Source organism: Hemibagrus wyckioides, linkage group LG05, assembly GCF_019097595.1.
Source record: "Hemibagrus wyckioides isolate EC202008001 linkage group LG05, SWU_Hwy_1.0, whole genome shotgun sequence".
NCBI classification, from domain to species: Eukaryota; Metazoa; Chordata; class Actinopteri; order Siluriformes; family Bagridae; genus Hemibagrus; species Hemibagrus wyckioides.
The window spans coordinates 14,050,044-14,122,132 of record NC_080714.1 but is presented as its reverse complement, the minus strand read 5'-3'; the positions used below and the strand labels follow the sequence as shown (position 1 = coordinate 14,122,132).

General features: G+C 37.6%; 2 protein-coding genes and 2 long non-coding RNA genes across 5 annotated transcripts; 3 read left to right on the top strand and 1 right to left on the bottom strand.

The window, feature by feature from the left end:
• The first annotated feature begins 25,593 nt into the window (after positions 1 to 25,593).
• On the top strand, positions 25,594 to 43,589 carry loxhd1b (lipoxygenase homology PLAT domains 1b). Its single transcript, XM_058389461.1, has 42 exons — positions 25,594 to 25,885; positions 26,022 to 26,136; positions 26,316 to 26,327; positions 27,256 to 27,336; positions 27,434 to 27,618; positions 27,741 to 27,839; positions 27,986 to 28,134; positions 28,850 to 28,973; positions 29,287 to 29,537; positions 29,814 to 29,949; positions 30,190 to 30,350; positions 30,456 to 30,542; positions 30,634 to 30,781; positions 30,955 to 31,109; positions 31,251 to 31,411; positions 31,500 to 31,576; positions 31,961 to 32,157; positions 32,255 to 32,447; positions 32,582 to 32,742; positions 33,236 to 33,554; positions 35,108 to 35,259; positions 35,514 to 35,647; positions 35,863 to 36,008; positions 36,153 to 36,257; positions 36,411 to 36,539; positions 36,911 to 37,072; positions 37,357 to 37,538; positions 37,622 to 37,738; positions 37,818 to 37,980; positions 38,491 to 38,645; positions 38,870 to 39,079; positions 39,215 to 39,320; positions 39,476 to 39,684; positions 39,855 to 40,040; positions 40,447 to 40,574; positions 40,687 to 40,804; positions 41,022 to 41,199; positions 41,505 to 41,690; positions 41,800 to 41,970; positions 42,107 to 42,245; positions 42,831 to 42,983; positions 43,088 to 43,589. Exons 1-42 carry the CDS (start codon positions 25,594 to 25,596, stop codon positions 43,566 to 43,568), a joined length of 6,813 nt encoding a protein of 2,270 aa, XP_058245444.1. The 3' UTR covers positions 43,569 to 43,589.
• Positions 43,590 to 43,730: 141 nt separating this feature from the next.
• On the bottom strand, positions 43,731 to 56,462 carry ark2cb (arkadia (RNF111) C-terminal like ring finger ubiquitin ligase 2Cb). Of its 2 annotated transcripts, XM_058389857.1 has the most exons (8): positions 56,212 to 56,462; positions 51,891 to 52,200; positions 51,618 to 51,749; positions 51,209 to 51,338; positions 50,123 to 50,227; positions 49,840 to 49,935; positions 47,548 to 47,651; positions 43,731 to 47,435 (listed from the first exon to the last, which is right to left on the bottom strand). In XM_058389857.1, the coding sequence occupies exons 1-8, from the start codon at positions 56,270 to 56,272 to the stop codon at positions 47,318 to 47,320; spliced, it is 1,056 nt and encodes a 351-aa protein (XP_058245840.1). In that variant the 5' UTR covers positions 56,273 to 56,462; the 3' UTR covers positions 43,731 to 47,317. The 2 variants fall into 2 exon arrangements, 1 of the variants encoding a protein (XP_058245840.1); XR_009204594.1 differs by lacking the exons at positions 43,731 to 47,435; positions 47,548 to 47,651; positions 49,840 to 49,935; ... (2 more) ...; positions 51,618 to 51,749; positions 51,891 to 52,200 and adding an exon at positions 53,801 to 55,144.
• A 6,470-nt stretch (positions 56,463 to 62,932) lies between these two features.
• LOC131353292 (uncharacterized) lies at positions 62,933 to 64,568 on the top strand. The gene is made up of 3 exons (XR_009204604.1): positions 62,933 to 63,319; positions 63,420 to 63,541; positions 63,646 to 64,568. It is a non-coding gene; the product is annotated as an uncharacterized LOC131353292 (long non-coding RNA).
• Positions 64,569 to 67,723: 3,155 nt separating this feature from the next.
• Positions 67,724 to 69,737, top strand: LOC131353603 (uncharacterized). Its single transcript, XR_009204639.1, has 3 exons — positions 67,724 to 67,926; positions 68,061 to 68,147; positions 69,574 to 69,737. It is a non-coding gene; the product is annotated as an uncharacterized LOC131353603 (long non-coding RNA).
• Positions 69,738 to 72,089: the final 2,352 nt, after the last annotated feature.

Below are 72,089 nucleotides of genomic sequence, written 5' to 3'. Positions count from 1 at the left end.
GGAATTGGTGCAGAGGTTAGTGAATAATGTAGTTCATGAAGTACACTATATTGCCAAAAGTATTTGCTCACCCATCCAAATAATCAGAATCAGGTGTTCCAATCACTTCCATGGCCACAGATGTATAAAATCAAGCACCTAGGCATGCAGACTGTTTTTACAAACATTTGTGAAAGAATGGGTCGCTCTCAGGAGCTCAGTGAATTCCAGCGTGTGATAGGATGTCACCTGGGCAACAAATCTAGTCGTGAAATTTCCTCGCTCCTAAATATTCCACAGTCAACTGTCAGCTGTATTATAAGAACGTGGAAGTGTTTGGGAATGACAGCAACTCAGCCACGAAGTGATAGGCCACGTAAACTGACGGAGCGGGGTCAGCGGATGCTGAGGCGCATAGTGCGAAGAGGTCGCCAACTTTCTGCAGAGTCAATCGCTACAGACCTCCAAACTTCATGTGGCCTTCAGATTAGCTCAAGAACAGTGCGCAGAGAGCTTGATGGAATGGGTTTCCATGGCCGAGCAGCTGCATCCAAGCCAAACATCACCAAGTGCAATGCAAAGCGTCGGATGCAGTGGTGTAAAGCACGCCGCCACTGGACTCTAGAGCAGTGGAGACGCGTTCTCTGGAGTGACGAATCGCGCTTCTCCATCTGGCAATCTGATGGACGAGTCTGGGTTTGGCGGTTGCCAGGAGAACGGTACTTGTCTGACTGCATTATGCCAAGTGTAAGGTTTGGTGGAGGGGGGATTATGGTGTGGGGTTGCTTTTCAGGAGCTGGGCTTGGCCCCTTAGTTCCAGTGAAAGGAACTCTGAATGCTTCAGCATACCAAGACATTTTGGACAATTCCATGCTCCCAACTTTGTGGGAACAGTTTGGAGCTGGCCCCTTCCTCTTCCAACATGACTGTGCACCAGTGCACAAAGCAAGGTCCATAAAGACATGGATGACAGAGTCTGGTGTGGATGAACTTGACTGGCCTGCATAGAGTCCTGACCTCAACCCGATAGAACACCTTTGGGATGAATTAGAGCGGAGACTGGGAGCCAGGCCTTCTCGTCCAACATCAGTGTGTGACCTCACAAATGCGCTTCTGGAAGAATGGTCAAAAATTCCCATAAACACACTCCTAAACCTTGTGGACAGCCTTCCCAGAAGAGTTGAAGCTGTTATAGCTGCAAAGGGTGGACCGACGTCATATTGAACCCTATGGATTAGGAATGGGATGTCACTTAAGTTCATATGCGAGTCAAGGCAGGTGAGTGAATACTTTTGGCAATATAGTGTAACTCATCAACTGCTGTGGCTGGGACATGCAAAATGTTTTCCAATTTTAATAAAACAAGGGCAATATTAAAAACACTTGCTTTAGAAATATCTTCACTATTAATGTCACTGCATGAGTCTAACAATGATTCTGTTGAACAAGATAGAAAATCACTAGGAGGACTAGCTGGCTCCTGACAATCAAAGTCTGTTAGACAGTGGGGATTGTGCCTTCTATTCTTGTGGGTATGAAAAGTATTATATATATTACTTTTAAATGTACATCCTTTAAACACACAAGTCACAGTTTCATATTTGCACAAATGCTCATTTATATGTCTGAAGTAATCTCTTTCATTTGATTCAATGTATGCACACAGCTGACAAGAAAATGTGGCTATTTGATCTTTGTTTGAAGATGACTGATCACGGTGGGCATGGTATATACTGTATATGACCTAAGAGGTTATTCCATGATTTAAAAGTGCAAGGACAATTACTATATACACAAGGATGCCTAAACCTCACCCCAAAATGTCCATGTTTAAGCTTAGAATGTTTTAGTAATTCATACCTGCTTGATACTTCTGTGCCACACACTTTACATTCCCTAAACTCACCCACCTGAAAAGTACAAAAAGACATCAATAGACATCAAAAATTCAAATCAATACACTAAACGGAGTAAAGTTTAATTACATGCATGTTCCATCATAATGGACATTATTTGTTTAAACTATTTGTTTGAGGAATATTTCTGCATTAAGTGCCAAGAATATAGTTAAAAACGATACACATAATTAGTCAACCGTACTTATCACCATACTGTGTGTCAACAGCACATCTTAAAAAAGAACACTCATTTTAAAACTGGAAAGGCAGAAAGTATCGCATTTATTCACATGAAGTAGTCATGGCAAACCTATGATTTTAAATATGTAAAGCTTTGATTAACTCATTACTCATTAAGTTGATGCTTAAGTCTAAATCGTTAAAAGATATAGAAAATACCTTACCTTGTAGAATATTTCAGATGCTGAGTCAGCAACATGCTCCTTCAACTTTCCGCCATTTATGTGCTGCGTCAGCAAAGCACCTCTGCTTACCGCCAAATTTCAGGCACCAACTTCAAATTTTTTTTATGCTAAGGCGCATGCGCAAGCATCTGCGCCTTGTGGCAACGAATCAATTTTAGTTTATGTAATTTCATCACATTGGTCTTGAATCCATTATATTCATGTTGTGTAAATGTAATGCACAACAATATTATGAATTGTATACTTTTTTAAATATATTTTATTAAAATTATTTGCGCAATATCAATTACTGGCAAGAATCATTTTTTTGAGTGCAGAATTCCTTTTAAAAATGTGTGCTAAAAAGGTTTTTTTTTAACTTTTTTCTAGAGATGCTGTTATTTTGTTTAAGTTAATAAGAAAAGGTGACATTCGTTTTGACTCATTTTTTTTGGAACTTATACAACATTTTGTGGTCCTGAAACCCAGGAAGACTGTGGTAGAATTACTTGAAGATAAAAGAATCTCCGAGTTAAACTTGTGGTAGTGAGAGGAATATTGACATGGCCAAATGAATGGAGCGGATGAAACGAAAGCAGAAAACAGTTTGTAGCTCGACGACAAAACTGCTGTCCGATATTGAAAGGGAGGTTGACAAAGAAGAACCAGACTTTAATAAGTTTATCATAGTCTGATTCTTCTTTGTCAAACTCCCTTCGATATTGTTATCAATGCTGTCAACCAAAGAGGAAGGTTTGGGGGACCTCGACAAAGAGTATCAAAGATTGGATCAGATTACTCTGTGGAAAACTTGCATAACCAGGCTAATATAGAAACAGTGCGAGCAAGCCAGCAAGCAAGTGAGAGAAACAGATGCAAATGCAAACTCACAAAGATCAAAAAATAAACAGTCTGTCAAGTTGCCCAAAACTTATCATTGACAAATTTACCAGAGTTTAGGGGTCAGTATGAAGCTGCTGTCCGTTCTAATGAGGCGCTGTGTAAGAAGGAGTAATAGAGTCACTGGGTGTTCCGTGCGATACGTATTGCAGTCTTGTATTGCAGTCTCTTGTTCCCAGTATTACTGCAGCTGATGCTAGAAAACATGCTTTGGCATATACTAGGCAGTTAGACTCAGACGGTGAATGAAAGGTACCTGATCTGATTGAATTTCTACAAACAGGACTTCCGGTCTGCGCAATAATGCAAATGACAGCATAGTTGGCGAAGCTCTGGCAATTTGCACTTTTTTGCACTCCTTAAGGACTTCAAGACAACCTTGGGCCAATGCAGTGGTAGATCTCCAAATTGAAAGGGCCCACAGAGAATCGCTAACCACGGCCAAACCATGTTCAATAATTGCCAAGTTCCTGAACTACAGGACAAAGAGGTTAAATCATCAAAACGGCATGGGAGTGGAAAATGATTGAATGGAGAGGTAACAGGATTTCCGTTGACCATGACTATGCACCTGATGTACTCTGGAAACAAAGAAAATATCATGAAGCCAAAAGGATACTAAAAGAACATGACATTAAAATTCATTTTCAATTCATGGCCAAGTAAAGTGTTCTACTTGCAAGGCACTGTTATTTACAACTCTGCGGAGGACGCAGTGACTGAAATAAAAAAGAGAACTCCCTATGGCGGTGAACAACTGACCTGGAGAAAAAACGGAAAAAAGCGATGCACTCCTGCCCACACATATCCATCTTACAAAGAAAAACTTCTTGCATTTAGACGGCCACGAACATGGAGTGAGTGAGAAGCTATATCCCTTAAATAACTCCAAAATAAATGTAGGTATCTGAACTTCCTTTCAAATTATTTTCATCGTCACTTCGCCTTGCTTCTAAGTTCTACTTCCCGAATCGAGAAAAGATGTACTTTAGGTACAAATTGTACTAAAGGGGGAAAAAAAAGAACACTTTCAAAGACAATAAAAACTTAAGTGCATGGGCCCTCAGTACACTACAAGTACAAGAGGCTAATCCCATGGAGCATTTAGGGTTGCAAAGGGGCAGTAAATTTCACAATATTACTGTTTCGATATGTATTTTTGTTCAAATAAATGCAGGCTAAATGAGCATAAGAGACTTCATTCAAAAATTATAAATAATGTCTCCCAACATTTTTAACAGCATTGTACTTTTATATGATAACAGAAAACTGGCTAGCAAAAAGGTAGAAGAACAAACATCACAGTTTGAGCCTCATCAAGACATGATATCTAGCCTCATAAATTGTCAATGAAATAGTGCTAACTAGCTTACATTTAGTATATCAGATTTACTGGATAGCTAGCTATTTGTATTTGCTAGTTACATTTTAAATCTATAGATCAATTATTTTGACAAGTAATATCAACAGGTTGAATTGATGTAATCTTTGGGTTCAAACGCAGAACTGTGGCTTCAATATTCTTATGATAGAGTCGGGAAACTAGGGGGAATTAAGTGAATGAGGGGGATTGTGTGTGGGGGGGGTCTTTTTTTTTAAACAGTTTTTTTTTTTTTTTTTTTTTACTATTATCTCACCTAAATGTTTGCTCAGTCAGTGTATTTGTTTTTAGAATGGTAAAATTTTGTTGCACAATAGCTTACAAACAGCACAAGAAAGTTTTAAATATAAATTTATGTAATTTACGTGACTACTCATGTATTGATATTTTATGAAATTATTTAGTGAGCAGGATTGAAGAAATGATCAGTGAATGTCATGGAGGAATGCACAATGCATGTGGATGTGTGGCCTCAATAGCCCTGCAGTGCTGTGTGCATGTGACTGAGGAATATACAGGGTAGAAATTCAACTGAAATTGCATTAAATCTGGATGTTTTAACCAAGATTATGCTGCAAGATATTTTTTGCCCAAAAAAAAGCCCAAATAGTAAGACATAGGCTAATCTGCAATTTTGCAAATTCCCAGTTTATTCCCATCAATTCACATTAATTCCTATGGAAAGTTTCCATCCTTGAAAATTCCTGGAATTTTGCAACCCTAGGAGCATTCATGTCATCAGTGCTCATTCAAGGGACGATATAAATACAACCCCTTACTTGGAAGTCAATGTGCTGCTTTTGGTTTGGTTTGCTTTTCTTTATTTATTTAAAAGCTCTGGTACTTCATTGTTAATTGTTGAGTTCATGCTTACCATTATGCTGGGGGGGGGTCGTAATCTTGAGATCTACATCTCGACCACTACCAAAGTTAGAAGAGAATGGTATGAATAAAAAATTGGGAAAAACAAAGAAGAAAATGTGATTTAAAGAATAGCATCACTTAACATAAATAGCTTGCTCAGTCCTATAAAGTGAAGCAAGATCTTGACCAAATGTTAAAAAGAGAAAATTGAGATTGCAATGCTGCAGGAGACATACCTAAATTTAGCAGAACATGAATTGAATTAGATGGGGTTTAAGTACGTTTTTTCATCTTCATTTAAATTTGGACGTCGAAGAGGGGTTGCCGTTTTAGTCACTAATAAAATTACTTATGAACATTTTAGAAATTAAAGATCGAGAGGGGGGATGTATATTGATAAAGGGTAGAGTTGGGGGCACCCTAATTACTATTTTCTATGTCTATGCACCAGTGGTGTAAAGTAACAAAGTAAAATTACTTCGTTACAGTACTTAAGTATTTTTAAACAAATTCCATACTTTTACTCCGATACATTTTCTGTTCGGCATTTCCGTTACTTACTACAAAAAAAACCTGCATCCAAATTTGCGGTAAAGGAAGTTTGTGGTTAATGATGACTTTAGGCGATGTCCACACGTAGTGGAGATTTTCTACTTCGTTTTTTTTTTATTCTGTCCACACGACCTAAGTGTTAAAAACGCCCTGTTAAGTGTTGTCAGGAGCCTAGCCAATCAGAAGCATAGACAAAACTTTATTACCGGTTCCGGTAGTTTAACAACAATGGCGCATCGCGGTAAACACTGTACAATGTAGAAGGCCGACCGGGTCTCGTCCAAAACCGCCATCACTGTGTGCGTTGTCGGAGTTTTGTATGCAGCAGCAGTGAGCTCCGTATTTACATTCCGGCCCTCTGTTCATGAACATAATGTGGGAGTAACTGCGCGGGTATGTACACGCATGTAAAAAGTCCAGTAAGAAACGTTAACACAGTCAGTAGTTTATGTAAGTCTGCTATTCATGAGCGTCGCGAAGTCATTTTTTTCTACTCAGCCCCCCAAAAGTCTGCGATTCTCCATAAACTGTACACAAATTGGGGATCTCCTCAGTCCCCTTTAAATTTCATATGAAACGGCGGCAGACTTCGGCTCCTCCCCGTCTTTCACCGCGTTCTTCAATCCGCAGTGTGTGTGATCAGGAAGACTTGTATTTGGCTTGTTTAGTACTCAAATGTTATCCACATCTATGCAATACAGCTGAATACTGCAATAAGTTTACCATCCTACCCTGTTAGTCAAATATTTATTTTATTTATTTATTTACTATTATACCCTCATCGGGGGCTGAGCTCCCCTTAAATAAAAATTCTAGAAACGCCCCTATTGCTATTGCACAAAATATCTTCACAAACAAAGCTGACGTCAAATCAAGGAGACCGGCACACAGACAATGATGTTAATTCATCAAAATCTCCGTTTCACCTGTCCACACAACACCACTGAAAATGGAGTTTTGGAAAATCTTCACTTTGGAAGGAGTTTTCCAAAAGCTTCGTTTTCAACGACCTCAAACTGCATTAGCATGTGGACGAAAGGCCAAAACGCAGAGAAAAATCTCCCTTTTTAAAAATCCCCGGCTACGAGTGGACATGGCCTTAGTTACAAGCGCACATGTATGGAAACACTGATACTGTACACTTCATTACAATACAGTTCTAAAGGCCTCTTCTTTCTTTCATGCATGTGTTATTTTTTGGTGGTGCACTTATTGAGAAGTTTAAGAAAGAAAGAATAAAATTCATAATTCTCTAAATTATTACAGTCTTGCTTTTTTATTAATTTACTTCCACTTTTACTTTCCATACTTGAGTACATTAATAAAAAAAAAATTGATATTTCAGATACTTTTACTGAAGTAGAATTATAATGGTTGACTAACTTTTACTTGAGTCATGTTCTAACAAAATACCTGTACTTTTACTCAAGTATGGCTTTTGGGTACTTTATACAACACTGCTATGCACCCCCAGGAAGCAATTGCTCGTTTTTAAGTCTTTGACAGATTTAATAGCTTCGGAATCACAAGGAATTTTCATATGCGGAGGAGATTTCAATGTCTTATTAAACCCTGCTGCCCATACAGTGAATCCAGAAAATTAAAACAGAATTAGATCATTTATATACACAGGACAGAGAGTTTCTAAAACAGAAATATTACAAATTTGGAGGAAAACCATGAAATTATTGGCCAGAAGGATATGCAAACAACAAGCTGACTCAAACAAACAGAAAATATAAGATCCTATCTCTCAAAACTGGTATCTCATAATCCACAATTTATACAGAGAGTGTTCGAAAACTACTACAAGAAACTGTACTCACAAACGCAGATTGTAGATCCTCTTAAAATGGATTTTACTCTTTCACACCTAAACTTCCCCTTACTCGTGACACCCTGAATGCTAAGTCATCCGGAGATATAACTGAGGAAGAAATAATTAAAGCAATATCCAGACTTAAATTAATCCCCAAGCCCAGATGGTTTTGCATCTGAATGGTACAAGACCTTTAGACAGCAAATTACTATAATTTTATTACCAGTTTTTAATTATTTAATTTAACTTAATTTGACTTTTAATTATAATTAAAAAAGATCAAAAAAAGGAATATAACTTAAACTGGGATCTTAAATAGATAAAATACCTAGGAATGCAGATCTCTAATGATTTAAAACACTTAGAAATGCTCAATTATGGCCTGAATCCATTACCCTTTTTAACATGAGATCTAGAATCAACTCAATTAAGCAAAGTATACTTCCAAGACTGCTTTATTTATTTCAATTTCTACCTGTTACCTTGCCCAAAAAACAATTTACAGAATGGGACAAACCGATTTCCAGATTTATATGGCAGGGTAGGAAACCGAGGGTAAAATAAAAATGAGGGTAAAAAGTCCTGCAGCTGACTAAATAAAAAAGGAGGGATGGCTCTCCAAAGCCTACAAACCTTAAAAATTTGGCATGAAATCATTAAGAAATATAAAATAAAGTGTTGAAATGGGCTGCATATGACGTTATGCATATGAAGATCATAAACCAAATACTTTAGAGAAGCATTTCAAAGCATGGTCTAAGTGCTTTCATGAATAGAGGACAATTATTAGATTTCCAATCCCTGAAAGAAAAAAATTACTCTTGAATCTAAGGACTTTTACAGATATCGTCAACTGTGACAACATTATCAGAAGAAAAAAAAAAGAGAGCGAGAGAGAGAGAGATCGATGAGGACCCAAATAAGAATAATGTTAAAAAGACTATTACTAAATTATATAGAGCATTGACAGATCAACAAGGAGATACATCCTTATACATATATTAAGAAGAGATGGGGGAAAAAGAAAGTAGCACCACAATAACAACTGAGGAATGGGAAAACATGTGTAAACTACAATGGGCAACTTCCTGCTCCTTATATTGGAGAGAATTTTGCTTGGAGAAATATTGTTCTGTTTTTCATTACTCCAAAACAGAAAAACTAAATTATCTGTGACTCCAAATGTTGGAGGCAATGTGGATCTCAGGACGCTAACCATTTCCATCATAAGATATTAGAAACGATTTTAGGCACTTTGATCGATTTCACCTTTGAGGTACTTTACCTGGGCAATGTACCAATGGTTTCTTGGAAAAAGGATTAAATATATGTATAGAATAATTCTTGCATCAAGCAATAAATTAGATGTTGGTATACACCTAACCCTCCACAAATACAGGACCTGATTGAAGTTTCTACAAAGTATATTTACTATGGAGAAAATTACTTTTTATGTGAACTTTCAAGAAGACATTTGCTGATTTCTGGTCAAAATAGATTGAATATATATCCCCTATTGAACCAAATATGTTTTTTTATTCATAGAATGAGTTTTTTTTTTTTACTTCAACAACCACTCAGTGCTGTGAAAAGGTTTTTGCCCCCTTCCTGTTTTTTTTTTTATTTAAATTTTTTGCGTCACACTTAAAAGATTCAGATCAAACTAATTTTAATATTACACAGAGATAATATAATAATAATGTGGTTAATCACAGTTCTTTCATGATTTAACAGGAGGGGGCAATTACTTTTTCACTTAGTGCCAGTCAGGTTTGGACAGCTTTTTTCCCTTAATAAATGAAAATCATTTAAAAACTGTATTTTGTATTTACTTGCATTATCTTTGTTTAATATTAAAATTTGTTTGATGATCTGAATCTTTTAAGTGTGACAAATATGCAAAAAAAAAAAACAGGAAGGGGGCAAAAACCTTTTCACGGCACTGTAAATAGTTTTTTTACGTGCAGAAACTGAGGATATCAGAGATACACTGAATTTAATTTTTCTTCTGTATGTTTTGATTTTCTTTTCTCATGAGGAACTGAGAAACATGATACATCTGATTAGTGAATACTTTAATGTTTAATGAAGCTGAAAAAACTGTAAAACAGATGACAAACATGTTAATTTGATGTTCTTGCAATAAAAAAAATTAATAAAAAATTCTACAAAGAGAAGTTCAAAGCAGAGAGAGAGAACTGCAACTCACCAAAGGTTTTATTAAAGTTGTGACATAAGAACCAAGGCATAAAAAAATGGGTTACATCTTCCATTGTTGTCCTTCACACTGCCAGTAACATTCCTAAAGCTTGTGTATACTGTGACAGTCTAAATCACAATCCTGAAAGCTGCCCTGAATTATCAGTGTCTGCTCGGAGAGATAAGCTGAAAAAAGGCTAGGAAGATGTTTTGTTTGCTTGGGTCTCAAACACACAGCAAAAAATTGCAAGGTCAAAGGAATTTCATATGACAAGTGTGGACACAGGCACCGTCAGTCAATCTGTGAAAGTAATAACAAGCAGCCTGATATTAGCAGCAATAATACAGGAGCGAGTAGCACCAGCACCACTGAAGCAATAGTCTCATCAGTGTCAAGCACTGCTAACCCAAGGCAAACTACTGTGTTGCGTCAAACAGTTAAAGTGTAGACAGAGGGAATCTTCACACTTTTGGATCAAAGTTCCCTGTGGTGACAGAGCGCAATGTTGTGAAGCTGGAGCTTGAAAATGCATGGAATACTCAGCAAAGGATTGAAATTGCAGCAATAGAAACCTCTCAAGTCTGTACTGCAACCATGAAAGTTCCTGGAGAACATTCAAAGAGAGATTAAAGAGAAAAGCCTGCAACTAGAAGATTCCTTTTAGAAGAAGCAAGTGATTCTGAGCTTTCAGTATTGATAGGAGCAGACTACTTCTGGCAAGTGGTATCAGGTAAAGTCGAAGTGAATCTGTTGTAGCCCTGCATGACAGACGCAACATGCATGCAAATTTGCTCAGAAGAAGATACATAGATTTCAAGACAGCTGCATGTCTTTTGGGAAGTAGAGTCTTTGAGCATACTCAATTAATACAGCTGAAAGCCCAGACGAAACAGAAGCTGTACAGCACTATTTAACCAAACAGTGACTTTTAAGGAGGGACGTTATCAAGTCGAGGTACCATGGAAAAAAAACAAACCAGATCTACCAAACAATTTCAGGGTAGCTTAGACAAGATTTAAGAAGTTACAAAGAAGCTTAAAAGCTTATATAATATTTTACACAAAATACAATGTGATCCAAGACTACTTACAGTAGGGCATTTGTAAGGTTGTTTCTGACAATGAATCACAAGACGGGATTGTGGATGCTTTAGAATACTATCTACCTCATCATGCTGTAATAAGAAAAGACAAAGCAACATCTAAACTAAGAATGAAGAGGGCTACCCATCACTAAACGATTGTTTGCTCACTGGACCAAACATGAATCCTGATTTGCTAGACGTGCTCATCAAGTTCAGACTGCACAAAATTGCATTCATGGCAGACATCACCAAAGCATTTCTCCAAAAACCTTGACAGAAAGAGATAAGGATGCTGAACGATTTCTGTGGCTACATGGTCCACCAACAGAAGAGAATAAAAGTGAGCTGCGCATTATGAGACTGTGTAGAGCAGTCTTCTGAGTCTCATCAAGCCCATTCCTTTCAGCTGCAACCATTAGGCATCACACCTAGCAAAGGGGAAAAGAACAACCTAAAATAGTTTGGGCATTGAGAGAATCATGTTGAGGACTTCATAGCAAATGTAGATACAGCAGATGCAGATGCAGATACAGATGTAGATACAGCAGATGCAGATGCAGGCATAAACTTGTGCAAATGAGTGACCAACTCATTAAAACTGAGGGCGAGTTAGGCAGAAAATGCAATGGAGCAAGATGAGGGATCCGATGCAAGTGGAAAGGTCCCGTGAGTATTAGGTCTGGTGTGGTGACCAGAGAGTGAAGAGTTTGTGTTTGATCTCCAGCAACTGTTTAGCATTGTGAAGACAAAGGAAAGCACAAAAAGAAGTGTGCTGTGGACAGCATCACGCATCTTTGATCCTATCGAAGTGCCTCTTTCAGGAAATGTGGGAAAATAGGTCAAGATGAGCAGCTTCCTTCAGATTTAGCTAAGGTGTGGGATGTAGTGGTGTCTTGTAGTGCCCCAGCTTCACTTATTGACTATACCAAGGTGGTATAGTCAATAAAAAATCTTTTTTATAGTATATAAAAAATCAATTTCCTGCTCAATCACACAAACTACATGTGTTTTGTGACACCAGTGAAAAAGTGTACAGTGCAGTTGCATACATTAAAGGAGAAAGTGAAAATGGAGATATTGTAACCAGCTTTGTAGCATCAAAGTCAAGAGTTGTACCATTGAAGAGACTGACTACCACACTTAGACTTGATGGGAGCTCTAATTGGAGCACGGTTGGGAAATAACCTGCTTCAGCCATTGAAGATGAAAAAAATAAATCAGACGCACATGTGGATAGATTCATCAGTAGACTTATACTGGATACGTAGCTCTGCAAAGAGTTGGAAGCCATTTGTAGCCAACAGAGTTTCAGAAATTCAAGATATTACAAACCGTGAATCTTGGTCACATTTCAGTGGAAAGAACGATCCTGCTGATTTATTGACCAGAGGGTCTTTGGCAGGATAGTCCTGTCTCTCTGACACTGGATCACTCAGACTTGCACGAGGAAAATTATGCTGCTGAAATAAACACTGAGCTTAAGTCAAAGTTTCAAGTCATAGTTAAGTTTGGCAGTGCAGAACTACTCAGACCTCCTCTGGACATTTAGAGATTCAGCAGTTTAAAGACTGAGAATAATGTGCTGAGAATAATGGCATGGATAAAGAGATTCATTGCCAATGCTCAATCCAAAGTAAAGACCCAAGGAAAGCTCACTGCAAAGGAGCTACCTGCTGCAGAAATGTACTGGGTAAAGGTGGCTGAAGAAGAAGGGTTTAGTAAGGAAATGAACTTGCTCAGACTAAATCAAACCATCAACAAGGATTCCAAAAGTAAAGATTTAAAACTATTCTTGGATGAAAACAAACTCATCAGTGTAGGTGGAAGTTTACAACAGTCTGACTTTAGTTTCAGAGAACACCACCTATCAAATGAAGCACAAATGCTGCTAATTGCTGGCAGTACTATCAAGAAAGAGTGATGCATGCTGGTGTTAGAGAAACTAACACACTAGTTCAGCTGAGAGAGAAATACTGGATTTTATGTGTGCGTAGAAAATGCAAGGCGAAGTCGCCGCATAGACTATAGCACCTCTTCTGAAGGACAGAGTTATTGAAGCACCGCCCTTTGATACCAAAGTGATAGAGCCCATGTCAAGTCGGACTCTGTGTCTAAAAAGTCATATATTGCCCTCTTTACACATGCTTTACACAATACTCCTACTGTCACTAACCCTCTCTAGTGTCTGGATGCGCGCTTCTAAAGCTAAAATCTTCTTCAGAGAGCTAACTAAAATACACACAGTACCACAAGTAAAATTAATGCTAACAACAAAAGGCAGAATCACTAAATATCCTGCAGCTCTGCACAACACTGCACAAGCTGAATGTTCTTAATGATTACATACCTTTGAGTGAACATGAGCTGGATACTGAAGATATCCGAAGTGGGTTTCCTCCGCTTGCTGTTTGAAGACAGAAAACAAAAAGCGTCTCCGAAAAAAATAACTGCGATAGGCAAGTAAAAAAATGTGACAAACGAGGGCGACAGCATAAAATAAAAGGCTTTAGCATTTATCCAGGCCTTTGCAGATATTGCAGGTGAGACAGTAATACCACTACTGTGCACTTTGCCAACACTTTAAACATCCATAGAAAAGCCTCTTCTCTCCTCTTGTGAGATCTTCGGTTCTTCATCAGTGAATGTTTGAAGACTTCAGTAGTAAAGAATTAGTGTCTATAATGAACCCAGAAATTATGCTGACCAGTAAGTTGCTCAGGAGCTCTGGGTGGCACAATTCCACTTGAAGAATTGTACAAAGGACATTATTTATAATCTTACTCTCCAGTGCCTCCCAAATGATGATGAATACTTACTAAAGTATTGAAAATATCTGAGACATTTTACTTCCTGCTCCTCTAAATTATCCCACATCTCTCCTTACTTGTGTGAAAAAAAGCAGTTGTCCAATCAAGCATTAGTTACTAAATACTGAAAGTTCTATTAAAGTGAATCTGTTTAGCTCCTCACTTGTCATTTGTTTAAAACGTATTTCCCAGGACACAGGAGTGTCGAGCACACATTAGTTATTCTGTATGAGTTACCAAGTCAGACTGTCCCGCTGAAGAACTTACTATTTTCTACAGACCCTGTCTTTTATAAATGTCCTTTTCCTTTTTTTCTTTTTACACACATGCGTGCACACACACACATACACACACACACAAATGTGTCATTTCAACAGCTACGTGGTATAGTGTTTGATCAGGTTTTAATTTGTTACTATCTTAAGTGTAAAATAAATCTTAACAGGAAAACCAAATTGTTCGCAAGTCTTACTATTTTTACAGCCCCATGTTGTGCTCCTTGATTTAGAATATGTTAACTGACATCTGAATAATGATCATTTCTCAGACCTTGTATTAAAAGGCATGTGTGAGTAGAGTGACAGATTCTTCCCACATTAAATAATAGTAAATAGTTAATTACAAAACTGACAACATTAGAGCTAGGATAAATGTAGTACTTTTTTACTCATGAACATTTGGATACAAGTACTTTTGTACTTTAACTCAAATAGAAATTCAAATTGAGGACTTCTGGAGTAACATTTTATCTAGAGTGTCTCTACTTTCACTTAAATAGAGGAGATGTGTACTTTGCCCACCACTGCTCATTAGAGATAAATATTAATTCATTTTTAAACTGTGTAATTTTTATTCTGTTTCATTTTAATTTAATATTTCTGTAAAGCTGCTTTTGGACAATGTCCATTGTCCAAAAACTACTATTGTGATTTGTAAAAAAATAAAAAGATTTTTATATAATAGATTCTTTAACCCTAACCATAGCGATTCTGTAATTGTGTAAACCTTAACAATACAGTAAACTAACCTTAATTCTAACCTTCATGTAACCCTAACCCTTGGCTTGGCCCCATAAAAACATGAGACATAGGGTCTATGAAGTCAGAACCAACTACTGTGACCTACACATGAACCAAAATACTTTCTGTTAACTTATAGCCAATAAATAGACAGCATTGAGACAGACATCCATGCTCCCTAAAACAGAACATAACCCTAACCCTGAATATAACCTATCCTAGAATATATCCTTTTTCATATTTTGAAGGGAATGTCTTGTGGATCTTTGTGGCAATATTTTCTTTCTTCTGTCTTATGTGACTGCAAAATCAAACTATATTTCATAACAATACCTTAACAAAATCAGGAAAATATTTTTAGCTGACAAATGTACATCTAACAATATTTTATCAGCTTTACTTAAGGGTGTCAGAATGGCACAGCAGTCAACAATGTTAACTCACAGCTCCAGGGACCTCAGTTTGATTCTGAGGTCAGGTTACTGTTCAAGTTTCTGTGCATGTTATTCCAATGTTCATGACAGTTTCCTCCCAAATGTCAGTAAGTGGAGAGGCTATGAGAAATAATCCCTAGGTGTGCATAAGTGTGAGAATGTGTAAAATATTCTTGCCTTGCACAGACGTTTCACAGAGGAGACAGTCCCCACAACAACTGCAATCTTGACCTGGATAAAGTGGTTACTAGAAGTGAGTTTTGGGATTTCTAGATATTTTTCTAGAATTTTATAAAGATCAGAAAGGTCTGCTGGACATGTTATCTGAATGTAAAATAAAACTCAGAGGTTGTGTTGCTGCTAACTCAAACTGGTCCTTTAAATACCATTTTGAGTTACAACAAAACATCCTTATGATTGTCTTTTAATAACAACTGAGAATGCTCATTAAAGATGTGTGAATGAATATTTTTAACCTCAGTGCCAGAACAGAGAAGAGTCTAAAGGAATAGCTACCTTTTGCCCTGAGAGATGGTGGGGCCAGTCGGGCAGTGGTAGTGGATCGGAGAGAGCGAGGTGCAGTGCGAGGAGTAATAAGATCTTTGAGGTAAGATGGTGCTGGTCCATTCTTGGCTTTGTAGGCAAGCATCAGTGCTTTGAATCTGATGCGTGCAGCTACCAGAAGCCAGTGGAGGGAACGCTGCAGTAGGGTGGACTTGCCAGTAAAGAGTTGCAGTAGTCCAGTCTCGAAATAACCAGAGACTGAACAAGCACTTGAGTAGCCTGTGTGGATAGGAATGGTCGAATCCTTCTAATGTTGTACAGAAGAAACCAACATGAGCATGTCACATTAGCAACATGGGAGGAAAAGGACAGTTGATTGTCCATGGTTACCCCAAGGTTGCGAGCAGTGGCTGAAGGGGAGATCATTGAGTTGTTCAGAGATAATGCAAGATCCTGGGCTGGGGATGAATCACCTGGGATGACCAGCAGTTCAGTTTTGCTGGGATTAAGTTTCAGCTGATGAACTGTCATCCAAGATGAAATGTCCACCAGGCACGCTGAGATCCAAGTAGAAGCTGTGGTATCTGAGGGAGGGAAGGAGAAGATAAGTTGGGTGTCATCAGCATAGCAGTGGTATGAAAAGCCGTGTGACGAACGAATTCAGAAGAGTCAAAAGGCCAGAAGACTGAAGCTTGTCGGATGGGAGGTTGAAATCTCCAAGGACCGTCAGAGGGGTGCTGTCCGAAGGGAAGACGCTGAGAAGTGTGTCATTTCTTCCATGAAGTCTCCAAGGGGACCAGGAGGGCAGTAGATGACAATGATGGAGAGGTTGATTGGAGATGTAACTGAAACTGCATGGAATTTAAAAGAAGAGATGGTTAGATGAGACAAGGGGAGAGGTGTGAAACGCCAACTCCGGGACAACAGCAGACCTGTGCCACCACCCCTGCCTGATTCTCATGGTGAGTGAGAGAAAGCATAGGCAGAGGATAGAGCAGTCGGTGTAGCAGTGTTTTGTGGTGATATCCAGGTCTCAGTTAGTGCCAGAAAATCAAAGGAATAGTGGGAGGCTAAAGCTGAGATGAAATCAGCCTTCCTTACAGCAGACTGGCAGTTCCAGAACCCACCTACTACCGCTGTTTGAGACTGAGACAACAGGGGAGGGTAGATGAGATTGCTGGAAACATGACCTTTGCTTCGTGGGTAATAATGCCTGCGTCTGTAAGAGGTAAGAACAGAGATGGTTTTGAGGCACATGTCTGTGCTTTGGTCAGAGTGAAGTTAAGTACGAGTTAAAAATGTAACAGGACAAGAAAAGTATGATAGTAGAGACTTACTATTAATAGGTCTTGACCAGGCTACATGCAAACCGCTACAGACATGAGTGTCTGTAGCAGAGAGCCTTCAGTATAAATTAGTAAGCCCTGCCCACAATTCACACCTTAAGGGAGACTGAAACTACTCTTGATTAATCACCTGAGATGACTAAGAAGCATAGACCAACACTAAAGGATCAACAAGCTATACAATATAACACAGTTCAAAAAACTCTAGAACCAACCAAGTTAAACAAATAGTATGCAAAAGTCAGAATCCTACCTTACCAGATGGAATAGATACAAATGAAGAGCTACCTTACCAGATGGAATAGATACAAATGAAGAGCTAAAGCTCAGGCAGTGATCTGGAGGCTCACCAAGAACCTACACATCGCCACAAAAGAACTACTGGATCTGAAGAAACTCTCCCTCACTGCTCCTGCTCCTCTCCCTGACCCCTGCCATGGTGCCTAGTGCCTCCTCACAAATTTGAGGCGAAGATGACATTAAAGTGTACTTGCACACATTCAACAGATCAGCTATCAGAAAAGTGAAATAACTATGATGGGTTCCACATCCTTGCACCCTTTCTCTGAGGCCTGAGAAGCACATGTCTATGGAAGTGGTAGAGAGAGTTGGACCACTTCCTATGTGTATGTCTTTGCAGAGCACAAAGCTATTGGGCTATGAGGTACCAATGCTGCCAAAGAGATTATGGAGGCCCTTGAGTGTGCCCTGGCCCCTTTTAAGCAGGGGAGCATGGCAAGAGAACCAGACAGACCCAACTGCTCTCAAGCTTCCTGCTGCCAAGATGTGGACCATCATGTGGAGAGGAATGCCATGAGAGCTGCCCTAGCTTGGGACTCACCAACCCTAACTGTAACCCTAGACCATCCAGGTGGCTCACATGCTGAATAGATAACAGGACAGATTCCTCTAGTCTGTCATGGATGCAGAGGTCTGGGCCTTCTGGCAGCAGTATCCCCAGAGGGAACAGCAATTGACACAGCAATGTTAGCAAGCTAGCTAACCTAAATGAACAAAATGTTCACAAAATTATTTGATGTGACTTTTTATTATGTGGCAATTATAATATCCAATCCAAATGTCCATTTTGTACATAATTTGACATCTAGTTAGCAAGCTAATTTAACATCTTCCCTTCAATGTGTTTGTTTGATCATGCTATCTAATCCGCTTCAGAGCACCCCAAAATTCTCAAATACATTATCAAAGCCACCATTTGAATCAACACTAAATAAATAACTCCTATAAAATACACTGGAATGTGTAGGGATAAAATTTTTTACTGTGGCCAGCCACTAGAGTGCCTCAGAGACATCTATACTGTCTTGTAACAATCTTGGACTTACAAGGTGCAAAATAAAGGAAACATTACTTTTTGTACCAAAAATGTTTTAAATGGATCATTTGCATTAACCTAGGAGGACTTCACAATTGAACGTATGGTTTAAAATGTTATTTCCTTTGGTGATTTTAGCTGTAATCCTAACCTAAAGAGAGATTGTGGATAACAGTAAAGCGTTGTTATCATGAACATAATGTAGATCATACTATATTTCTTCTTTTATTTAGTATACAGTATGATTGCACTAATATTTCTATTAGGTTCACAATGAATGGTGAAACATTTTAGAATATAAAACCCTGCAGTGTGCCAGTGATATCATGTAAACGACAAAGACCAAGTCAAAATGGACAGAAATTATGGGAATTTGTAAGACCTGCAATTTCAACTGCAAAGGGTACCTCTGCTGTACCCTGTGCCTCAGGTAAAACGTACCTGGATAGTTTCATCGCAGGCACTTCTCTGCAGGCTATGCTGTGATCATTACAATGTCTACCTGGCAACTATCTTAGTTTCTTATACTTTCTTGTTTGTTATACTGTTCATTACTAAGCACCTTTTGAGTTTTTCATGGCTGGCATGCATTCCTGTATCATATGTTTTACACTTTTAAAAGATTTATAAGTTTGCTGGTCATTGTAACTCAACAGATGTGATGTGAATAAAGCAGCCTGCTGTGATAGTGTTGGATTTTCACTTGACCGAAAAGCACCACTGAAATGGCGTTGCAGGTGTTTACTTACAGTTTGGACCAGTTAAAGTTAGGGACAAGAGGTGTCCGATTCCGCACACAATAAGTCCGAGGACCACATGATTTTCTGTATACATTGCCAAAAGAAATACATTGGAGAAACCAAGTGCAGTTTAGAACACAGGTTAAACAACACATATGCACCATTCAACACAAGTCACGAGACACACACATAAAAGAACGCTTTGGAGTAGTGGGCATACATAACTTGAGGATCTCAGGGCTAGAGGCCAACACTTTGTGGAACACAGAACAGAGAAGGAAAAGAGAAACTTACTCAATTAAACAATTACACACAGAATATCCACTGGGTTTCAATATAAAGATAGGAAGGGGAATATAGAGAGTAAGAAGGGCTTTTCACACTGTGCTTAACCCCGGGTAAAGAAATGTTTCGCTGAAGGGTCTTGCAATCCTAGACAGTGCAATTCCCAAACCAGTGATGCAGCTGCTCAGGACACTCTCGATGGTAGGAAGTAGAGGCTTTCTTGGTGAGGGAGCTGGTGTTGAGTGGAGTGGTGTTGACCAGGTGAGGTCCTCTGCTAGGTGAACATCAAGGAATTTGGTGATCTTGACAATCTCCACAGAGGATCCATCGATGGACAGTGGTGAATGGCCATGTGCTTTCCTAAAGTCAACAACCATCTCTTTATTTTTATCAACGTTCAGAGACAAGTTGTTGGCTTTACACCAGGCTGTTAGTTGTTGCACCTCCTCTCTGAACACTGACTCGTCATTGTTACTGATGAGACCCACCATGGTCATGTCATCGGCGAACTTGATGATGTGGTTGGAGCTGTGAATTGCTGCCCAGTCATGAGTCAGCAAAGTGAACAGCAGTGGACTGAGCACACAGCCCTGAGGAGCTCCAGTGCTTAGTGTGGTGGTGTGGGATGTGCTGTACCCGATCTGGACTGACTGAGTTTTCCCAGTCAGGAAGACCAGGACCTAGTTACAGAGGATAAAAATCATGCATTGTCTTACCAGTGCTCCAGTGTTAGCCTTCGCTGACCTCAGTAAATCCTATATTTACATGTGGTTGCGAGTCTTGATGGTTTGGGAGCTGTACTAAACCTGCGTCCAGTTGCTTATTTTACGGGTGTGGAGAGGAGTGCTACATGTGGATAAGATAGAAGTGATGTGTTCATATCCTCTTGTTCTAGTTAGGACTCTAGCTGCTGGGTTCTGGACAAACTGGAGCTTTGTGCGTTTACTGGAACATCCAGACAGTAAGACATTACAGTAATCCAACATAGAGGTAACAAAAGCATGAATGAGTTTTTCAACATCATTTACTGAAATTATATTTCTTATCTTAGCAATATTTTCTGAGATGAAAGTATTCTACCCTAGTAATATTATCTACATGAGAGTAGGAGTCAATAATCACACCAAGGTTGTTTACTGCTGCACACGATGAAACAGACAGGCCATCCATTGTTACTGTGTAATCAGAAAGCTTACTTGTAGCTGCATACACTACTCACAAAAAGTTTATGATATTTGGTTTTGGGTGAAATTTATGGAAAATGTAAAAAGTTCACACTACAATGATATTATATCATGAAAGTAGGACATTTAAGTAGAAGCATGCAATGGTGATTTCCTCATCTCAAACAATTTATTGAAACAAAAGCCAACAACAGTGGTGGGTATACCACAACAAAAAATGTCAATGTCTCAATAATTTGTCATGTGCGCTTGACCATCAATTACAGCTTGACAACGACGTCTCATGCTGTTCACGAGTTGACTTATTGTCTGCTGAGGCATGGCATTCCATTCTTCTTGAAGGGCGGCCCTCAGGTCATTGAGGTTCTGGGGTGCAGGATTACGAGCCCCTACATGGTGACTCAGCTGATCCCATAGGTTTTCTATGGGATTCAGGTCTGGAGAACGTGCAGACCACTCCATTTGTGGTACCCCAGCCTCCAGCAGCCATTCCCTAATGATGCGACCTCGATGAGCTGGAGCATTGTTGTCCATGAAGATGAAATTAGGCCTGTGTTGTTCATGCAGAGGCACAATGACTGGATTAATGATGTACTATTCACAAGATGTAGGGCAGTTCTGTACTGAGTAGACACACCTGCCTAGACTGTAACACCACCACCACCAAAGGCTTGTCTGGTGACAACAGTAGCTGATGCATAGTGCTCTCCTTGATGTCTCCAACATCGTTGGCAGCCATCATTTCTGCTCAACGTAAATCGACTTTCATCAGAGAACAGCACTGAGGCCCACTGGTCCCTGGTTCAGCGTAAATACTCCCTGGCCCATGCAAGACGATGACGCCTGTGCCTGGTGATGTGGTCAGGTATCCTTGCAGGTCTTCTAGCACGCAGACCATGCTGATGTAAATGGTTTTGAATGGTCTGACGTGACACTTGGGTGCCTCTCACCTCCTTTAAATGTGCCTGGAGTTGAGTGGCATTCATCATCCGGTTCTGCAGGGCACTGTTCACAATGAAGCGGTCATCAACGTGGGATGTGGCCAAAGGGTGTCCACTTCTATGCCTTTCTGTGACTCTTCCAGTCTCTCTGTATCTCTGTCGCAACCTGCTGATGACACTCTGTGACACTTCCCTCTGAGAACATCCTGTTTGAAGCCTCACAATGGCGAGGTACTGTTGATCAATTGTTAGGTGTCGTCTTGTTCTCATGATGTCAAAATGTGAACAGCATGATGAAGAGGACTGTTTAAATACCAATTCTAATTGAACCAGAAAATGTATTGGTCGATTCATGGATCAAACACCAGTTGTGAATTTTGCCATTAAGCACCTTATTAGAGAACAGCAAGTTATTCAAAAAGTACTGAAACACTGAACAGTTGGACATGTGCATTCAAAAGTGTAGAGAAGGTCAAATTAAGTTCACCTGTAAAGGTTATAGTGCATTTTAGAAGCATCCTGAAATTTCACCCAAAAGCTGAATATCCTTAACTTATTGTGAGTAGTGTATCTTTGTCAGAGGGAGCTGGAGGAAGTGAATAAGCATCCAGTCTCTAATGTCTAATGTCCTTTACACATTTCTCAATGGCTGGTGCCATTCATCTGGCTTCATAACAGAATTTATATCTTGTGGTTGCAGTGTATATGGTGTTACCTCTGAATAAAAAACAACAGATATGATCACTGTAATTTTTCTGCTCGTCAAATAACACAGATCTTGGTATTGTATAGAAGATCAGCTTTTAATATCATAATACAATTATACATTTGCAGATTACAGCAAAAAAGATTGTCCTGACATATCCTAGTTTGAAAAGACGTCAGTGCAAGTTCAGCCAGGGTAATCAGTGAATTTCAGGATAACAGCTGAAGCCTCTTCCTTTTCTGGTTTGGATTTTTTTTTCTGTATCCATAAATGATTTCCGTCTGCTCTGTTTATTTGCATTTGCTGACGTTATTCTTATTGTGGGAAGGACGTAGCTGTTTAGATTAATATCTTCTTGGATTTGTGTAGAAAATAAGCACAGAGAACAATGGACAAGCTCACCTAACAAGCACACACATGTCACTGAAGAAAAATAATGAGGAATGAACAGGCTATAACCTCAGTAAAACAATTTATTCCATAACCATGTTTTACATAATAAAGTAACATCCACAGCAAGCAATATATTAATACCTAACATTTAATGCTTAAGGTTTTTAGATTTCTTGATTAATACACCAATCGTCAGAAAATCATGAATCATATAAATTAACAGCCTATATGTTGTATTTGAGTAAACATTAGTTATAGTAGTTTTATATAATAGAATTAACATCTTGTTAACTTATTCTGTTAATAAATATCATGGCATGCAATAGTAATTAAGATAATTTACGTTTTCTAAAGTCTGGAACTAGTCTAGGTTAACTCAAACAATCATTTAAGTTCTGATAATTAAAAACCATTTTATAATTTTGTTTTCTAGCTCCCCACTTCTAAGCTAAAAACCTATTTACTTAAACAGCCTAGTTAACACTGAACTACATTGTTTTAATAAACATAATTATTGAAGCATAATATTAATACTGTAAATGTCCTTTTAATAGTACATGTCACAGCATAGTAATTCTTAAGTAATTCTTTTTTTTGAAACTATTCTCTATTATTTCTTTTCTTCATAATGGCTGTTCATATACTGTATGCCTTAGAGGATTGATGTATACTCATCATTATTTCCTGATGCTTTAGGACTAGTACATGTATTTATTCAGCACTATGAAAGCACTGTTTAAGTATTAATATTACTTATCAATTTAAGTATTAATATTACATATTGGTAGACCTTCTAATAATGGGTTACCCATAATGTTTGTGTCTCTTAACAGACGCAAACTGTCATAAATAAGATGATTTAACTTAGAGGTTCCTTATTTAGATGCTTAGAAATATATTTAAACCTTAAGAGTCTCCCTGTTAGAAAGGATTTCAGAACCCTTTCTGAAGAATCATTAAAAAAAATTCTGTTTGTACTGTAAATAAACAGTAAGGTGATTAAGGTAAAGATTCATAAGAAGGCAAGAACCTTGTCTAAAGAGTTGATGAAGACCTTTCTTAACTTAAGTGTATGATGTGAACTGGATTCTTTTTCTAACTTGAAACTTGCATGTGGCTACTTTTTTTCAGAAAATCATTTTGAATATTATTATATTAGAATCATTATTTTATGTAGACCTTTTATTAGCATTAGAAAAACAGCAGTAGGGTGTTGTTGTTTTTTGACAATTTGATCATGGGTGAATGTCTCCACCAACTGGAAAAATGGAAGTATAACACCTATAATAAAATCACAGCTCTTGCCTGGACAATGAAATATTTGTCTGTCTGGAAAAAAATAAAAAAATAAAAGAATTATTTGTACAAAATTAATCTGTGCTTATTTGTTATGTTTATAACAGAATAGAATCAATCTTTATTGTCATTGCACAAGTACAATGAACCTGGGTTTGAAACTTCCTTATCAGACACTACATAAGAAATAATAAGTAAAATAATATGTAAGCAGCCCACTGTACAAATCAGCAACAAAACCTGTACAGTATGGGAATGTCGATATGGAATCTTCATAAATTATACAATGTAGATGAATGTATTATTAACTATAGCTGCTACAATTGTTTTATATGCAACCCTTAGATGTGACAATGACAGGTAACAGTTTCTTGTTTAGATGACAGATTTAAAGTGCAAGGTGCAAATGTATGAAAGTTCTGTAAACAGTGTTTAATTATCAATATTGAACACAAGCAGTCCAGCAGTACACAATGAAAGGAAAGCAAACCTCTGTGTTAATGTATAGCTTACTGGTGTCATAGTGCAGTGTATGTGTATGTGTATTATAACTGGACTGATTCAGAGCAGTTATGGCTCTGGGGAAGAAGCTATTTCTCGGTCTGGAGGTGTGGGCATAGATGGCCTTGTATTGTCATCCAGATGGACGGAGGTCAAACAGATGATGGCATGGGTGGGTATAGTGTCTGTAGATGCTTGGCAGCTTTAGATGATGTCTTTCAGGGCTGTATTCCAATGATCTTCTGTGCTCTAGAGATGAGCTGATGCAGAGTGCTCCTCTCAAAGCCAACATAAGGAGTTCATGAATTTAAATTGATCTTTTAATAATTTATAGCTCCATAACTATTTCAATTAAAATGTGAAATACAAATAATAATAATAATTAGTAGTAGTACTAATGTGATGTTTTATAAATGTGCCTCTTAATGCTAAAACACAAGACTTTCCTTGCCAGACTGTTTGACAAGGAACATGCCCTTTAACAGTAGCCCTGTCTAGTGAGTGTCCACATGAGTAAGACATGGTAAATTTTAATGAGGCCAGTAACTGTTGTTGTTTGTGATGAGGAAGGCCCTGATGTGACAGCTTACCTGTACCCAAGAGCCCTTGCGCTGTCCCCATGACCCATCCTGTTGGCAGGTCTCCCTAGCATCACAGGTCAGCTGGGGTGTCCTTTACGTGAACGCAAAGACGACAGTTAAAGTTACAAGGCAGTAAATAAATTAAAGATGCCCTCGAAGGGGGTGGAACGCGGCAGGAGGAAGAAACCAAATACAAGAAGCAGCAGTCAAAGTTAAGAAGGAAATGAAAGAGCAGCGGTACAGATTCTGATAAATGAAGAATGAAGCAGGAGAACCTAAGATAGACTGAGCAGTCAGTGCCATTGATGTGAGGAAGAGCAAGAAAAGGGTGAAATTGGCTAAAAAACAAGAAGGCTAAGGAAATCTAACTTGAAGATGAAGCAGAGGACAAGACGCTGAGGCGCAGCAAAGCCAACATAAGGAGTACACAGGGGGTATAATGGGGTCAAAAGATAAGAAGTCCAAAGAGGAAGGTAAAAAAAAGAAGAAAGCTGAGAAGGAAGAGCAAGAAGAAGAAGAAGATGAGGAAGAAGAAGATGATGACTCTCAAAAAAAGAAAAAGAAAAAGAAGGCCAAGAAAGGTTCCACAGACAGTGATGATGAGGGTAAAAAAGGCAAAGGCAAGAAAAAGAAAAAAACTGTTGACTATGTTGAGATCTATGAGAATGAGTTAAGGAATTATGAACCTGAAAAAGTGGAAAACTATGAAGATGAATACTATAAAAAGAGAGGTATGGATTCTGTTGTTGTTTTAGTTCATTTGTGCATTGCTATGTAATATTTATTTAATATTCCTTGCTCTTTTTATATTATCCATCAAGATATATCTCTTAATAAGATATTTCTTATCACTGCCTACACCTGCAGTTTACGAGGTGGTCACTATAACTGGAGAAGTAGCTGGGGCAGGGACGGATGCGAATATATTTGTCACTCTTTTTGGTGAATATGGCATAACTCCAAAGGTGCATCTGGCCAGCAAGTGAGTATGTGTGTATGCATGAATGTGTGTATGTAGCACAGGAAATTTTGGAAAATCATACTCAACTGTGATTGTTCAGACTGAGAGTTTCTGTATAGTAATTGTAACTGATTTGTAAAATCATTATACCATTGTACTGATGATATTGACAGCAGTTTGTGCTTTTCATTTTTCCACAGCACTGAAAAGAGGTATCTGACTGGCATTTTCTCACAGATTAAAATGACAGAAAAGCCAGTTGAACACTGCTTAAAACTGTGTTGGGGTGTTTTTACACACATGATATTCTATAGCCTTTTTTTTTTTATCAAGGACCAATGGACTATATAAATAATGTTTTTCTAATGTATGCTCTTAGAAAAGGGTTCCTCAAGGGTTTTGTTGGATACTTCATTTTCTAAAGAGGTTCTACTTAGAAGACTCTCTGATCAGGAAACACATGTGTTGTGTTTCAGTGGTTACTCTGGAGATACAGTCCAAAAAAACCTTCAGGACTTTTTTCTAAGAGCGTCAAGATGTGGTTAATAAATTTTGATATTTTTCTTTGGGAATTTGAAAAGCAATATCATGTTCCTATGATAAAAGATAGAATATCCATGTGCTGTAAAGTATGTGCTGCAAAGGGCCTGCTTGGTTGTATGCTTTGGTACTGTGCCTTCTTTTCTTCAGTTTATCAGGAAATGAAAGACAATATTCTTCTAGATGAACATTATTAAAGTGTTTTTTTAGATGAAGAAGAGGATTAAGATATTTGTGTTTAGCATGCATGATTTGGACAAGGAGGAAGGATATGGATCTGTTAGATTTTATTTAGCAAACCTATTTCAATTATGTAGCACAATGTGACAACCAAGTTTAAAGATACCACTTATTCTGAATGTATTCTGAATTTGTGGAAAAGATGCTTAATGAAATGTAATGAAGTGTTATAACTAAATTACATTTCTTTGCACATTGTGCTATACAATTAGTGACTCAGTGAGATTAGCTACTCAGTGAGATTTATAATTAGATAGTTAGATATAAGAAGTTTTTAGTCTTTACACCTACCATATCCTATTACTTGCCTAAAACTAAGCATTTGTATTATGTTCATTATCTTTATTCACTTCCTTACAGAAATCGGACTGCTTTCGAGAAAGGCAAAACAGATGTTTTCAGGATAAAAACGCACAACATTGGTCATTTAAGAAAGATTAGGTATTCTGAAATAACAAACAGTTCCTTAATAATCTCCATATGCATCATCAAAGGAAATATAATTATTCAACAGAAGGGTTTCTTTTGGGTTTTTAAGGATTGAGCATGATAATACAGGCCTAAGCGCTAGCTGGTTCTTGGACCGTGTGATGGTGACTGACATGAACAGACCCCATCAACGATATTACTTTGCCTGCAACAACTGGCTCAGCAGGAAGGAGGGTGATGGACTCATTGCTCGAGATCTCTTGGGAACTATAGATCCCTCTGACATGCCAAAATGTGGGTCATTCCTTCATACATCTGACATTTGATAATACAGAGGCATTTCTGTGCTTGACCAATACTTAATCTGACTCTGTGAGATTAATTTCCTCTGTGATCACTTTTCTCTTGTTTTGTAGATAATAAGTATGTGGTGAGTGTCTTCACTGCAGATGTCAAAGGAAGCGGAACAGATGCGGATGTATTCCTTAATATTTTTGGGGAAAATGGAGATACTGGTAACCAGCATATTCTTTTATAATAGTATCATAATAGAATATCTATCATAAATTATTATAATAGTACGTTGCTTTATATTGTAAAACTTCTAACTTACAGTGTCATGTCTTTTTTCGGCTGTACTATCCCATCGTGTTTTGCAAAGGGGAAAGGAGACTAGACAGTGATAAAAACAACTTTGAGAGAGGAGCAGAAGACAAGTTTACTATTGATGCACCAAATCTGGGCAAAATAAGAAAGATCACCATTGGCCACAACAACAAAGGGTCCTCTGCTGGATGGCTTGTGGACAAGGTAAAGCTTTAGACAAAAGTTTAGCCTCTGTCTTTTATTATTTCTATAACTGTGGAATTACCATTTAAACTGTTTCTGTTAATAAACTACTGAAAGTAGTTATAATGAAATAATGTCTATTAACTATTTTGAGTGTAACATTGTCACATTCATTTGTGATTTTTATTCCTGGTCTTTTCTCCTGGTTTTCATTCACATGCTTGCTAGAGTGGATTGTAAAGCAAATTTTGCTGTACAGTTGTACAGTTATCTCTTTCATACCATTGCATCACTAGGTTTTACATTCATCAGAACTTAATGGTTGCTTAATAGTTAATCAGAATCCATATGTAACATGTGTGAACATGGAGGAATGTACAAATTTAGCTATAGGTGGTCTTACTATGTTTTTTCTTTAGTAAAACACCTCAGACTTTGAAGTTGTACCTTCCTCTGCATCTGTGTCACTCGCACACTTTGTGATGAGGTCATTCTCCTGGACTGTAGTCACCTTATCTGTGTTGAAAGGAAACACCACTCTACTTAACGGATTGTTTTTCCTATTGAAGAGGCGCACTACTGAACACATAGATTTGCACATAGCCTATACACATTAAATCCATTTTATTTTAACAATACCACTTAGAAGATTAATGCAATTCTAATACACATTATGTATTTGGAAATATTTTTTGACTGGTTTTACTTATTTAAATTTAAATTTGCTTATGTTTAGGTGACAGTGGATGACCTGGGAAACAAGGCAGTGTATGAGTTCCCTATTGGCCGCTGGTTGGCCATAGATGAGGATGATGGCAAGATTCAAAGGGATATTTTGGTTGGAGGATCTCAGCCCACGGGTAGGAAAATTATTTTAGAAATTTTGATTATCAGAAAAAATAAAAGTTAAAAAATGCTCCAGATGCAACTATATTAGTTACAACTTTTTTTGTAATCACTGAATGTGCTTAAAGCATTCATTTGAGAAGAGTTTATTAACCAGCTTAACAATACTATTTAATGTTTCATGTCTTTTTAGAAACAAGTTCTCCACTATTTGTGTCCAGACTAATTTTCAGTCTTCAACTACCAGCCATACTCCTTTGTTTTTTCTGGAGAGTAAGAGCAGCCCCAAGAGAATCTAACTCCATTGCATGTAATTCTATCTTGCAGGCATTGTTTACAATATACAGGTGGTTACAGGAAACATCAGGGGAGCAGGCACAAACTCTAAAATCCACATAGTTATGTATGGCTCCAAAGGCACAAAGAACAGTGGAAAGATCTTTCTGGAGGGTGGCAAATTTGAACGTGGTCTCATTGACATCTTTAATGTAGAAATTGCAGCTTTGCTAAGCCCTCTTGGTCGCATAGCTATTGGCCATGATAATGATGGTGTCAGTGCAGGCTGGTACTGTGATAAGGTGAGTTGCCAACTAATATCATGTGACAAATAATCAACAGTCATTCTGCAATAGACTCTCATGAGAAAAGAGACTATATTTTCTAATGGTTGCTTGGCTACTTTACTTCCCAAGTGAAGCATTGTTAATTCTTCTCATATTTCTGCTATAATGTGGTAGGAACCATTTATATTTTTCCTATATTTTTTCACTGCCTTCCTCACTGTTTAACACACTATGGCATTTTGATTTGATTTGGCTGCTTCAGACATTACTGATTATGCCTGTTTTTTTCAGGTAGTAATCTACTGCCCTTTCACTGGGCTTGAGCAGACATTTCCATGTTCTAAGTGGCTGGATGAGGATGAGGGTGATGGCCTAATTGAAAGAGAGATTTATGAAATGGTCTCACTGCGAAAAAAAAGACAAAAGAGTGAGAATCTTTCATATATGGAAATATCAAAATATTTCGTATATAATCTTTAATATCAAATATTTTTGATCTTATATCTCTGAGTCCAGCTTTTAATTCACCAAAAAGAATCATGAAATAATCTAACTTGAAAGTGAGTGGTTCTCTGACTAATTCATGTGTCACCAGACTGTCCTTACAGTGCTGTGGCCAAGATTATTGATGATGTCTTGCTGATGTTTACATTGTTTTGTTCATCAGAGTATCCATGGTCTCTGTGGATTTGGACATCTGATCTTCCTGGGGCTGGCACCGATGCTTCTATCATACTACAGATCTATGGGGAGATGGGCAAGTCTGATGAGATGAAGTTGGACAACAAGACAGACAATTTTGAGCAGGGTCAGCTTGATAAATTTATGGTAATTAGTCTTTTTAGAGTTAAAATACTTTGTTTTTGTTTTATTTCCTAACTAACAGAAACTATGTTGTTAATTGATGGGTTGTATTCTTATTAATGCCTTTAGATTGAACTACCTGATCTTGGAAGGCTGAAAAAATTGAGAATATTTCATGAGAAGAGAAATCCATTTGCAGGATGGCATTTAAGCAAGGTATAAAAAATGCAAAGTTAAAGTGTATGACTAACTTTTCAAAGAACTAGGTTTCTGGCCTGTGTGTAATTATTTATGTATGACTCCAAAGGTGACACTTATGAAAACATTAACAAAAGAGAAATACACATTTCCATGTAATCGCTGGCTGGATACAAGTGAAGATGACAATGAAGTGGTTAGGGAGCTCCCTGCAACCGGAGAACTTATCCCGGAGCCACTGGCAGGCAAGAGGCCAAGTCATGTTCAAGAGTGCCTTTACAGATCTTTAGTGTAAATGCTGTAATGGCAAATTTGGTTTTGAAGGATTTGTAGTACCATTAGATTGTCTTCGGCATATTAGTTGACATTATGACATTAATGTGGTCTGTGTATTACTGCCCTACAACAAAGCTCTTAATTTCATTTGCAGTTATAAAATACAGAGTCACCATTTACACTGGAACTGTCAGTGGAAGTGGGACCGATGCCACAGTCTTCCTATGCTTAATAGGAGATTTAGGAGATACAGGTGACCGCACCTTAGTAAACTGCAAGAACAATGTCAACAAGTTTGAGAAGGGCAATGTAAGTAGAATTGACAATCCTGACCTCTGTGTAATACAGACATAATATACCTATTGGCTATTGGTTTGTGCGCTTTATGTCTATTGGTTTGTGCGCTTTATGTCCTTGCACTGTAGACTTTGCATTTGTGTTTCTTCACAGGGTGATGAGTTCATAGTTGAGGCTGTGTCGATAGGGCAGGTACGTAGAGTACGGATTGGCCATGATGGCCGAGGGGGAGGGTGTGGCTGGTTCCTAGACAAAGTGGTGGTCAGAGAAGAAGGACAGGCCGAGTTTGAGGCTGTTGAGTTTCCATGTAATAGGTTAGTGATGTTTTTACTACTTTTTTTTTGTGTAACTTGAATTGATAATGCTCAGATGCTCAAAGTATAGTATCTGTTTACCTATCAGATGGCTTGACCGTAATGAGGATGATGGTCAGATTGTTCGGGAGTTACTTCCATTTGCTGATGGGCAAAAGCTCTTTAGTAAGTAACCATTTCTCCTGGTAATTTTGTCTGTTAGCTTGCATAACTATAATAACAGAGTTCGGATTTAAGTGCCACAGGTGTCCTCAATAATACAACTGAGAGCCATTTGAAACCTTTGACCCTAGAATAGTTATTTAATTGCAGCTGAAAATATTTGATAACTTTACATAGAAATATTACTTAAAAATATTAAAAATGTGACAATTAGTATCTGCTTTGATATTGAAGATCATGGTTATGGTTCAATATCTTTAGTATAACTGAATTATCAGGCAGAAGTTTATAATTCAAATCTTTTGATCAGACATTTCAGAATCAGCCAGATTTTTTTTGTTCAGTGAGTGAAATTTGCTTATCAACTTTGAAATCTTTGAATTTTAGACACCAGCTTTCATATTGAAGTAAAGACAGGCAACATCAGTGGTGCCAGCTCAGACTCCAAGGTCTTCGTGAAGCTTTATGGTGAGAAAGGTGATACTAGTAAAATGATGCTGGTTGTTTCGACTAACGACCTGCGGAACTACTTTGAAACTGGCCGGGTCGATATCTTCACCATTGAGACGTTTGACATTGGACAAGTGCGTATGGCGTAATGGCTGTAACTGTAGTCTCTGATTTCTTATATAAGAAATGCCCACTTTAAACTGTAAATTGATGTTGTTGAACTGAATCCAGATCAACCGTCTGCTGATTGGCCACACTAATGAAGGCATGAGGGCAGGCTGGTTTCTGGACAGTGTACAGATCATGGTGCCCAATCAGGGCAAACACTACATGTTCCCCAGCCATCGCTGGCTCTCTGAAGATGAGGCTGATGGCAAAACTGAAGTGGAGCTTTACCCAAGTGAAATACTTGAAATTGAAAAATGTAATAATTTCACACTATAATATGTGGAGACAATTCATTATTTGTATAATTTTATATATTTATTTGTTCTGAATTTGAATTTTCTAGAATTAGAATTAATTAGAATTTCAGCTCATCTCTCTTTTTCCACACAGTAATAAACTATGAGGTTACTGTGGTAACAGGTGATGTTTGGACCGGAGGAACCAACGCTAATGTTTTCATCCAAATATATGGAGAGGAAGGAAAAACAGAACTTATCACCTTGAAAAGCAGGTCAAACAACTATGAAAGAGGAACCACTGATATATTCAAGGTCATGACTAACATTTATTTCATATACTTTAGTCACACTTACTTTTGCCATTTGTCAAATATGACATTAAATATTTCATACCATGCTTGTTTGGCAGCATCTCAATTCCTACAGAAAGTTTAGATAAATAACTTGCAGATTCTTAAAGTGTCAATTGTTTGCTTAACATCCAGTTAAAACTACCATTTTTTTTAATAGACCACCAAAGAAAAAGATTCTATACTGGAAACTGGCATTTTGTTTATGATAGATAGATAGATAGATAGATAGATAGATAGATAGATAGATAGATAGATAGATAGATAGATAGATAGATAGATAGATAGATAGATAGATAGATAGATAGATAGATAGATAGATAGATAGATAGATAGATTTCTGTAATAAATATAAAAAAATACTACCTCTGTACATCTAATAGCAGTTTCAATTTATAAGAATGCCCTGAACAGAATATCAACACTGAGACACTTTCGGTTTTTGTTTAGTACAGATTGAAGCTAAAGACGTGGGAAATATCTTCAAAATCCGCATTGGTCACGATGGATCAGGAACTGGCTCTGGATGGTACGTAGAAAAGGTGGACTTGAAGTACTTGGTCATGGCCATGGTGAAGAAAGAGAAGAAAGAAGACAAGAAGAAAAACAAAAAGAAGAAAAAAAAGGAGGAAGAAGAGGACGAAGAGGATGAGCAAGTGATGCAGGAAATAGTGAAGACATTAACCTTTCCCTGTGATCGGTGGCTGGCTGAAGATGAGGAGGATGGAGAATTGATAGTGGAGCTTCTTCCTGAGGACAGTGAGGAGCTAGAGGGTAAAGAAATGCATCAGAAACTTTCATCATCATCTGAAACAGCATCTTCTTATTTGTTTATCCATCTATACACACTTTATTGTGTCAACATGTACAGTGCTGTGAAAAGGTTTTTGCCCCCTTCCTGTTTTTTTGTTTTTTTTTAACTTTTTTGCATATTTGTCACACTTAAAAGATTCAGATCATCAAACAAAATTTAATATTACACAAAGATAATGCAAGTAAATATAAAATGCAGTTTTTATTAAGGGAAAAAAGCTGTCCAAACCTGCCTGGCACTACGTGAAAAAGTAATTGCCCCCTAAATCTAATAACTGGTTGTGCCACCCTTTGCAGCAACAACTGCAATCAAGCGTTTGCAATAACTGGCAATGAATCTTTCATATCACTGCGGAGGAATTTTGGCCCACTCTTCTTTGCAGAATTGTTTTACTTCAGCCACATTGGAGGGTTTTCGAGCATGAATGGACGGTTTAAGGTCATGCCACAGCATCTCAATCGGATTTAAGTCCGGACTTTGACTTGGCTACTCCAAAACCTTAACTTTGTTTTTCTTGAGCCATTTAGAGGTGGACTTGTTGGTGTGTTTGGGATCATTGTCCTGCTGCATAACCCAAGTGTGCTTGAGCTTGAGATCACAAACTGACGGCCGGACATTCTCCTTCAGAATTTTCTGATAGAGTGCAGAATTCATGGTTCCATCAATTATGGCAAGTCATCCAGGTCCTGAAGCTGCAAAGCAGCCACAGACCATCACACTACTACCACCACTATGTTTTACTGTTGGTATGATGTTCTTTTTATGAAATACTGTGCTGGTTTTACTTCAGATATATAACGGGACATCGTCGTCGTTACGCTCTTGAAGTAATTTTGGTAGGCCGGCCACTCTTGGGAAGGTTCACCACTGTTCCAAGTTTTCTACATTTGTGGATAATGGCTCTGACCATGATTTGCTGGAGTCCCAAAGCCTTAGAAATGGCTTTATAACCCTTTCCAGACAGATACATGTCAAATAATTTGTTTCTCATCTGTTCTTGAATTTCTTTAGATCGTGGCATGATGTGTTGCTCTTTAAGCATGCTTCACCTTGTCAGACAGGTTCTATTTAAGTGATTTCTTGATTCAACAGGTCTGGCAGTAATCAGGCCTGGGTGTTTCTAGTGAAATTTAACTCAGCTTTCTAAAATAATGTGGTTAATCACAGTTCTTTCATGATTTAACAGGAGGGGGCAATTAATTTTTCACGTAGTGCCAGGCAGGTTTGGACAGCTTTTTTTTCCCTTAATAAATGAAATACTCATTCAAAAACTGCATTTTGTATTTACTTATATACTTACTTGCATTATCTTTGGGTAATATTAAAATTTGTTTGATGATCTGAATCTTTTAAAATATGCAAAAGATTAAAAAAACAGGAAGGGGGCAAAAACCTTTTCATGGCACTGTAAATCAGATTTGCTGTATATTAGTGACTATCAAAACACCAATAACCATTTATACTAACAATATTCATGAAAAAAAAATAACCATTTGACTATATCCTCACATAGAAAATATATATGAAGTCAGTGTCTTTACTGGGAACATGTGGGGTGCGGGAACCGATTCCAACATTTACATCAATATCTATGGTGAGAATGGTGACACTGGGGAGCGTCCTCTGAAGAAATCTAACAACCTTAACAAATTTGAGCGTGGTCAGGTAAATTAGGCTGCATTTTCTCTCTGAGACTTTCCTCTAACTCTAAGAAATCGGATATAGTCCCACCTATTATTCAGAATAGATGTGTATTGTGGCTCTTAATGTTAGCTGATCATACATAATTTAGCCATAACTTCATTATCATGTTCTTATAACATTTGAAGTGTCAAAGGCAATGAAAGATTTTTTCATGTTCATTTCAATGAACTGATGATAATGATGGCTATTTGCAAGTGCTCCTGTATGTGTTGCAGACAGATGTATTCACAATAAAAGCAGTTGAACTGGGGCCTTTAAAGAAGCTAAGGATTCATCATGACAACAGCCATGCCAACTCAGCCTGGTACCTGGACCGAGTTGAGATTATAGATACGAAAGATGACACCACGTAAGTGTCTTTTTGAACAAATTGTAATCTATTTTGCTACTATATATATATATATATATATATATATATATATATATATATATATATATATATATATATATATATATATATGACTTTACTGCTAACTTTGGGCTATTAACCCTCATGAAAATCATACACTGTTAAAACTGTTAAACATTTTAATGAAATGTTGTTCAAACTGGATGCAATTTCAGGTACTACTTCCCCTGTAATCGCTGGTTGGCAGTTGATGAGGATGATGGCCAAATTGTCAGAGAACTGGTTCCTGTGGATGAGGCTTTCATGAAGAAGGATGAGGATGAGGAAGGGCTAGGAGCCACCTTAGGGCTGGAGCAGAAAGGTAAAGAAAGAGTTCATGACACTTTGTATGATCATGGATGGCTATTGTAACAAATATCTGCTTTCTCCCCTTTTGAAAAATGTTGTGTTCAAACTGTACACAAAAAGATGCAATGATACAAAGGCTCAATTTTTTCTTCTGCAGCAATGTCAACAACATACACACTGAGGATTAAGACAGGGGAGAAGAAATATGCTGGAACAGATGCCAATGTGTTTGCAGTTCTTTATGGAGAGTATGATGACACAGGTTAAATATCATAAAGCAATGGAATTAGCAAAGCCTTCTAAACAAAACTAACACCATATTTTTAATATGTGTAAATGATCACCTTCTTGAGGGCTTTGTGCTGACATCATCTGCTCTTACTATCCTTTCTTTGATTCTTCTATAATTCTACAGGAATTATTAACCTGAAGGCCAGCAAAACTCACAAGAATAAGTTTGAGCAAGGATCCATTGATGAGTTCACTGTTGAAGCTGTTAATCTTGGAGAGCTTAAAAGGATCAGAATTGGGCATGACAATGCAGGTAAGATTTTGGAGTGTTTTACTTTCTTAAATGGTTGCTGAAAGAATCTAGTTAATTTCAACAGAATTTTGTTAAGAATAATTGTCAAATGACTGCTAAACTAAGTTACAGTGGCACCTAGCTGAAGCATTGTGTTTGCTAGGTGAAATTGACTGCTGTTAGCTGTCTGGATCCTACCATTTATGTATGAATAGCAGCCGATGGTGCTTCTAAAGACTAACTTTGTTCAGCTGTGTTTCGTAGCACTCAAGTGCAACATGATCCTGTTTTTGAGGACAGTGGCTTGAGTGAGATTTGTTAAATGATAGGTGATAATAGAGGTCTTAGTAAAGATGTTAAAAAGTTAACACATTCTATTGCTTCTCATTTAGGGGGTTCAGGGTGGTTTTTGGATTGGGTGGAGATTAATGCACCTTCTCAGGGTCTGAAACTCTGTTTCCCATGTGGCCGCTGGCTGGATAAGGGAGAAGATGATGGGGCATTAGCAAGAGATTTGTACCCAGCTGAACTGCAGACTGAGGTGTACACTCCATGTAAGGGATGAGCAGTTTTGTTTGTACTGTATATTCAACTTCCTTAAGTATTTATATCACATATTATTCTGGATATTTACTCTCTTGCAAAGCTCAGGTTAATCCCAAATAACAGTTAATTAATGAGATACTTAATTTGTTCAACTCTCAAGGAAAGTATGTCAGCAGGCTGACTATATAATGTTAAAAATCAGTGTATAATGATTTTAAGGATAAGTAATGTTTTATTTAAATATCAGATTTTCTATACTGATAATGCTTTCTTTTGTCTGTTCTATCTACAGTTGTGCCCTATGAGATTAAAACCTTTACTAGTGATATCTTTGGAGCAGGAACGGATGCAGATGTCTTTATGGTTCTCTATGGTGAAAATGGCATCTGCACTCACCAAAAGTATCTCTGTGTGAATAAGAGAGAAAGGCGCATGTACTTTGAGAGGGGAGCAGAGGACATGTTCATTGTGGAAGTGAGTGCAGCACATTTAATAATATAAACAGCCTTTCTTCAGCTGTGATGTGCATGATAAATTTATATTTTGTTAATGTGTAGCTGGAAGATGTAGGTGACATCATTGAGAAGATTCGCATCGGACATGACAACAGAGGCATAAACCCTGGGTGGCATCTTGACCGAGTGGAAATTAGAAGGCTTTTAAGGAAAGGAAAGGTAGTAGATTTTTATAGACTTTTATTTTTGGACAGTAATTTCCAGAAATAGTTGCAATTTAGATAGTATCTCTCTTAAGGGATCTGAGACTACCATCTTCCCATGTGAGAGATGGCTGGCAAAGTCTGAAGATGATGGAGAAACTGTGAGAGAACTGGTACCCTCAGACATCATCATAGAGAGGCTTTTGAGAGACGGCACTCTGAAATGCACTGAGACTGAAGTGGAAGATGCATTGGAAAGTATGCCCCACACTGAGCACTTATTTCTGACTAACTAAATGTTACATACTATGCAGTACACTATATGGCCAAAAGTATGTGGACATCTGACCTTCACACCCATATGTGTGCCTGACATCACCAATGCTCTTATGGCCAAATGGGCACAAATCCCAACAAATCCCACAAATCCCCCCTTAAATATTCATCCAAATATAGTGGAAAGTCTTCCCTGAAGAGTGGATGTTGTTTTAACAGCAAGGTGGACTAAATCTGTAATAGCATGTTCCACAAGCACATATGGGCATGTTTGGTCAGATTGGCCACAGACTTTTGGCAACATGGTATATATTTGTAAATTTATAGACACTGTTATATGGTGACAAAAACACGGATACTGAATGGAGACCTGAGTGCTGCATAAGCTTTTAGTAAAATGACTACTATGCCTTCTATTAATAAGCAATCAGTTACATGACAGGAGAACATGTCAGGTAAACACAATTTCCTGTTTTTTCTCATATGCTTCAGCTCACACATATGAAGTGTCCGTAAGAACAGGTGATATGTATGGAGCAGGTACTGATGCCAATGTGTTCCTGACCATCTATGGAGAACTTGGAGACACAGGAGAACGCAAACTCAGCAAATCAGAGACCAACAAAAATAAGTTTAAAAGAGGAGCAGTATGTCTTTTCTTGAATAATATTTCAAATGCAGTATTTCTCAAGTCAAGTCCCTGAGAATTCTGTTTTGTGTTTAACCAAATCTAATACAAAAGAAAACTTGAATGTACACCGCATGGATAAACACTAGAAAAGTACTGAATATTTTTAGTGTTTTAGTGATTATTGAACCTTGCATTATATATGCTTTTACACATCAATTGTTCACTTATTATTCTTTCTAGGTTGATAAATTCAGCATTGAGGCTGTGGACCTCGGGCAAGTTTTTAAGATAAAAATACGACATGACAATTCTATGATAGGAGCAGACTGGTTTCTAGAGCAGGTGGAAATTGTTGACACAGACACAGAGGAAATCTCCATGTTCTTATGTGAAAGGTGGCTCTCAAAAAAGAAAGAAGATAAAAAAATTGAAAGAACATTTTATGCCAAGGTGAGAAAGTTACTTAAATCATTTCCCCTGTGTAGGTTTTGGATGCATTTTTATGATTTGTAAGGATAATAAACAAAAGTAATTATTGTTTTTCGATATTGACTTATCTACCTGAGGTACTTGCCATTCTACCAGGGATATGAAGGTGAAAGAAATCCCCAGAATTCTAAGCCTAGTCTAGACAGTAACATGAACAAGAAGAAAAAGAAGAAAAAATCTGCAGCTGTGGATGAGGGTTCTGGTAAATTTTTATATATATTAACTTGCAGTAATTGTGTATTAAAACTTAAACTAAGTTAAACTAATATGTTGACTCTAATCACTTGCATTATGATTGTATTATATTAGACTTTTCACTGTCATCTGCATAATTATTTGTTTTTTTCCGAACCACAGTGATCCCATATCACTTTACGGTGTCGACAGGATCGGACCGTGATGCTAGTACCACCAGTCGAGTCTTTGTCATCATCTTTGGTGTAAATGATCTTGAAACGGACAGACTCTGGCTCCACCTTCCTGAAGGCAGAAAATGTTTTGCTAATGAAACTATGGAGCACTTTGAATGTTATGGGTTGGATGTAGAAGAAATCAAAAGAGTCGAGGCAAGACAAAAGTACCATTGATGCAGATTGTTCTTTAATTTTTTTTTTTTAATCAAATACAATCATATGTTGTTGTTGATAAGAACTTCAGTCAAAAATTATGTTGCACATAATATTGAAAGCCTTTACATATCTTCTTTACTCCCTGATTTTCTATTTCTTTTCTGCAGTTAGGCCATAATGGCGCTACTCCAGAAAGCTGCTGGCTTGTGGAGGAACTGGCTGTGGCAGTGCCTACCAAAGGCATCAAGTATATATTCCCATGTAACTGCTGGCTTGCGAAGGATAGAGGGGATGGTCTCACATCAAGAGTGTTCAACATACTTGATGCCATCACTATTAATATAATTCAAAAGGTTAGGCTCCCCGTGACCCGATGATAGATCGGATAAGCGGTACAGACAATGGGAAAACTCATTCTTGTTCTTCTTATTGTTATTATTATAAATACATTACATTATTGTGATACTGTTCTTTCTTATTGTCTATACAGTAATCACTAATTCTGCACAATGATGCATTAACATCTGTGGTGATTAGCTGGAAATTCAATGTTTTTTAAAAGAGACACATTTTCCATTGATTTAGCATTGTGTGAGCATGGCATGATTGTCTCTTATATAAATATATATACATTATTCACTCATTCATCTCCAGGATGGGTCTATAAGTAAATGAATAAATATAAAAGTATTGTTTGGCTTTTGATCGTATTTGAGCACTGATATCTAGGCTTCCAAATCCTAAAACCTATTTCTTCAGGTTGTCTATGAGATTACAGTTGTTACAGGAGACACCCAGTATGCAGGGACAGACACCAACATATTTATAACTGTATTTGGGGCCAATGGGAGCACAGAGGAGATCTTGTTACAAAAGAATGAGAACAGGTGACAGATATTTATTATTTGAGCCCTCATTCTCTCAAATAGCGTCAGATGAGCTAATCACAATATGATAAAACTTTTAAGATGGCAATCTTCTGCTATTCACTTATCCTAGGTTTGAGAGAGATCAGGCAGACACTTTTAATTTGGAGATAGATGACATTGCTCCTCTCAAAAAGTTAAGAGTTCGCATCGATGGGACAGGATGCCGGCCTGATTGGTTCCTTGACAAGGTTAGTTTAAACATCAGGCTGTGAATAATGAGTTGAGTGAGTCTTCGTTGTATTACTGGTTACAATTACACAGAAGCCAATTGTGTTTTATTGTTTGACAGTACAATGAGTCACCTGCTGGATACGGTAATCTGGTTGGAGATAGCGGATGATAAACAGTGTTTGGGGTTTATGTTGCATTGTTGTCATTGTCTTCTTGTCATGTTACATGACCTAGATTATCATGCGAAACCCAATCACTGAGGAAGTCTCGGTTTTCACCTATGAGGACTGGCTATCCAAAACGAAAGGACCAAAGAGGACGAAGGTCTGTGAGCTCCCTGCAGTGGTGGATGATGAGGAGATGGTGGAGAAAACCACCTATATCATTCAGGTTAAAACCAGTGACATTGCTGGTAGGTCACACGTGCATGTTTTTGTACATAGTTTGCATAATTGCATAAATGTAACAAAGATGTTGATCTTTTCTGACCACTGATATAGTGGCACTTAAATCAACATTTAAGTGACCACACTCCCCTCTTCAGGTTATCAATAGAACTACAGGTGTTACAGGAGGCTACATCATTTTCTAAGGTCTTCTCAGATAATAACATGCATTTCATGTATGCAAAAGAAATGTGGACTTACCTGGCACACATCAGTATAAAAGAAGAATACACAAATGAATAAATGATAACCTACACATATTGTTTTCTAGGTGCCGGCACAGATGCTAATGTGTTCGTGATTGTGTTTGGGGAAAATGGAGACACAGGCACTCTAGCACTGAAAGAAAGCAGCAACCGGAACAAATTTGAGCGCAATCAGGTGGATGTGTTCTGCTTTTCAGACATCTTCAGCTTGGGCGAGCTATGCAAGGTCAGAGTATGGCATGACAATAAGGGTAAGAATAACTAGAATTTTCACTCAGGCTATGTAGCTATACTGCAGTATTTTTGTTCTTGGGCTAATGTTGTTAGTATTCTGGTCCATTATTCTCTTCCTGCCTTAAGGTCCTGCACCTGGTTGGCATTTAGAAAACATTGATGTAAAAGATGAGTTCATGAGCCAAACCTTTCGATTCCCTTGTGACCGCTGGCTGGCCAAAAGTGAGGACGATGGCCAGATTATTCGGGAACTGGCCTGTGCCAACAATGCTGTCCTGGACCTCAGTGACAAGACCAGTATGACACAGGCTTCACATTTTATACTTTAGTTTCATATATTGATAGGGTTTTGTATGCCTGTGGTAAGTGCAAGCAGTTTTATGGAAAATCTAAACCCACAAAAATATATTTTAATTTTTTATGTTCATTCTAGAATATTTTATAGACATTACAACAGCCAATTATGAAGGTGCAGGAACAAAGGAGAATGTGTGTATAGTGCTTGAAGGGAAAAGAGCACGTTCAAAGGAGTTTATGATGGAAAATTCTTCAAAGAAAAAGAGATTTGTGAGGTATGAATTTGCACAGTGGTTCTCAAAGTGGGATCTGGGTTCTCTAACCAGTAGGTTACCATGGTTTTAACCCAAAGATCAACTCAGCCAATAAATCATATCACTTTAGTCCTATGTGTCTTGAAGGTGTTATGGAATAACTCTATGGATCTAACAAATAGATAAAATATTACTTGCATTATTTACACATTTTAAACAATGTGGTAGAGAAGTGGTAGCTCATTGGTTACTTTGTTGGACTACTGATTGAAAGGTTGTGAGTTTGAATCCCAGGACTGCCACTGCTGGCCCCCTGAGCAAGGCACTTAACCCAAAATTGCTCAATTGTATGAGATAAAAGTAATTTGCTCTGGTTAAGGGCTTCTGCCAAATGATGTAAATGTAAATGTTCTTGAAATAAATCTTTACTTAGCAGTGGTCCCTGGCTACTAAAAGGCTGATAGCCTGTAACCTAAAGAACTCACATTGTGCCATTTTTCTCTCTTTGTATTCCATCTTCAATTGTCATCTTCATGCTTTCATGTGTTATATAATTAATAAATTTTTTATATTTATAAATAACGTACACTTTTCTTGATAATTTAGGGGTGCAACCGACTCATTTGAGTTTTCCTCTAAAGTTCTGGGAGACATTGTTAGCATCTCTTTGGCTCATATAACAAAAGATAAAAAAGTGAAGAATGAGGCTTACTGGCATGTTGAGGAGGTGGTAGTGACAGAAGAGGAGCTGGGAAACAAGTGAGCTTACTTTGTACAAGAGCAATATATACAATTACTTATGATTTACTTGCATATGAATAACGCTTTTATTTCCTTTGTGTCCATCCCTCACACATCCCCAGGTACTTTTTCCATTGTGATGCCCAGATCCCGCTCACTACAAAAAAAGGCGAATTTGTGACGTTTGAATGCGTTAAGTGCATTGAGAGTTTCACCAGCAAAGCGCGCAGCTTGGTTCCCATCAAATATGAGATTATTGTCATCACAGGTGATGTGAAGGGAGCTGGGACTGATGCCAATGTCTACATTACCATCTATGGTGTGAACGGAGACTCAGGGAAGCGGCCACTGAAGCAGAAGTTTAGGAACCTGTTTGAGAGGGGCCGTACTGACCGCTTCTTGTTGGAGATGTTGGACTTGGGTGAGCTCCTGAGAGTAAAAGTGGAGCATGACAACACTGGCCGAGCAACAAGCTGGTACCTGGAGTGTGTAGAGATTACAAACACTGCCAACTGGGTAACTACAATCTTTGTTTGTGGAAAGTGGATGGATAAGACAAAAGCAGATGGAAAAATTGAAAGAGTTTTGTACCCCAGATACTGACACTACTTTTTTTATGAACTGGATTTCCATTTTAATTTACATTTTTCATTAGTTTATTAATTTTTAAAATTCTCAAACAATTTAGTATTTTTAGAATATACATCTAAGCCAATAATTGATCTAAATGAAATAATGGATCATCTTAAAGCATTTTTAAATTTTATTTGAAAAACACATACAAAAAGGTCATATACAAGACAAGAAATTAAAAAAGAAAGAACAGTTTGGGTTAAGCTATGCAACTTTTTGCATCATTAGTAATAAATACAGTACAAAATCCACCAAAAGTGAATCTAAGTTGTTTTTTTTACGCAATATACACTTAATCTAGTTATCGTACATGATGATCATCAAGCTATTGCTTAAATATTGTCAATACATATTTTTTTCTACTTGACTATAAAATATTAATGTCAGAAAACATTGCGCAGTAACAGCAACAGCAGTGTCTTATACAAAGATAGCCACTTCCCTTTCACTGGCAGGTTATTCAATATTTTTTAACATCAGCAGCAGAAAAAACATCAGAAAGATTTATGGTAAAATATTTTAACATATCTATCCATTCTCATACGTATATTAAAACCTGAGAAAGACATGCATTATAGAGCTTGTGCTTTAGGATCTACTGTTCATTCTGTTTGCAAAACATAATACTATTGCTGTATGTCCAAAATCTTCTAGTGTGGTGGAGCAAGGAAAAAGACCTTGAGGCTGGTGGGAAAACTCATATGACAAGGCATGTCTTATATCATTTCTCAATCATATCAGGTGTCTGCAAATAAATAGGGAGGTTGAATGTGTTTGTCAATTCAACCAAGAAAATAGTTTTCTGGTGTGTCCTGTTTGATGCAATTATGATCAAGCAGGTGGGACTTCTGCCCTTTTTGGCTGAATCTATTCTAAATTAATATACCATGCCGTGCTGAAAAGGTGCACCTTTTAAAATATAAGTGCCTGGTCTAGGTGAGAGCTAAATATAGTTCAGATTTTTGTCATTTGCAATTTTGTCCAATTCTTCAGCTAAAAATATCAAAAGAATAAATAATGGCCACATTACATTTAGTGATAGATATATCTTCAGACAGACATTTAGCTTCAGACCCTGTTACTAAGTATCAAAAAAGATTAAGAAGTAGGGAAAATATGCAAACAGAAGATTAAAAAATAAAAAAAAGCCCGGTCTCTATGTAATAGAAATCCAGCTAATATAAAGCATTTTGGACAAGTGGCTAATCACAGTACATCTCACTCTGCACTAAGCTGTGTTGTAATACTTAAAAAAAAAATGTTAGATACTAACCAAGTTAGATGAATTAAAATAAAAAGAGTATGGTGCACATTTTCCAAATGCCAGTGAGAGGGTAGCCAAGCTGAGAGTGCAAAATAGGAGATACATGCAAAACATTTCCAGTCTATAGCAGTTTGTCTACTAGATCACAGCTAAAGAATTCTTTGAAATCGCATTAATGGAATGTAACCAAATCCACAGCACCACACACTGACACGTTTCAGCAGACCCTTTTGAATTTTTTTCTTGTTTTGTTTCTCTTTTTCTCCTTTAAATAACAAATGCATGCAAAGCACTCCCATTAAAGTATGCACAATGAGGTATTTATACACGTTATGCCTATGTAAATAAATAAAATGATTCAATCGCTAAACTAAATCAAAACATAAATATGCACCCATAGTAGCTAAAGTTAGTAATAAATTATGATTGTTAAATACTTAAGGCATTTTTACTGCACAAAATCCTGTGTAAACTATTGAATGCTGCACACAGGAAATGAGAAAAGACTGATCTGTACCTTCTGAAGGAAAGTTTTCATTGAAGTCACAGAAGGAAGCTCAACAGACATTAACACTGCTCACACGTAGAAAGGCCAGCAAGGGTTAGCTACACTAAACTCTCACTGAGACAATCATGATAATAATAATAATAATAATAATAATAATAATAATAATAATAATAAAGCCAATTTAAGATGTAACGGAAATTGAAACTTCTCCAGTTCTTTGCTTCTCAAGTACAATTTACCAAAATGTTTTAAATTGACTCTAATCCTGGGAAAGGCAATCAAAAACAAGCAAGTTGTATTAATCAATGCATTACTGCATTGCAATGCATTTGTTTTGTCAAATTAGTGTCAGAAATGCTACTAAGCCATGAATTCACATACAATTAAGCGAGGGTTCAAATAATTTAAGTAATACAAGTGAAGCAAATGACTAATGTTAGGCCGCGCTACTTTTTTTTTTTGGATGGAGTATACTGTCAGGAGCAACCGCAGTGTACACGTTCAAAGAGACAGGTCACTGAGTGCAAATGCATAAGCAGGGACAAGAGAAACATTCACAATCACATCAAAGTCAGGCAACCTCATAATATAGTGCATTTACAAAAATAACAGCTAGCTACATTAAGACAACAATAAATATTATTCCAGCATTGCAGCTACTTATTTAAAATGGTGAGAAGCTGAAACAGCCCCACAACTAGGTTGGCATAATCATCAATATTAGGGAAAAACATGAAGAACAGAATGGAAAGAATGAAATGAACTCAAAGTACAGATTAGAAAAGTTATGTTTGGTATCTATAAAACAATGGCTTTTCTCCCTTTTCATCTCCTCCAGAAATGGCAGCAACAGTTTTCATGCACAATATGACTGCTTTCTTGGTTAGCTTCATACTCTACATATGCTGTACTTTCAAGCGATACCACATACTTACATTGCTAATGGAAACACTGAGAAGTAGGCTGTTGTTATTAGAATGTGTGCTTGTCCTACAGGCATTAAGGTATACATCTCACTCCTGGTTTCTTCAGTGACATGTTGAGAACACAGTGTCAGAATTAGTAAAATATCTGTCATGCACAAACTGCCCATCTTTCCATTATGTTCCTGAAAACAAGCCTCAGCCTCTCACAGAACATGCATTTTGAGGATACTTTTCTAAGCATGGAGATTTCACAAGCACAAATACATACTGTCACAGCTTAAATCAAGCCTGGTCTTGCTGTCACCATGGTTACAGAAAGTATATTATATATCACTTCTGATAATTACAGTTAATAATCAATAGTGTCATTTCATACTGGAGTACTTCACTTGTGTTTTCCTTTCACATACCTTTTTAGGATTTTGTTTTAAATCCATTTAACTTTTTAATCTACTCATTACATCTCCTACTAATTGACTACCTCCATTCACATATTGTTCTCACAGAGTACTCATTTAAATATTTTTGAGTTGATTAACTGCACTATAGAAGAATGCAGAACATCTGAAATACATGACTGACTACCACTAACGTTTGGAAATTTGAAAGCTCCATAAAGTTTTGTTATAATGCATTATGAAACATTGTGACAGAGGAAAAGCTTTAGGTTATTTGCAGTTGAGATCATCCAGGGGATGCACTTACTGTCCTAAACACACTGAATGTCCATGCAGGGGACTTTGATAGGAACCATCTTAATGACAGACTCGGCAAAAAGTCACACTGAAACCTGCCCACTTGCACAGATCTGAACGTTCTTCTCCATGAATCCTCAGACTCCTTTCCATTTTGCTCATTTTGCAATTCACCTTTAATCCTACATGAATTAAAGATTCACGTTTCGAGTTGGCTCAGAAGGCAAGGTCAAAGGTGAGAGGTGATGGAGAGACAGACATTTGGCAAAGTACCCAAAAAGGGACAGGGAAAAATGGCAGACCTTTCACCAACGCTACAGAAGACATCAGCTGTCTGGAGTCAGCTGGGTCTCAATGTCCACCCTACAAATGGGACACTTTTTATTGGTTGCAAGCCACTGGTCAACACAAGCCTGGTGGAAGAGGTGCATGCAGGGTAATCTCCTGATGGAAAAAAATATATATGTTAGCTAAAACTGTAGTAGAAGGATCAATTATACATCAAAGTGTAGGCACAAAATAAAAGAAACTTGATTAACAGAATGTTTAAAACTACCTCACATCCTCTCCATCCTCAAGCACCGACAAACAAATTGTACACTTTTCGTCTGTGTCCAGCTCATCTTCATCCATACCTATTTTTAGCTCCAGTGGTCTTCTCTGTTACAGAAATACAAAAATATACATGAAGATATCAACCATGTGAAACAATCAAGAAAGAAGCAATGATGAAGCAAAACTGCATAACTATGACAATCTATCGTATAGACATTCCTGTCGTGAATCACAGCAAGCTTAAGTGAATGTGTGTTTAAGTTCATACAGCCTTGACAAGAACTTAAAACAAAGCCAGAGGATCAGAGCATCAGTTACTCTTTGGAGAGACATTCAACAATATCGGGATCAATTACTAGAGAGTACTGAATAAATTAATATTTTAAAGACCAGCATTATAGAGTCTCAACGAGATGATAAGATCTGTGATCAAGACATCAGACTATCAGATGTGCTATAATTCTAAAAGATGCACAATTTCTCATGCTTTTTATCACTAAGATAAATGTGTAGATGCATATTTAGTGAAATTCTGATCTATCATCTCACATTCATCTTTTGTCCTTAAACCCAAATGTCTTCAGTGCAGAGCAAAAACAAAAGAGTCGGTCTAGTTGTTCCAATATAGAATTACTGGCTGAAAAGGAAAGTTAAACTTTAGGCTAGTCTACTAGCGTTTAATAACTATGCAGTTCTTTACATTGCTATTTATTTATGATGGACAGTTTTTCTTAGCATAAGCTTGAAATTGAATGACTTTCCCTGGTGTGCATTACATGGTGTGCTATTAGTGTGGCTTTATAACTAAATAAATCTTTTATTTTATGGCAAACCTCAGGGGGCTTTCCTCAAAATCAAGCAATATGCATTTAATATACAAATAAACTTGCATTCCTGAGCTACAAATATAGTTCACATCACCAGGCAATTAAACACAGGCAGTCCAGCTGATACAGTGGATATAAAGTCTACAAGCCCCAAATCGTACCAGAATTTTGACCAACTTTAATGTTTTTAAGCAAACAACAAAATTCATACAGAGATTAAAAAAAACATGGTTGCACACCTCTTAACTAATACTAACTATTACCTTTCATACTTGTAATAAGGCACTCTGTCCTTTAGGAAAAGAGTCTATCAGCATAGCAAATCTTGATTCGACAATTTTATTCCGCTTATCCATGCAAAAAAGCTCCAGAACTATCAGGTTGCATGATGATGATCTGTACACAGCCCTCTTCAAGTCATTCCACAGGCTTTTAGGTTTTAGATCTGGGCTTTGTTCTGGCCTTTCCAAAACTCTGGTCTTGTTCTTGTAAAGCTATTGTTGACTCAGATTTGTGCTTTTTTTCAGCTGTGTAACAGAGGCCTATCTTTGTGCCAAAATAGACTGGTATTTGGATCCCCAGTCCCAGCTGAAGAGAAGCAGTGCTGCTGCATGATGCTGCCACCACCATGCTTCACTTTGGGAATGGTGTTTTTTGGGATGGAGTTCTTACATTTGATAAGTTGTCAAGATTTTTCATATCATTTAGAATTCTGATCAAAATGTTCTACCTTAGTGACATCAGATCATAACACATTCTGCCACATGGTTTAAGAAGTGTTTTTTTTTTTTTTTTGAGAAAGGGCTTCTATCTAGCCACCCTATTCCACAGCCCAGACATGTGTAGAATAAGAGACACATGCAGGAAGTGATCGGTACTTGCCAGATATGACTGCAGCCATGTTAATATTGCTGATGGCCTTGTGACAGCCTCCCTAATGAAATTATTTTTGTCCTTTTGCCAATTTTGATCATATGCCCTGTTCTTGGTAATGTTACTGTGGTGCCCCGTTTTCTCCACTAGTTAACGATGGGCTTCACAGCATTCTATGGTACATCTACTGTTTTGAATTCAATTTTTGCACCGTGTATACCCAGTACTTTATTGTTCAATACTTTTCAACAGTGAGATCCTGTAAATGCTTTGTAAGCTTTTTATGGACCATGTCTTCAGCTGTCAGATGAAATACACAAATAGCAACAGGTCTGATTTGTGGCAGGATATTGCTAACTCTATTCAGAATCAGTCCTGCATTGAACATATTACTGATATGTACATAGCTACAAAAAGGAAAGCATGCACTGCTATGAGCTTTACTCTTTATAACTAGTTGATCAATGTGGAATGTAGAAATGTTCAGTGTTTTTAAGCTTAAACATTCTGTGGGACATTTTCACTATAACGCATATTTAGATTTACATATTTATGTTTATTAGGATTTAAAAATATAATTCAGTTCAGCTCACCTTTTTGTATTTATGAGGAAATGTAAATCTCTCAATGGTGGTCTGCACAGCCCCTCGATTCACATTACCAAGCCTGTCTTCCAGCTGCAAGAGTTCCTGAAATTAAAAACATATGCAGTTGTGTAGCTGTATGTTTACCAACTACACAAGTGATTGAAGGGAAATTAAGTATTAAGCCACTTGTCCTATTTTGTCAACAATGCTTAACAAGTGTGGCCTTTTACTTAAATAAGCTGATTCATTAGCAATTACGTCTCTTAGTCAGAACATGATTAGACACTACCTCATAGCTTTCCCTCACAGCGGTGGCATGGCGGGAGGGATTGAGGCCCTGCAGGGTCAATAGATGTAACTGTGGGTAGGGGTAGTTTCTGATCTCATGAACAACCTGTGAAAAGCATGATCATTAGCTGATCTGAATCAAGGCCATTTGAATGTAACATGCTTTTTGTGGGATTAAGATAATTGTTCCTATGGGGCAACTTACATTAACTTAAGTTACAGGCAACTTAAGTTACAGTGTCACTAAGCACATCAGTGTCACATACACTCACTGTCCACTTTAGCAGAAAACCTGTACATTCATGCAGTACATTCATCTAATCAACCGATCTGGTAGCAGCAAAATCATTCAGACACTGGTTAAGCTCTTCAGTTAATGTTCACTTCAAACATCAGAATAAAGAAATTAACCTCTATTACTTTGATCATGGCATGGACGTTGGAACCAGAAGGGCTAGTTTAAGTGTTTCATAAACTACTGATCATCTTGGAATTTCACACAAAATAGACTCTAGAATTGAGCATTGAGCAAAGAAGACTTCTGTGGAAACACCTTGTTCATTAGAGAGGTCAGATAGCCAGATTGGTTCAAGCTGTCAGGAAGTCCATAGTAACCCAAATTATCAGTCTTTATAACCACTATGTGCAGAAAAGCATCTTAGCATGCACAAAACACTGATCCTTGAGATGGACCGCAGAAGACCACCAGATTCCTGTCATCCAGGGACAAGAATTTGAGGCTATCAAGGGCACAGGCTGACCCAAATTGGACAGCCTCAGTTTCTTGTTCTTGGCTGATAGGATTAGAACCTGATGTGGTCTTTTCCTGTTGTCGCCTTTCCACCTCAAGGTTTCATGTGCTGTTTATAATGAGATGCTTTTCTACTGTAATGTGGCAATGTGGCAGTCGTCCTAAGTGCATGGTGAGTGTATGTTCTTAGTATGGAATAACATATAACCTAAAGGATAAACATTATTGACAATGCACTGGACTTATAAAACAGAACTAGCAACAGGCAACTTCCATAGTTAATCTATACACTGATGCACATCATTTTACTGTAAGGAATACATGTAGAAAACATACCACTTGTGCTGAGGATGCATTTCTGGGAAAGTGGTGCAGCCTTGGAGAGGCCAGGTAGTGCTGATAGTGCTGAGGAAGCTGAGGAACATGGTAGTGTGAATGAGGTAGACCAGGGTCCACACTCAAATCCCTGAGAAGGAGGACCATGCAAGCATGGGTTCACAGATATTCACCTTATGCATGAATGTCTTGTTAACACTAACATATTTTTAGGTAGATCTACTTGAACTACTTGCTGTTTAGTCTAAATGTAATTTACATTTCAATAAAATAAATACTGAAATAAGTAATTACCAGAGAAACAACTGTAACATCTCTGTTTAACGGTGGTGAGCAATTATAAAATATAATCCCTGACTCGTTGAAGTAGCCAAAAATAAGTTTTACAAATTAGAACTTGTAATATTACCAGTCTGTTCCTTCAGCAAGATAGCGCGGCTGCTGCGGCACAGGTGGAGGGGGAGGAACATGTATGGAGGGGGTGTATTCATAGGGGGCACGGATCGCCTGGGGATGGTGTGCTGTTCTCTCTTGGGCATGTCTGCTTGAAAGAACCAAGGTTTGATATAAGCTAATCAAAACATAAGTTGTTTTGTCATTTTAGGGTTTTTTTCTGTCAGTATTTTATGATATCCAAATAATACATAATATGTGTCAGAGTATGGATTTGCCATTTTCTGACCTGGGCTGTGGAAGGAACCTCCTGTGCTGTGCCTCCAGGATCTGCTGCTGGATGAGGTATTGCTGGTGTAAAGCCTGAGGTAGGAAGGGGGGGCCTTGGATGTCCTGGAACTGTGGTGCTGGTATGTGGCCAAGGGGAGGATGCAACGGGGCAGCTGGCTGGTGCGTTGGGCCAAGGTGCGGGTTCATTCCCGCCTGAGATTGTCCTGGATGGGGCATTGGGAAGTCAACAGGGATCTGGGCCTGAGGCCCTACTTGGAAATGCCGGCAAGAGGTAGCATGGCTATGCTGATGCCTGTTAAACTGAGATCCTGCAAGAACAATGATACCAGATCAACTAATGTTGGCAAAGAGATGGTTTTTAAATGAATATACAACTCTTGTTGATCACCTCTACTAAGCCTCCCAAACCTCTCTGCACTTTTGAAGAAAGCAGAGTGAAGTCCGAGTGTGTTTTTACAGATTTATTAGCTCGTAATACTACCATGACATCTCGGTGGTAGTCAGCAGCAGTGTGTAGTTTCATTTGGGTTCTCATGGTCACTTCTCACCTCTCAGCAGCTGACACTTCAACGACAGATGCGAGCAAGTCTACTATTATTCTCTGACTATTCCAAGCAGCTAGCTGAGCCTCTCTGAGGGAGTTCCATGGCCACACCTGCTGTCTCAAAGACCCTGGAAAATCTATAGGCTTTGGCTCAGATGAATAATTCTCTAAATGACTTGGACAGTTGCCCTTGCGAAGCATGCAGGAAAACACCACAGCAAAAATTTACGTAAAAATACGTATGTTCACAAGAAATAAAACGGTGAGCATGATTTAATGATTTGTTTCTAAGGTATTAAAACAAAACAATCATGGACCTAAACAAGACATATGGGTGAACATTTTTACACATCTTCCATAATGATGTACAAAGAGTGAATGCCATGTGGAGAATACACCTACACTCAAACACAAAAGCATGAAAACAATTGGCAAGCTATGGAAGATTTGTTTTACCTCTGCTTATTAAGAAACTTCCTGTGCACCCAAAAGGATTTCCAATTCCCTGCATATATGTCAAAGATCTTCTGTTCATTGAACATGCTCTGCCTTGTCTCTTTGAGATTTTACAATTACTCATTATTACTAACTTTGAGCCGTCTATGAACACACATACACATATAAGCAGTTGACTACTTGTATAGTTCTTTGTAATATAAACATTAAATTGAGAAAATGAAAATCTAAAATGAACAGTCTAAAATGTGAAACACCATGAGTTTTTGCTATTGATTCATTGTAAAAGCAAATATACGAGGAAGGCTATTTTATTTATTTAAAAATATATATATATTTACACCTGAAACCTGGTTGTATTATAAAGATTTGATCTAATGTTCACTAAACGTGATGAATAAAATTGAAAAGGCAAATTTAATAAATTATTTACTTAAAATTCTGCGATTTGAAATCCCCCCTCACCCAATGGACAAAATGTCTTCCAGGTGTTAGTGGAAGAAAGAATAATCAGTCACAGTGATGGAATGTTTGGATACCTCCACACACCACAGCATTGGGACATGTACATTGTGACAGGATAACTGACTAAGAAAAGACTTAAAGGTGCAGCTTTAAATGTTCGTAACCAACACCATTCTAAAATTGGGTTGCAATTTCCAAAAAATCTATTTACAATACAATGCAAGGCAGTATCAAATTGATTTCATGATATCTTGGAAACACTAACAGCCTAAAGGACCACTGGGTTCACACTGCACCTTCAAGAACCTAAATAATCAACACAAATGGCCACATATAAACTCATTGAGCTCTTGTGATGAAGAAAGCAAGGAATCTATCTTTGTCACAGCAGGAGGGAGGAGGTGGGGAGGGGGGCAATAAATGGAAATCAGCAAGAAGCACACTGGAGGTTAGGAAAAATACTATATTCTTTATTGAAAAATATTAGTATAGGTGGATTTGTGTCATAATAATAATACCATGCAACAAATAAAACAACATTGACCAAAGGCAAGGCCCACCATGCTCCGTACAGGGTTAAACAGAACAAAAGCAGCATCCAATGAGCAGATGTGTTGGCTACAGCACATTACAGTACAGCAGGGTACATCTTTTCTACAGAAAGATTACATTGGAGTCTAATCAATGTTGAATAAAAAAAAATAATATGAATAATGTGATTCATGCATTGAAGTCTATTACCAGAACAAAAGGTAGAGAAACCACAACCAAAACAATAGACATTTTCACTCTAATAGAGGATATTTGTAGCAGTGCAGGAAATTAAACATCCCTGTGAAATGGATAGCATTTTGGAATTTGTTAGTGCAGAGATCAAGTCAAGTGCTTAATTAATTAGCATCATTTTTTATGCTGTGTGTATTGAGAAGCCTTATTTAGGCAGTTGTTAAAGCCATGTGGCAAATGTCTGGATGATCGACGCAGGTGCAGTGTAACATATTTGTGTGGCCATTACATTGCATAGCATGCTTTATTTCTTCTTTAAATACTTGTTTGACACCATCTCGCTTTATAGACATGTAGGGCACAGGTTCCCAAACCTGGTCTTGGAGCACACCTGTCCTGCACATTTTAGTGTTTTCTCCACTCTAATATACCCACTTCAACACAGGAAGGGCTCTTGTTTACCAGATTAGATGAATAAGGTGTGTTGGGAGCAGGAGAAATACTAAAATGTACAGGACAGGAGGTACTCCAGAACCAAGATTGAAAACCTGTGATACAGGGAGTAAAATGATTGGAAATTGCCCGATTTCAAGAACATAAATAGTTAAATAAAGCAAGCCAACACACTAGATGGGTACAATGCACCTTTGCTAGTACGAAAGACATGATGCTTTTTTCGTTTAAGAAATATGAAGTGCAAAATGCATCCACTTTACAGGAATTTACACATGTTGACTACCAAGGCTGGAAGGGATGTACATGAGTCAACTTCTCTAATGCTACTGTATACGGGTTAACTATGTCAACTTAACATAGAGAAACACATTTTAGCTTAATGTTATTTTTTTTAGTCTTTAACATAAGGGAGCACTGTTCTTGGGTGTTCAAATACCAATGTCGTCTTCGGATGGAAAGAGGAAATGAAGAAGGGGGATCACAAAACAGCTAAATGCAGAGAACAGGCAGAGGCCACACCACACAGCAGCAGATGATCATTAGCTACACAATGGAGGGGGGACGACAAAGATCGGATAATGCAGAATGTAGAGCCAGCCTCGATACTATGAGACAGGAAATAAGAAACAGAAATAAAAGCACAATGAAATCGTTGATGCCACTCCATGGAGAAAAAAAAAAATCAGTGCCACGCTAGCTTAGTTAACCAGCTAGCTACATTCGCTCAGCTAGCTAGTCAGTCGGGCAGCTAGTAGACGATGTGAGCAAGCTAAGCATAGTTAGCTAGATAGCTAATTAGCGGATGTCTCACCCTGAGAGAGCCGTGCTCAAATGCAAGCATAAGAATAAATATAGAATTAGCGGCCAATAACCATGTGACACTGTGCTTACACACTTCGTGGAAGTCGGACCAGATCATTATCTAGCGTCTGTAGTATTTGCTGCAAATATCTAACTGATCGGCTAGTTACTCTTTAGCTGATAAGCGGCCATCACAAAGAATTACAGATTGAATGCTGAACTCCCAAACACAAGGTTCCAATTTAACTTGTCGCTTATGGTTAAGGATCTATTACAAGACAGTTAATATTTGTATGCTTGCACAAATGAATCACCGTGTAAATAGTACACATTGATCAGCTACACCAAATTGCAGCACAATAATCAAATGCCTTAACTACTCTTTCGGGCCTTCATTGTCTATTCGCGGCTCTAGCTAGCTCTAACTAGCTAGCCGCAAACGTGTTTTAACGCTTTGGCGGGGGGGGATTGGAGACCAATGAAATACACAAAACATATGGTTACTAAAGACAAACCAATGCCCCCAATTTATGGTACGTGCCCCCCGTAGACGACCAAATGTCTTCCAAAACATTCAGCTGCTAGCTAACAGAATAGCTTGCCCTAAAACAGAAATCGGTCATGCAACGATTATGTGAAATCCTCCCTTGTCGCTTCGCTTGCTTACTCTAGCCAGCAAGGAGGGCAAACAGCCACGGAGAATTTGTTTATCGCTATCTTACAGCCTGAGCGGAATTACCACCAAGGTCGACGAATGATTTTATCTAGGGAACTGGTCGTAGCTAGCTATGTTAGCAAGCAAGTGGTATTTTTGGAAGATTTCGTACACAGCTAATGTTAATGGCTTAAGACAAGTAAATGTAATAAATACCTCTATTCCTTACTGAGCCGAAAACGGGTAGAACCAGGTATCCAACGTGTACTAACACCATCTTTAAATTCTTCTGATCGTTTAACAGTCTTTAAATAGATGGCTCAAAATACTCTCGAGTAGAAATAAAAACTAGCTAGCGTTACATTCAAGGCAAAGCGCGCAGTTGCCTTGAGGACAAAGACGGAGAGCAGCGGACTGCTGCTGGATGATCAACACAAAGCTGGACATGAACAGGTTGCTACTGCCACTCACCGCCAGATAGCGCTACTGAGCAGGGGGAAAAACCACACGTAGATACTCAATACCACATGCATAATTCTATTTTATTTCGATATTTCCTTAACAATGGACATCGTCTGAAAGCAGCTTTACAGAAATATAAAAATTTCTAATAGTAATTTAAAAAGTTTGAAATAAAATTTATATTTATCCCAAATTAGCAAGTCTGGGGCAACGGTGGCAAGGACAAACTCCCTGGGATGACATGAGGAAGAAATATTGAGAGGAACCAGACTCAAATGGGAAGCCATCCTCATCTGGGTGACACCAGAGAGTATGATTATAAATAATGTCCTTTCTACAACTGTATATAATCAGGAGTACTGTTTCAAGGGAAACCCAGATATGTTCATGAGTGAATCTAATGTCTGATACCTCATCAGGTAGCAAAGGATGGGGATATCGAATAATTTGCAGAGTGAAAGCAAAAAAAAAAAGAAAGAAAATCTAATCAAAAAGAACAGCTAATTTGAGAAAATATCAGAACTTAAGAGAACTCAGCTTATATGGTAAGAATATATGGTACTATATATGTGCATTGTGAGGACAGTCTATGTGAAGAAAGAGGTGGATAGAAGTCTGTCACTATCTTTGGAGGACAGGTTACTTATAACTCTGACAATAATCACAAACTGTTATGCATATAGCTGCAAAATATCCAAAAGTTCCTACATGTGCATGAGGCATGAGGAATAAAAGGGCACCATTAACAATGGTACTTTAATTTATAAAAAATGCGACTTCATACGGCCACTAAATGAATGGTTTTCATTTAAAAAACATTTCTTTCATTTTCAATGAATTTGTGCACACAAGAAGGCATTTAAACACTACCCCTGGCAGTTACAGGAAATTTATATTAGAATCAAGATCAAAGCTTAGACAACTGAACAATTAAATAATTCCCTGCAGGTCTCCATCATTCACGTTTTCATTCAGTAACAAATGAATTTAAAATACACATTGACATTGAAAACACAATCACAGGGAAAACATACAGGTATTAAAAAGATACTCGTTTATTACTAAGACACAAACATCTGCCAAGGTCATTGTCACAGCAACCTTGCCAGACATCCCCTTGCCAGACCAGAAGAGGGCAACTTAGTACACCATGTGAGCTTCTTCTTCTGGTGTGTCTTACATTCTTTCCTATGATTATACTCACATAATTTATGTCATCAGTAACCTTATTTAATCTCTTGTGTTTCACCATTCTTTGTCTTTCATAGCCTTTCCTAGTGCCTGATTTTTTAATTTTTTTATTTTGTCATATTCTGCAGTTTTGTGCCACGGTTTATTTGTTCCTTTTTACACTGCTGATGAATTCTCAACCTGCATCTGCTTTTGCCTCCATATTACATGATAGATATCTGTCAGAGGAGAATTGCCAGACTGGTTTGATTCTGCCTCTGCTCAGTGTATGCAGTGTTTGCATGTTCCCCATATGCTTTGGGTGGTTTTCTCTGGGTATTCCAGTTTCCTCCCCCAATCTAAGCATGTGCTGTAGGCAGGGTGACATCTCTAAATTGTCTGTTGTGTGTGAATGTGTGTGTGTGTGTGTGTATTAATGCCCTGCTATGGACTGGCATCCCGTAAAGGGGGTCCCCACCTCGTGCCCTGAATTCCCGTATGCGGTTCAGAAAACAGACGTATGGATAATCAATGTTAAAATTGAATGCTCCATTTGAAAAGACTCAACAGGAATAAAATGACAAATTATATAGATGTCCTCATAATAATTTTAAAGTAAAAAAAAAAAAATCTAAAAAACTGCTTTTAAGTATTCATTCATTCCCTTCTATATAATAGTCTTAATTTGGACTAGTATTTGGACTAATATTTGATGTTCTTAAGCAGTCACACCAGGTATTTAGGAGGTCTAACAGCTAAAACATCAGATCACATTTGTCCTGATGTGATGAGCACCATGAAGCTGATGAAGTTGTTAGGAGGAGAAAGGATGGATTAGGTTATGCTTCCTAGGAGCATTGTGAAATGCATTCTAACAAAATGGCAAAATTATGGCACAACCCAGATAGTACAAAGATCAGGCCATCCTTCATGACTGAGTGCACGGGCAAGAAGGGCAATTGTCTGTGAGGTGTCCAACAGGCCAGCCTCAACACTGAAGAAGTTAAAGAACTCACTGGCTTAAATAAGAGAACCTGACATAACTTTCTATACATATCAGTTAATTCTTCTTTTAAAGCCATGATCCATTATAAACCTATAAATAATGGACAAATATGTTGTCAATATTTACATGCATCCATGGATATATAATTTGATTACTATTTAAATACGTGATTACAAAAAGGATACTTTCATAATCAACCTGATACATTGCAATGAGTTCTACATGAGCACTGCATCTGCAATCTGTTGCAGTAGGGCTATCTGTTTTGTGCACATTTTTTCATTCTCAGTGCTGCCACCTTTTGCTACTCTTTACAATTAAAGTCACCTTTCATGCATTTCTTAAGGCCAAGGTATTTTTTGTTGCGTATTTTTATTGTTCATTTCACTTCACCACAAAACAATGTAAGAACTTTACACTACATATAAGTTATTAATACTAGGAGACAATGTGAAAATCTGCTGCATTTATTTTATGCAAAAACAAATGTCAGTTTTAAAAACTAATGTCATTAACCTTATGTAAATGGTCTAGGAACATTTATCTGACTGGTAGTGCTCAGGTATATTTATAGTCCAGAGACATTCATTTAGTCCAAATAATCAGTGGGGTTCAGTTATCAAGCTGGATACGAAGGATATGCAAATGGTTTACATAAGCATTCACACAAGATATGTGGTCCTTATGAAATACTTTAACAAAGAGACACTGAACTCAATATGGGAGCAGGCAGCAATGTAGGAGTGAGCAGAAGCACAGACACAGATACACACTCAGTCTCAACAGCTTGTTTAGCAAACAGGTTCAAATAAATCCAATCACAAAGTTCACACACCAATACACAGTTCCAATCCAACATGAGCAAACAGATCTAACAGAGCTAACCCTAACCCTAACCCTAGTCCAAGGCACACTACTCCAAACAACAGCAACAGTGGACAAGCAGGAGGTGCTTTGACATCTGATTCTAATGCTGTTTTACCTAAGCAGGGTGAACATATGTTCAGCTTTAGGCTCCCTAATTCCACAAAATTCTTTTCTTCTTTACTGTTGCTTTCTTTATCCATTTAGGACTGTTACCTCCAGAAACCATTGTCTTGTGTCTGCCCATGCTCAGATAGAGGTAAACAGCAAGGTCAGTCGATAAAATATATTATTTCCGTTACATTGCTTACACTATGTTGCTGACAGTTCCTCTGACACTGCTTGAAGTTGGAACTGCCAAATAAAAACACTGGGCCTGCACATTACAGTTACAATAACTATAGAACCAGTAAGAGTAGTGGGCTGCATGATTGCACAGTGGGAAACATTGCATTAATACAGCTCCAGGATCCCCGGTTTGATCCTGAGCTTGTCTGTTCACTGTTTTTATGTGCATGTTCTTCTTGTGTCGTCATAGGTTTCAAAATCTGGTGTCCTTTCACCTCCCAACATTGGCTAAGATAAAATGCCCCTAGGTGTAAAATATGTACATGGTGCCCTGCAAAGAACTGATTTAACATCCATTGTGTTTTTCCACCTCAAGTCCATTGTTTCTGTCATATGCTCTGTATCCAGGAAGATCCTGACCAGTATAAAGCAGTTACTCAAAGTGGGGAAATATAATAAGCAGATTTTAAGTATTTACAATTAAAGTATTGACAGTATTAAAGTTTTTACATTTTATTGATCAGACTATACATTCAAGACCATATAATATCAGGCAGAAAATTCAGACTATTCATTTAAAACCAAACAAATTGATAGATAATCCTGTAGATATTATTACTATTTCTGATAAGCGCTTAGAATGCTTTACTCCCCTTCAAGAGCTCGATTTAAATTCACTAATTTCTTCTTCAAAACTTTCAACCTGATGATGAGATATTCAAAGTTTTCGCATTTTTACATTGAGGAGTGTTAATCAGTGTTCCACAATTTATAGACAGATTTTTTGCAAATTGGTAAAACCCTGCCCATATTAACTTCTGAGAGACTCTGCTCTCTAAAATACACTTTTTATGTTTCTGACCCGTTGCCAATTAACCTATTTATTTGCTAAATGTTGCTCCAGCTGTTTCTTTTTGGTAATACTTACTTTTCCTGCCTTTTGTTGCTCTATCCGAAATTGTTGAAGATTTGTTACAGCCATCAAATTCAAAACATAATCATAATTAACAATGGTTGTTTTTAGCACATACTTTGTGTTTATTCTACCTTGATAATGAAGTCACTTCAAATTATTTAAGCAGCTCTATTTTATCTATTTTATTTATTTTTTTATACACAGATTGCGTGCAGGAACACAGGCAAAGTGATGCCAGTCAACACATCCTGAAGACCCTGGTCGTCCATGGTGTAGATGGAGAGGATCCTGTGTATGTATTCATCCTTCCTGAAGTCAAAGAGATATTGCCAGGAAGTGGCAATAGTGGCTATTTATAGAAGATCCAGTTCATTGCTGGCTATTACTCATTTGCTGAGTTGATCTGAACTGATGCCACACATTAATACAAAAACGACAGAAAAAATGCCCTAGGCCAAAAATAAAAATAAAAGATGCAGTAGAATATGAAACATAATTGTGGATTATACAATGGGATTTGACTACTGTTAACCAGCTCTTCTGTGAGCTACTGTCCCATAAATCAGCACTTTAAACTATTTAAAGTACAAAACAAAACATGGAATTAAGTAAAATTAAACACGCAGCTTTCTTTTTGGGAAGTTGAGCTCACTCTTGTTGTATGAAATACATTTGTATTAAATGTTGTTGATTCAAGTTAGGTCTAATGTGGACTGATGATTTATAAATAAATGTGTGCAACCAGATTACTTTCAGTAAAAAGGTCTGTACATAATGAATTTCACTTTGAATGCAAATGCATGTGTGCATTAATACTGTATGGGTTTTGCAAAGGACACTAGGATATTTACTGACAATTTTTATTTAATAACTTGGCCTTCAAATAAACAGCATCAATATTATTGTTTTAGATGCAGAATGTCATGTGTGACGAAACGAAGCTTAGATCAGAACTGTAGGATTTCAGAAGTGTGGAAACTATTATAATGTCATAATAACAAATCTGTAAACAATTATTCATATGAAGACTCAGGTAAAAAGTTGTCTCAGTTTCTCATTCACATTTCTGAGCTAAACCAAGGTGAATACATCGCAGCTAAGTTATTGTTAAGAAGTAGAAGATCTAGAAGCTGCGCCTGTTAAGGTATGAAGACTATTAGCATGTTAAGTAGATAGGAGATATTGTAATCAGAGTGTATTGTGTGAGTGCGACCATCTACACTGATTTGGCTTGTCTCTTGTGCCAAAAGTGTAAAACCTTCAGGAAAAATTTCTCCGGAGGTGGGCAAAATAATTTAAACACAAGTTGAATCATATAAATAAACAACCAGACATATTTATGGTGTTCCACAGTTTTTATCAAACATGATGAGTACAATGGACAAGAAAACGCAGAGCAACCCTGCTGTTCATATGCCTCATCATGACAGAGAAAACGGGATCTTACGAGGTGATGACAACTACCTGTCTGATGGGGAGAACTTCTCTTTTCCTGGCCCTCTGATGAGATGAGTCCCACACACACACACACACACACACACAAACACACACAGCAACCTGACCAGATGTTGTGGAGGTGGAGGAACCTGAACAGAAGCAGGCCCATTTCTTCTAGAAGATGATGGAGCTGCGTTAAAAAAGGAGCAAAAAGGGAGTAAGTGTTTGAGTTGACTGTATGTTGACTGTTACAGTAAAATTATTCATGATAAAAGCAGCATGAGATTTAAACTGCAAATATGCAAAATTTGTCAGAATGAATAAATTAGCAGTGCCTAGAGTATTTATGGATGTCTCTTCTACAGAAAGCACTGCTAACTGATGTCACTACACTGCTTTTCACTACAGACCTCTGAGGAAAAGGGTATTATTTTGTTTTTAAGGGTTTTTTTAACTTGCAATTTTATGTTGTAATATGTGATGTTATATTAGCTATACCTTTGTTTATTAATACTAGGCCTGTCAATCGATTAAAATATTTAATCGCGATTAATCGCATGATTGTCATGAGTTAACGCGAGTTAACGCTCTCTCTCTCTCTCTCTCTCTCTCTCTCTCTCTGTCTCTCTCTCCCTCCCTCCCTCCCTCTGCGTGCCTGCGTGCGTGTCCGTCGCTTCTACTTCTTTTCCGATATCTGTCTGCACCGCACTACACTTCCGCCCATCCCAAATGCTCTCATTGGTTGACACACGTCATCACCTTTATCCCAAACCAATACGAAACGAGATCCCACCCCTCCCGTCACCCGGGGTTTTTCTGTGTGTGTATTCAGAGCCAGTGAGCAGCAGACTTTTTAAATAATTTACAAAATAATAAAAAACTTCGTTAACGCGCGATAAAATATTTGTCGGCGTTAATGAGTTAACGCGATAATAACGCGTTAACTTTCCCAGCCCTAATTAATACATCAGCATCACCTTCTGTCTGTTTTGTATACTGTCATTGTGTTATTTGTGGGGTTTTTTTGCTTTATTTTTTGTTGGCCAATTCCTGCTACAGATAGGGGTTAACAACTAAGATAGCCAGTGTCTTCCGCTGGCAAAACTTTTGTGCTCTGCCGACCCAGACTGTATGAATACGTATGCTCGCTGACCACATGGCTCCCCCAGCCAAATTTCCAGGTTAGACTTTCTCTTTTTATTTCTTTTTAATATTCTTTTACCTCTGTCAAATTTAAGCATGAACCGTTTTGCTAAGATGGAATGACTCCATTTGTCTTAGATCTTCAAGTGCTATCATGCCAGCAGGCTCGCTGAGTTTGGCCATTTCGATCAAGCCTTTGAGTACTGCAAGACCATCGCTACAACAATTGCTATATTTCCACTAGAAATCAAAACCACGATGTAAATGACCATTGCTGTCAATACAATTATCAATATTTATAAAATGGTTCCACTGTTTTAAATGCAAAATATTTTGTCAGTTTACTTCCCTGTCTGTCTTGTAGTTGTCTGAGAGGCTACACCAAGGGAAGGGAAAAGAACCAGAGTGGCTTTAAAGTCTTCATCAACTGTATGCAGACAGTGTTTAAGTTGAAGAACTCCAAAGGTGGCCTTATGACTAGTGAGATATTCACTCTCCAGTGTCCACGTGAGGAAGGCCATATTACACCATGGAGTATGTTCATTCACCATTTGGACAAAAAACTGAACTGATCTGAATCACACAGCAAAGAATTTACAGTAATGATTTAAAGTAAAGTAAAGATCTGTAGCACATGTCTGTCAGAACACATTATACTGGGTGAAAACCGTCTAATCAGTTCATATATTTGCATGTAAAAGGTTTATTAAAAGGTTTGAATCTAATATGGTCATATTTACATAAAGTGTATATTAGTCTTTGGGTAAGAGACAGAAGGGATCAGAGCTTAGGTGGCATTAAATATGCAGAGTGTGTAAGCTGTAAGCTTGTTAAGACAACACAAAGAGGGTGGAAAATGTGTGTTTTAGCAGGTACTCATCTTTACCTTTCTACACTCTGAGACATTGACAACACACGTCTTATTTGTCACTGAATGATTGTATAGTTGTTTAACAGAGGTGTTTGAGTCCCTATACACTCCGGGAGAACTGCTGGGTGAAGGAGGTTTTGGGAGTGTGCAGGAGTCCATAAGGCAGATGGAAAACAGATAACAACTGCACATCTACAGTCAATTAGCACTAATCAGGTTGCCATTAAATATGTGGGCAAGGAAATAAATGAAGCTTTCATTACTATTGTAAGTAAACTTCCTTTAACTCTGAATTGCACAGAATTTATGTGAAGAATTATATGTAAATTGAATTGTTCGTGCACCATGACATCAAGGCGGAGAATATACTCATCCACACCAATACACTGAAGCTGAAGCTGATAGACTTTGGCTATGGTGATTTGCTGCAGGACACCCCCTATAGATAGTATGCAAGTAAACACATAATAGGTATTGAAAAGAATAAAAAAAAAAATTCAGTTTAGAACCATTTCTTAGTGACGATGCTGATGGTGCTCCTTCTCTCTTTTTCACTCAGGAACTAGAGCTTACTTGCCACCTGAGTGGTTATGTGAGAGAGAATATTTGGGTGTTCCTCCGACCATCTGGAGTCTAGGAGTGACCAGATCTTTCGGTGTCTGGCGTGACATCCTCACTCGTGCCCAATGTTTTTTTACTAATAACTTTTTATTAAATATTCAATTATAAATACAAACAAATACAATGCTTCAGGAGTTTGGGGGGAACAAAAGGGGGGGGGCAAAACAAATGATAAGCAAATCACAGGATAAATACAAAATACATAAACAAACAAATAAAAAAAAAGGGGGGGGGGATCATACAGTTAGTGATTATACACATGGCTTCAATTGACATAAAACTAATCACTTTGTAAATTCTTTAACAAAATCTATAGCAGCAGTTCAAGCATTAATTGTTCGAGGTGTAGCTTTATGAAATCTGCCTGTTGCACGTTCCAAGATTAAAATATCTAAAAGATAGGACAAAAAGACTATCTTGAAAAGTTGGTTTGAAGCAAATACCCACTTGCCAGACAGACGGGAAGTGGGTATTTGCTTCAAACCAACTTTTCAAGACTTTTTGAAACTTTTCAAAACTTTTTTCTTTTTGGCGGCTGTCAATGCTGCCATTAAAATTCTCTCTTGCTGTAAACTAAGAGTGATGTTGGAATCGTCTACAAACAAAAGTAATCCTGGGCATAAAGGAATATCCACCTTAAAAAGTATGGAAAGAAAATTTACCACGTAGTGCCAATAACTCAGAATGGATGGGCATTCCCAAAACATATGTATGTAATCCCCAATAGAGGTTGTATTGCAGTTTTTACAAGTTTTATCATTGGACAGTTTCAGCAAATAAGCTCTGCATGGTGTTATATAGACTCTATGAATAAACTTAGTGTACCAACCGATGAGCCAGACTTTTAGATGAAGTAGATATATTATTCCAAATAGTCTCCTAATCAAACTCGACACCAGTAGTGCTAAACTCCCTGAACCAGACTAAAAGAGAACCTATGACAGGATCTTTATGAGTAGTGAACAAATTATACAGATAAGAGACCAAACCCTGACTTGATGGAGATTTCTGTAGATGTTCAAGCAGGGGATGGTTTTCTAATTGATCATCCCAGGATCCTGAAAAGAACTTCGGAATTAAAAATGTCATTCAGAATGCGGACATTTTTAGCTGACCAAGAAGAGGAAACAAACGGTTTAGAGCCTGTCAAGAGGTAATTATTGTGCCATATGGGAGAGGATCTATGAAATTTACAATTATAACAAAACAGTTTACATGAGTGTTTCCAGACTTCAAGGGAGCAAGTTATGATGGATCCAAAACGCAGCGTTGAGCTTCTGTGTGTGATGCCAGCAAATGGTAGGTCTTGTAGTCTATAGGGATAAACCAATTCTTGTTCTATAGACCACCAGGATGTTTTAGAAGAAGATTCAAACCACGTCTTCAAATATCTTATTTGAAAAGACCAAAAGTACAACTTAAAATTAGGAATGGCTAGATAACCAGAAAGTTTTGGATACTGTAGTTGTGACAGGGTCTTTTACCATGCCATATGAAGTTTGTGCATTACTTATCAGTATCTTTAAAAAACTGTGGTGAAGGAGATAACGGTATAGCAGAGAACAAAAAATTAACTCAGGGAAGAATATTCATCTTTAATATCGATATCCTACTACAGAGAGAGATCTGTAAGGAAGACCATATCTCCAAATCATTCTTAATTTTTTGTAACATATCATTAAAGTTATGCTTACAGATTTGACTAAGAGAAGAATAGATATCCACACCCAAATAAGTGAAGTTAGATGACTGAATCAGAATTGGTAAAGAGACATGAAGATCAGATATAGTAAAGGTAGAATCAAGAGGCATTAAGATGGATTTATTCCAGTTTATTTTATACCCTGATAAAGAACTAAGGCTTGAGGGAGTGAATCTTGACATCTGAAAGGAAAAGGATGATATCATCAGCATAAAGTGAGATGTGGTGTGTGGAATTCCTAATATGTATTGGAGAAATGAGGGAGCTGACTGCTTGAGCTAAGGGCTCCAGTGATAAAGCAAATAAAATTAGCAAAAGGGGGCAACCTTGTCTGGTGCCCCTCTGGAGAGAAAACTGTGGAGAAACTATAAGACCTGTAGAGACGTATGCCGTGGGGTTGGAGTAAAGTGTTTGAACCATAAGAATGAAGGAGGATCCGAAACAGCCCACAGATAGGACCATTCCACTCTATCAAAAGCCTTCATAGCATCCAAGCTAAAGATTGCACATGAGTGTTTATTATCTCTGCAAGCATCAATTATATGCAAAATTATCCGAGGCCAATCAGCCTCTAATGAAGCCGGTCTGGTCCTCATGTATCAATCCAGCAATGCATGTATTCAATTGGTTAGAAAGAACTTTTGCATGCATCTTAATATCAGAATTTAACAATGATAAGGGTCTGTAACTCCCACAATCCAACGGGTTTCTTCCCAGATTTTAACAGTAGTGAAATCAGTGCTGCGCTTTGGTCTCTGTGAAAGTAACCAACATCAAGCGAGTGTTGAATAGACTTAAGTAGTAAAGGACCAGCCAAATCCCAGATCTCTAAAAGGAACTCTGGAGGTATACTCGTGCCCAATGTTTGAGGAAATCCTCAGCCACGAATGGTTTGAGGAACCTCAGAAAGTCAAGGTGAGCCAGTGAGAAGAAAATAGACCTTAATATATAGAGCGAAAACATGTTATAATAGTCTATATTACATGGTGTGTACTGCTCTGTAACAGAGATTGCTGTGCTTATCTAATTATATTAGATTACACAAATATAATCACATAGAGATATAACGTTCTTATCCTTTATAAAATAGTTTTCAATATGATAATCTATAAGTAAAAATAAAAACCCATTAACACACAAAGTAATCTGTGGGAATATAAATGTTAAGCTTAAACAAATATGTAGAACATGTTACTGTAATATTTGTCGACCTTTTTGTAGTATCTATACAAAACTGAAGGCTGTTTATATTTAATTTCTGAAGATGTCATCTGTTAGTAATCCAGTGCTTGTATTACATGCAGTCGAATATTAGGCATATACTGTATGATAAATAATATTTATGACCTATGAACTTATTATGTACAATACTTTTATTGTACAGAACCTGGCAAATACTGAGACACCTGCTCTTCAGCATCCTCTTCTGGAGAGCCACATTACACCATGGGGTATGTCAGAATCCACCATTTCCAAACCTGTTGCTGTAATGAGTTTTTTAATAAAAGATTAACTTGCTAGTAAAAATTTACTGTGGGTTTTCTTATTTCAACTTGATTTAAATGATTGTCTCTCTGCTTAACAGAGGTGTTTGGGTCACTGTCCAGACGAGCTGCTAGGTGAAGGCTACAGGATGGTCTGTGCAGGAGTTCGTAATGCAGATGGAAAGCAGGTCATATGACTGCACATGGCATCTACAGTTAATTTTCACTAAGTAACAAAATGCAGGAATTGTAAAACATCAAAAGTTATCGATGTATGTGAGGTACAATCACAGGGTTGAATAATAACATTTGCCTGATTATCTGGGGCAAGGAAAACACTTGAAACAGAACAGCAGAATGTAAAACTATAGTTTTTGCAGGAAACTGTTTAGGAACTGAACAATGTCAACATAAAGAAACATGGCATTATTTGTTGCCAATCATCTGCAAAATGAGACTTGCAGCAAAATGTTGGGAAAATGGGAATATGAGGCTAAGCAAGTCTGAAGCCATCACAGATCTGCCACTTCATCTGTCAGCTTGTGACAGCAAAGAAGTAGTGTCTATAATGACCTTAGAAACTACAATGACCTAATAGTTCCTCATGGGCCATTGATTGCTGTTGTAGAAAGGACATTAATCAGCTACAGTTATGTTATTTACTGTTTAGTGTCACCCAAATGAGGATGGGTTCCCTTCTGGGCCTGCTTTATCTCAAGGTTTCTTCCTTATTCCATCCCTGGGAGTTTTTCCTTGTCACCGTCGCCACAGGCTTGCTCATTAGGGATAAAATATGGATAAAATAGTTTAATAACTAAATTTAATAATTTTATTCTTATTTCGAGTTATTTAGTTATTTTATTTTTTATTTTCATTTTTCCCCTCCCCTTTCTCTGTTTTTCTTCTTTTGTAAAGCTGATTTGAGACAATGTTCATTGTAAAAGGCGCTATACAAAATAAATTGAATTGAATTGAAGCCTTATTCCCAAATGGAATAGAATGTTTTCAATAAGAATGTGCATGTTTATATATATATATATATATATATATATATATTGAAAACATTCTATTCCATTTGGGGATAAGGCTTCAATTCAATCATATATATATATATATATGAATAGGTTGCAAATAAATACACTATATTGCCAAACATTTTGGGATAAAATCATTGAATTCACATGTTGTTTTTCGGGGGTTGGGCTCGGCCCCTTAGTTCCAGTGAAACGAACTCTTAATGCTTCAGCACACCAACACATTTTGGACAATTTCATGCTCCAAAATTTGTGGGAACAGTTTGTAGATGGCTGCTTCCTGTTCCAACATGACTGCACACCAGTGCACAAAGCAAGGTTTATAAAGACATTTGATTCCTCAAACATCACTGTCAGACTGACTGTCAGAAGCACTGGCTCAAAATATCATGAGGCAGGTGGTTAAAGCTACTTGGTGGAGAACATTTTTCCTCCACCCTGACACACTAGAAGCTAATGGACTAAGTAAGTGCACAACAGATATGAAACAGAATCAAAGAGAATGCAGTGTTGTTGTTTTTTTGTTTTGTTTTGTTTTGGCAATGGTGCTGATGGTTCTTCTTCTCTCTTTTTTGCTCAGGCTCAACTTGGAGTTTCTCCCCACCTGAGTGGGTGTGTGATGGAGAGTATTTGGGTTATCCTGCCACCATGTGGAGTCTGGGAGTTCTCCTGTTTATCCTGGTCTGCGGACACTTGCCCTTTTATAATGACAACGATATTGTTTACAGGAAGATGTACTTTGCGCCCGGCCTGTCTGAAGGTGAGAAAATGTAGCATCACCATTTAGAATCGCTGAAGTTGTAAAACTGGCATTACAAGATTAATTGATTTTTTTTAAATAATATTAATATCTATCTAAATGTCAATTTAAAATATCTCATCACTGCAGACACATAAATAAATAATAGATAAATTGGTGTCTGGACCCGGAACTTGAATGTCGGCCGACATTTGAAGAAATCCTCAGCCACGAATCTGGTTGATCTGAGTGAAGGATCTGAGTGAAGGTGAATCTGCTGAAGACATTCATTCTCACTTACATAAAGAAAGGAAGAAATGAATAAACAAATATATAAAGCTCTGGAAAAAAATAAGAGACCACTGCCCAATCTCCAGATTTGAACCCTATTGAAAACCTCTGGAATGTCATCAAGAGGAAGATGGATGGTCACAAACCATCAAGCAAATCTGAGCTGTTTGCTTTTTTGCAAAAAGAGTGGTATAAAGTTCCCCAACAGCAATGTGAAAAACTGGTGGAGATCATGGAGCCAAAACGCATGCAGATCGGGGTTATTCCACCAAATACTGATTTCTTAATGTTATTTAGACAAAGACACAATTTGTTTACAAATTTTTTGCATTTTGTTTTATTTGAGTTATTAAAGCTCTGCAAATACTGCATGATCTTGGGTTATTTTGATGTGTTGTCATTTCCTTTAAATATACACTCTAAATAACAATAGTTATATTTTGAATTTAAGAGAAATATTGTCAGCAGTTCACAAAAAATGAAACAAAACTGTTCATCTCACCAATACATGCACCTGTAAGAAAAAAAACATAAGAAACTGATTATTTTGCAGTGGTCTCTTATTTTTTCCAGAGCTGTATATAATAAATAATGTAATGTAATAATGTAAATAAATGAATTCCATTGCAGCACCATTTTTTTCTTCTTTAGCCATTTGGATTTCTATTTGCCGGTGTGCTTGGGATCATTGTCCTGTTGCACGTTCCACTTTCACTCCAGCTTAAGCTGCTGGATATATTGCCTTATATTTATGTTTAAAGGTCATATCAACCAAATATCAGGTGGAATTAGCTGTGACTCCTTGATTGGAATGAAAACCTGCACCCACTCCCACCGTTTGCAGAAAAGACTGGACACCCCTGACATAAAAGTCTGGGTCACAGCTGCAGTAGTGCATGCTGCACTACAGGGTTTATTTTAAATTCATCACATCACTGTGCCACCTACTGGCTAATTAATGCTGTTGAAGCCATAAAAAGTGATGTTCAATCGTCATTGTTCGTCATTCAATCCATGCAAAAATGACAAGTTGCTGTTAACCTTCAGTTTGTCAATTGCCTTAAAAAGTAAATCTGAACAGTACAATGGAAAATTCTCTGCCTTTATGAACTTATATTTGTTAAATTGCTAACTAAACGACGACTTAAGGGGAAAATGCATCATTATAGTGCATCATAGTAACAGAAATACAACAACCTATTTTGTATTCCTACTATCTCATACAACATGTGGATGCTGACTGAGGTCGTACACAATTTAGCTAGGTTAGATAAAAATAATTAATCTGATAACAATAAACACACTGCTACATGACCGAACATTGCATTCAACAAATTAATGGTCATAGAAACGGCATAGGGTGGAGGTGGAACAGAACATGTACGTGATGCCCCAGACTTAACAGGAATGAGATATAGTGATATGTACAGCACAGTGAATCGGTAAGACTTTAGGGTGGACCAAGGCCAAAATAACAAACAGAAACATGCTGGGATTAGGGACTAACTGACCTACACACACAAAAAAAATAATTAAAAAGACAAATACCTTTTCTCTAAACTCCCTTACCAAAAACAGAGACAAAACCCACTGCACAGCTTAACACTTACCAGCTTAATTCTATCGCCATTAATGATGTCATCTTGAGGCGGGAGTGGTAACAGGAGCAGAAGGAAGGCCGGGCTGGAGTATGGAGTGGACCAACCTGAAGGACTAAAGACATACACATACAGGACAAGGGGCCAAATGGGCAACATACATAATATATCCCAATGTGGGATATATTAGGGCCCAGTGTTGGTTTATCATTTGGTACTGAACTGGCCCCTTGAAGTGTATATATCTGAATAGTTTTTCGAGGCATCTTGCCTGAACAGCATAATTATTCATAATGATTCCGTTTTCTGCTCAATTCTAATTTACCTGTAATTTTTACATTCTGGGTTCATACCAAAAAACATAAAATTTTGATTACTTGATAAAAGTTAAATAAGAATTATGTCAGTTTTGAGCATGAAAATTTCAGTTTTACATCTATAAAATCAGAAGCAATTTGAAAAATCAGA

Coding starts and splice junctions, on each gene's coding strand:
- loxhd1b (XM_058389461.1), top strand. CDS start 25,594: ATGGGGTCAAAAGATAAGAAGTCCAAAGAGGAAGGTAAAAAAAAGAAG. Junction 31,577..31,960: donor TGATGGGCAAAAGCTCTTTA/GTAAGTAACCAT, acceptor TTTGAATTTTAG/ACACCAGCTTTCATATTGAA. Junction 35,260..35,513: donor ACAAATTTGAGCGTGGTCAG/GTAAATTAGGCT, acceptor TATGTGTTGCAG/ACAGATGTATTCACAATAAA.
- ark2cb (XM_058389857.1), bottom strand. CDS start 56,272: ATGGTGTTAGTACACGTTGGATACCTGGTTCTACCCGTTTTCGGCTCA. Junction 52,201..56,211: donor CGGCTCAGTAAGGAATAGAG/GTATTTATTACA, acceptor TTGTTCTTGCAG/GATCTCAGTTTAACAGGCAT. Junction 47,436..47,547: donor GAGGATGGAGAGGATGTGAG/GTAGTTTTAAAC, acceptor TTTTTCCATCAG/GAGATTACCCTGCATGCACC.